Source organism: Pinus tabuliformis, chromosome 7 (genome assembly GCF_031772625.1).
Source record: "Pinus tabuliformis cultivar Carrire ecotype Pingquan chromosome 7, CPIR1, whole genome shotgun sequence".
Classification (NCBI taxonomy): Eukaryota; Viridiplantae; Streptophyta; class Pinopsida; order Pinales; family Pinaceae; genus Pinus; species Pinus tabuliformis.
The window spans coordinates 288,635,140-288,700,683 of record NC_142293.1 but is presented as its reverse complement, the minus strand read 5'-3'; the positions used below and the strand labels follow the sequence as shown (position 1 = coordinate 288,700,683).

At 37.5% G+C, this 65,544-nt stretch overlaps 2 protein-coding genes across 2 annotated transcripts; one reads left to right on the top strand and one right to left on the bottom strand.

Moving 5' to 3' along the window:
• Positions 1 to 25,208: 25,208 nt before the first annotated feature.
• Positions 25,209 to 25,676, bottom strand: LOC149247006 (uncharacterized). The gene has a single exon (XM_089443101.1). The coding sequence runs from the start codon at positions 25,674 to 25,676 to the stop codon at positions 25,209 to 25,211; it is 468 nt and encodes a 155-aa protein (XP_089299227.1).
• Positions 25,677 to 28,334: 2,658 nt separating this feature from the next.
• LOC149247005 (uncharacterized) lies at positions 28,335 to 54,327 on the top strand. Its single transcript, XM_089443098.1, has 6 exons — positions 28,335 to 29,564; positions 29,637 to 29,793; positions 52,646 to 52,683; positions 52,860 to 52,966; positions 53,629 to 53,763; positions 53,975 to 54,327. The coding sequence occupies exons 1-6, from the start codon at positions 28,450 to 28,452 to the stop codon at positions 54,325 to 54,327; spliced, it is 1,905 nt and encodes a 634-aa protein (XP_089299224.1). The 5' UTR covers positions 28,335 to 28,449.
• The last annotated feature ends 11,217 nt before the right edge of the window (positions 54,328 to 65,544 follow it).

Here is a 65,544-nt window from a genome sequence, read left to right as displayed (position 1 = left end):
ACTCCTCTATCATGATCCTACTAAAAATGTACCCATCACTCAAACAAAATCTTGAATTGACATTCTAAGCATTTTCTATCTTATTTTAATGCTTAGAGGGTGATATTGATGATGAAGATTCCAATATAGGCAAAGATTTTGATGATATGTATGTATTGGTTGTAGCATGTTTTTTTTTGGATGCTAGAGGCCATCTAGGGCCTTTTTGTTGATGTATTTTCGGTTCAGAGATGGATTGCACTCGGTGTTATTTTGGTTATTTGCACCCTTACATGCTATATAAATGAGAACATTTGCTTATTTGTGTATAAATGGTTTGGATTCATATGGATGAGCATTAATACATAGTTTTTTGTATGTTTGTTTAAATTTGAATATTAAATGTGTTTTTGGTTAACCGGTTTTTTGGTCCAATTTTTTTTACCGGTTTCGGTCCAATCCAATCAATTCCCAGTCCTAGGGGCCTGCTGGTTTGATGACTGGTCCAATTTTGATAACATTTATTTGTAATGCATATGGCTTATTTCTTTCAAATGTTTCATTTCCCTATCACATTAATTAATAGTCAAACCAAAACTAAATATGATCTTCAACGATGTAGAAGATAAGTATTACTTGCCATTGGAAGGAACAAATGCTTCTTCCTTGCAACATGGTTGGAGTCATCACTTTATGTTTCTTATGTCACTTTGAAGATGTAATTTGTGGTGACAATAAGATTGTCTATTCAGTTTTGTGCAAGTGAGTGACACCTTCAGTAATATCTTAGTCATATGAAGAAGGTATGGGTTATTGCGTGTTTCTTTTGATAAGTAGACATAACTTACCATGAGAATGAATAAATGTTTCGTCCTTGAATTATGGTTGAAGTTATCACTTGATATTTCTTATATCACTTTGAAGATGTAATCTGTAGTGGCAATATGTGGGAAATCCAAAATAGTTTTTAGTCACATGAAGAAAGTATAGGCTTTATTTTCTCATCAAGAAAGCATCATAAATGTTGTCATGTTGATGCTATTCTTTGGAAGCCATTAAATCTTTTGTTGATTTATGTTGTTTAATGAATGAATGTTGGTTGTATGTGAGAAGGCAATTGTTAGTTTCAAGAGGAAGAAATGGAGGATTAATGTGAAACAAAATCCCAAACTATGAATATGTGAGAGTATTTTTGACTTAAAATGATGGAAATCACACTTTGTTGGTTCCCAAGGTGTTTTAAATACAAAAATGAGGTTAATTACTATTTTAGGATTTTAAGTATTTTTCACCCAATTGTTTGTATGATAACACTACTTTACCTTCGTAAATATATCCATCATAAAAAAACTTATTTCAACATTAGAATACTATAAACTTTATGATAAATTTGCATCTTTGATTGAATATATTAGAGATGTTGCTTTATGAAGTTTTCTTCTTCGGAAATTAAATTTACATTGTTAAGTTATGGGTATCCATGGATATTTTTTAAAGGCATGAGAGCCTTTTGGTTTGCAATTAGACTTCCATCTTTCATGTTTCAAGTAGTATGCCATGTTGACAAGAAATTAAAATAATGGTATGCAAAAATTCTTGAAATAATGATATAGTAGAAAAGATAGACAGAAAATTTGGAGGCACAATGCAACAAGATGTATCATTTGGTTATTAATTTGGTAAGGAGTTTGCGATCAACAACTTCTTTGAAAGGATGTCGATTGGGTCATCTCTAGATGAGGGAAATGAAGAAGAGTTTGTTCAACAAGCCCTTGGAAATGTGGAAATGGAATGCTTGGCTCAAGAGATAAAGTCATCTATGGAGGAACACACTAAAGCTAACAATGAACATGCTTTCACTAACATTTTCTTATGATTTGCAAAGTAATTTTGATTTTAGGCTTGTTTAATAGGATATATACAAAGTCAACCCTTTTGGTATTCCTTTGTGAGGTAAAATCAAATGTTTTTAATTGGATTGCCTATTCTTAGTAGTGACAATAGGATTGCCTATTCTTTTTTGCGCAAATGTGTGACATCCAAAACAATAATAGTCATATGAAGAAAGTATAGGCTTTCTTTTCTCATCAAGAAGTCATCATAAATGTTGTCATGATTGATGTCATCAACTCTCTATGGTTTTTGGAAGCCTTGGAATATTTTGTTGATTTATGTTCTTTAATGAATGAATGTTGGTTATACGTGAGAAGGCAATTGTTGGTTTCAAGAGGAAGAAAGGGAGGATTAATGTGGAACAAAATCCCAAATTACGAATATGTGAGAGTATCTTTGACTTAAAATTATGGAAATCGCACCTTGTTGGTTCCCAAGGTGTTTTAAACACAAAAATGAGGTAAATTGCTTTTTTAGCATTTTAAAGTATCTTTAACACAAATGTTTGTATGATAACACTACTTTACCTTCTTAAATATATCCATCATAAAAAAACTTATTTCAGCATTAGAATACTATAAACTTTATGATAAATTTGCATCTCTGATTGAATACATTAGAGATGTTGTTTTGTGAAGTTTTCTTATTCAAAAACTAAATTTGCATTGTTAAGTTATGGGTATACATGGAATTTTTTGAAGGCATGGGAGCCTTTTGGTTGGCTTGGCAACCATTTCGCGTCCTTTGTTCTTGGGTTTCTGTCAATTGGTAATGTCTAGGGCGTGGGATATAATTTGTGTAAATAATGGTGTCTGTTGTCACGTGAATTGTTCAGAGTGGGTTGAAGGGCTCTTATGGGTTGGTTTTCTTGGGTGTTTGAGAGTCTTTTGTGTCAAGGGTCTTATGTTTTGTGTGAATATGAGTATTTGTTTAATGGTGTTGGAGAATGGACCCTCTGTAGAGGCCACTGTGACCTTTGTCCAACACTTTTGTGCTTCTATTGAGTCTAAGGTTTGTGTCATGAGCATTGGGATGATATAGTGGGTTGCAGCTTTGGTTTTGGGATGTATGTGTCTGGTCTTTTCTCTTGTTTTTTCGTAGGCAAAGGTATACATAGTAGGCACTCCAGGTGCGCTCTCCCAGTGTTTGTCATGCCATCACAGCAACGAATTCATTGTAGGTAGGGAGAGGGGGCAATGGTCCAAGAGGGTAGAGAGGAGTGAGGCTTTTCTCTCATGACTCGGCTGCCACTTCAATGCAATTCTGCTAGAAACAAGCAAGGAAATTCACAAAATTTAGACTCAAGCTGGTGTGGAGAGACAATCCTACTTAGATTTAGAAACCTTAGAGGATATGTCGACTTGGTTTCTTAATATTGGGCACACAAGGGGCAGGAAGAAGCAATATCATAACTCAGTGGCCCTGCACTAGCAAATGAAGACATTGTTGGGTTTGTTCCTGAAAGACAAGCAAGTGGAGCGGTCTTGGAGGACAAAAAAAGAATGCTCATGAATCAATGCATATGCTTGGAAAAGATTGATTCTTGCCTTGCCCATGTGGAGGGGCACATTGCATGTGAATTTGATAGTGGGAATTCGCTAGATCCTCCAGATTTGAGTGCGAGGGTACCAACAACAATATCTTCTTTAGATAATGGTTAAAGTTCCTAGTGGCTGGATTTGTAGTTCTACGTTCTTTGTGTTTTGGTTTTTCCTAGTCAAAAGGGCTTTCAACTTTATGATGTACTTAGTTTTTATTACTCTGTGTTGGTCATGGTGTAGTGTTCAGTCTTATGAATTTTGTGGCCATGGTGTGGTGTTTAGTCATGTGAATTTTGTATCCAGGGATGTATGGAAATATGTAAGACAACTAATGGTGATGGTTTGAGGAGGATTAATCCTGATTTTTTGACATTACAAAGCATTAATTTACAAAAATAAAGTTGCAAGTTGGAAGCTGTTTTTTTTGTTGTATATGCCATGTTCTTATCCATTCCTCTTGATAGCTAATACAATTTAAATCTATGATCAACATAGCATTGTATGTCCTGTAACCATATATTTGAGATATACATCTTATCCATTTTGTGACTATGTACATCTAGTCGTAACCTATAAAAATTTAAAATTGTAGCAAAAATTAGTCTATCAGGTAGCCATATATAGATGCCTTACATCATATAAGCACATTAAGTTGGTTTTCTTTATATATATTGTGTTAGTAACAAGAATGTAATTATTTGTCAATGTTTCAAATCCCAACAGGGATCCATCATCAGGACAATTATTGAATGATAATAAAAGAAGAGCTTAGTGAGAGGCAACTCTTCTTTCTATCTTTATTCTAAAATTTTAGAGTAAAATGGTCTCATTCCATGTATCCCCTCTGTATAGGGTATAATTTTGGATTTCAGGCATCTATGGTTCATTTCTTCTAAGTTGAATCTCGGAGTACCCACAGTAATGATCATACTTGTCAACGTTTCAAATCCCAACAAGGATCCATCATCAGGACAATTACTGAATGATGATAGAAGAAGAGCTTAGTGAGAGAACTCTTCTTCTATCATCATTCAGTAATTGTCGTGATGATGGATCCCTATTGGGATTTGAAACTTTGACAAGTATGATCATTATTGTGGGTACTCCGAGATTCAACTTAAAAGAAATGAACCACAGATGCCTAAAATCCAAAAGTATATTTGTGTACAGAGGGGATACATGGAATGAGACCATTTTACTCGAAAATTTCAGAATAAAGATAGCAAGAATAGATGCCTCTCACTAAGCTCCTCTTCTATCATCATTCAGTAATTGTCCTAATGATGGATCCCTGTTGGGATTTGAAATGTTGACAAGTATGATTATTACTGTGGGTACTCCGAGATTCAACTTAAAAGAAATGAACCACAGATGCCTGAAATCCAAAATTATATCCTTGTACGGAGGGGATACATGGAATGAGACCATTTTACTCGAAAATTTCAGAATAAAGATAGCAAGAAGAGTCGCCTCTCACTAAGCTCTTCTTCTATCATCATTTAGTAATTGTCCTGATGATGGATCCCTGTTGGGATTTGAAACGTTGACAAGTATGATCATTACTATGGGTACTCCGAGGTTCAACTTAAAAGAAATGAACCACAGATGCCTGAAATCCAAAATGTAATTATTGTTGAAAAGAAGAGGATGTTATAGTATTAACACCATGCAACCAACATCAAAAATATGACCATGCACGAAACAACAACTTTGGGACAACATATTCACATATCTAATTTTTCATGTTTGTTTTTTAAGAACTACTTCCTTTTCTGACATATATATATATATATGATGATGATGATGATGATGATGATGGTTAACGTCCACTGAGACCAAATTGGTCTATCAGACCTACAATTTTCGTAACTTTTACTTGTTTGGCTCCTCGTCTTTCTTGGCGAGATTGGTGTTGTAGCTTTCTTTTTTTTCTCTACGGTCTTCCAACTTCCTTTATCTTGCATCTCCTTCATCTCTTCTGGTTCTTGGGACATTGGTGTCTTAGCTTCGCGATCTATTGTGTTCGTTCTTTGAAAATAGTTGGAGAAGAAGTTTGGTTTAGGAGATCTGCTTTGCTGTTAAATGAAGATTTATTTTCTGCGGTATTCGAATCCTCATAACTGTTGATTTGTTGGGGCGGGCTTTCTCCTTGGCTTTTCTCTATGAGCAATGTAAATATATTTGCACATGGTTAATGTTATCTAATTCCTGTATGATGATTTTTTTTATATATTGATGATACAATTTTCTTTTGTTGTATTAGTGTAATAGTTTTCTTTTAAATTAAATTAGAGAAATAATGGACTAGTGTCAATGCATCACTATTTTTTCTTTATATACTATTAATATAATGTTGTTGCAGTAACTTAATTTCAAACATACTTAAATAATAAAATAATTAGAGCTAACTCAACTATTACAAAATGGGATAGAGACGTAAACACATTTTTATAAAAGGTAATGACTTGCATAATTAACACCTATTCCATTTTAGAATGCAGATTTCCACAATGTATGCAACCCTATTGACCACTATTATGCGCCTATATGAGTCCGTTCTTGGTCGTCTTCACACGGCTTATGGGATGTCTGATTTCATCTGAAGCACTATTGGGGTTAAACAGGGTTGTCCACTGTCCCCTACCCTGTTTGGGATCTATATTGATGAGTTGGAGGCATTTCTACACGAGCATATCCATAACACTGATGGTTGCCTTCTTCACCAGGTTCTGATATCTATTCTACTCTTTGTTGATGATTTGGTCCTCCTCTCCTCATCCCCAGAAGGGTTACAAAGGTAGGTGGATGCCTTAGCTCTATTTTGTGATCATTGACAGTTGATGGTCAACCTGGGTAAAACCAAGGTTATGATATTCAATTAAGTGAAGAAAACCTTAGATCTTCACTTCCTATTCAGAGGAGAGGTATCTCGATCAAATATGTCTGGCCCTATATATGCAGAAGGCTCTTATGTTCCATGCACATATTCTTCAGCCTCCCATCAGACTAGACCCCACACAGAGGATCACGACATTTTTCAGGGTACTACCTTCAGATAGAGGCAATAAGAGACCAGTTGATACCAGTACGTATCTAGACTCTAGATCAATGAGGATCCGTGGGACCTCATCCCGCCACATGAGATCTTAGCAGCAAATATGTTCCTAGGAGATGGACTAGGTCCTCCAGACCTCAGTGATGCGCGAACCCCCCAAGGAACAATTTAGTGGACAATCCGCACTTTCCACCAACTCTTCATCAGGCCAACAGACTTTGTTGAGTTTCTTCAATGTTCTTCATTCAACCGCGAATGTTAGGAGAGATGGGTTAATCCTCAAACCTATTAGCTCCTAGATCTTCTTTGCTAGGGCTAGATGTTTGTAACACCCTCCTCCCACATCTACCCAAGCAATCGACCAACTGGGGTAAACATGCGACGAGAGACCACTGTGATAAGATTCAACCTCCTTAGTGACTTTAAGGAAATGGAATCGACAGAACATCACATACAGTCATCCAACATCATCCAAATAACCTTAGGGAGACAAATCAACCATTTAGACTGCCTATCCTTGGGTCCCACTGTTTTTTGAGAGACTTAAGGGCATGATAATGCTCCCTAGACACTTCCCAGGCAAGTTAGTTTCAGGACTAATGCTCTCCAGACACTGCTCAGGTGCTTTATAACACTTCCCAGACATTGCCCAGGCGAGTTAGTCTCAGCACTAATGCTAGAATTTCGGGATTTGAGCCACCTTTTTTGGCCCAGAGCCCGAGACATTTCCCAGAATGGAATGATCACTTAGAATTAGTAACGATGCTAGGAAACAATGATGCAAAAGCAATAATATGAACAAGATCATCACTAGGCCCCTACTAGCCATGATAAACATTTTGTTAAACATATCATCAACATGTAACCTACATGTGTAAACAACAAAATTAAGTGTAGGGATCTCATACTTATCTGAGAATCGCTATGAACCATTGTTCCCTCATGCCATTTGCTGCATTATCCTCCATTAACTCATAAACACATTATCCATTCATATACAAGTAAAAACATGTTGAGAGCCATACATAGCTGCTGTCATGAAATGTGCATATAACCAACATAATAGGAACAAAAATACAATAAACATATCAACCATCAAATCCATAAATACATCAATACCTTTACACATGAAAATCAAGGGAATGGATTTCTCATTAATGAATAAAATGAACCAACCAGAGATGGGACTACTACGTTCCACCCGACCATAGAATAGCTGAGCCAAATCTTTCTTTATCCATTCACCCTCGTGCCATATTCCAAGCATGAATGTGGGATCTCATAGAACACATCAATCAAAACTCATCCAGGGCTTTCAGAGTCCATCCACCTCAACCCATCAAATAATGATTCTACCTCACAGTCGGACATCACCAAAAAACATCATCAGATTGGTCTCCATCCAAGCCTTCCAGGGCTTCCAGAGCGTTTGTCCAACCAAGGATTCCAGAACTAGTAACTCAACCCACAGCTTATGAAGGGATTCTAGAGCGTTTTTCCAACCAGGGCTTCCTAAACTAGTATCTCAACCCACAACTTATATAGGGTTTCCAGAGCATTTTTCCAACCAAGGCTTCGAGGACTAGTAACTCAACCCACAAGGGCTTCCAGAGCGTTTGTCCAACCAGGTCTTCTAGGACTAGTAGCTCAACCCAAGCTGTTACAGGGCTTCCAGAGCGTTTGTTCAACCAGGGCTTCCAGGACTAGTAACTCAACCCAAGCCATTACAGGGCTTCTAGAGTGTTTTTTCAACCAAGGCTTCTAGGCCTAATAACTTAACCCAAGCTAAGGAAACATGAGAACCAACCAAAACAAAGCAATGAAAGTAAACCCACAATCACCATGGATATCCACGAAATGGCAAGGCTAGGCAATCCACCATCGATCCAGGCAATCCTCCATGTCAATGATAGATCACAACCAAGAAACCACATGCACGTGCAATGCATGCCAAAACTAGGGAAGAAACCATACATGCAACTCGATACCTACAAGAAAATATGATGTAGTTACTGATGTCGATGCCCTCTTGCGCTTTCCTGCTCTTCCTTTGCCTTCTTGCTCCAAGAATCCAAGTATGCCACACCCTCCAAGAGTGCTCCAAGAAAACTCTAAGTAGCCAAGAGTATGAGAGAGAGGGAGAGAGAATAATGAGAGAGCTCCAAAATTGAACTGACAAAAGCTTACCAACTGATCCTCATAAGCCTTTTTATGAATGAGGCCTCTATTTTCTTCATTTTCCATTATTTTCCTTCATTTTCCTCCTCACATGCAACCTGTGACCTTTCACCTTCTTTTTCTCCTAATTTACATTATTTTAATAAATAAATGTGCCAAAATGCCTTTTAATGCCTTAGCCATTGCCTTTGCCAATTTCCTTAGCCATAAATAATCAAATGAACACCCCCTAGGATGTCTTGCCCAACATTCAGCTTGGAATACGTGTCCCAGTCATCCATGGTTATTGTTTTTAACATTTATTACATGGAATTTTATAATGTTGATTTACTTCATGCATTGTATCTTTTTTAGGAGACCGTTTGGTTCTCCTGCTTTGTATGAACATCATTGTACTCAACATTACCTTTGACATACTTTGTGATCATTAGTTAGACATAAACATAATTATCTTATCTTATCTAACTTCCTCTCTCTCTCTCTCTCTCTCTCTCTCTCTATATATATATATATATATATATATATATAACATTTTGATAAATTTTTAGGTTTGACAAAAAATATATATTTATACATAAATCTTTGTTCAATGAAAATCCATAGTCATTGAGAAATATTCAAATACATAATTATGGAAAATTCTTCATCATCAATTATATATTTATCGTTACTTATAATTTTTTTTTTTTTGTTTTAAATTTATAATTCTCTTCGCATTTTCTTATGGAACAAAAAAACATATGAGAATTTAGCATGAAAAAGATATATATTTTCAATTTAAAGAAAAAAAAATAAAAAAATAAAAATAAAAAAATTATTTACGAGAGATTTTTCGGCGTAAATCACAAGATCTATCATTTGTCGACGCGTTTCGAACCAACCAGTGTGGTTCATCATTCATAAATCACAAGATCTATCATTTGTCGACGCGTTTCGAACCAACTAGTGTGGTTCATCATCAAGACGATGAACCACACTAATTGGTTCGAAATGCGTGAACAAATGATAGATCTTGTGATTTACGCCGAAAAATCTCTCGTAAACCTGATATGGATCACAGAAGCCTCAATTCAACAATTGAATCCCTGCACGGAGAAGCCATTGCATCCAAGGTTCATCATTTTGAACGGGCACGCTTGCAGGTTTCAAGGTTGAAAAAAATTTATTATAAAAAAATATAAAAGTAATTTTAAATAAAAGGAGTTGATGTCCCGTGCAATGCACCCTCAACTCAAATAAATTTCTCTCTCGCAGGTTTTTGGGTCCTCCTCGCTCGCCCGACATGGCGGCCACTACCACGAGGAACGCAATGCTCTCCCTCTGCAACAATAACATCTCCATTCATCGGCTCTCCTTCCGCACTTTGAACGCCACTGCAGACACGCGCATTATAACACTTTGTTGCACCAACAGACTTCAAGTCGCACTGGACACCTTCAATCACCTGCTTTCACCTAAATCCATCCCCACAATCTTTTCGACGGAATCAACATGAATCGGCATTGTCTGTAAACAGGTTGATGATTGAAGCTGACATCCTTCCAGACCTGATAACTTTGACGATTATCATTAATCGTCATTGTGAAACATGTAGATTGGATTATGCATTGCAAGTGTTGATAATTCGTCATTGTGAAACATGTAGATTGGATTATGCATTTGAATGGAAGCACATGGGCATGTTCCGAATTTTGGAAGCACAAAAGGCTTTGCAGGGATTTCAGAGTTGAGCATGCTATCAAGGGTTTTCAATCAAATGATGAGCAAAGGACAAGTTCCTAATTTTTTTACTTATAATACCCTAATAGATGGGCTCTGCAAGACTGGGAAATCCCATTAGTTGTTATGCTGCAAAAAGGCCATGAGCCTGACAGAATCACATTTAACACTCTAATGGACCGGCTATGCAAAGAAAGTAAACTCCAAGAAGTCAAGAAACTACTGTATCTGATGATAAAAGGGGGTGTAATCCGGGTGTTATTACATACAGCATAAGAGGAAGCTCTTCTATGAAGGGTTCGAGAGAAATATATGTCTTAATGTTGTCGCATATATTAAGCTATTTGATATATAATAAGCAGAGAAATATATGTCCTAATGTTGTCACATATAATAAGTTTATTGATGGTTTATGTATGCTTATTGATATATAATAAGTTTATTGATGGTTTATGTAAGGTAGGCAAGTTGGACGAGGCAGAAGTTTTTTTCTGAAATGTCTAAGAGAAATATAAACATATCTCCTGATGTTGTCACATACAATGTGCTTATTAATGGTTTATGTAAGGAAGGCAAGTTGGTCGAGGCAAGGAAGCTTGTCTCTGAAATGTCCGAGGAGAAACATACAATGGGCTTATTAATGGTTTATGTAAGGAAGGCAAGTTGGTCGAGGCAAGGAAGCTTGTCTCTGAAATGTCCGAGGAGAAACCTATAATGTGCTTATTAATGGTTTATGTGAGGAAGGCAAGTTGGTCGAGGCAAGGAAGCTTGTCTCTGAAATGTCCGAGGAGAAACATTCAATGGGCTTATTAATGGTTTATGTAAGGAAGGAAAATTCGTCGAGGCAAGGAAGCTTGTCTCTGAAATGTCCGAGGAGAAACCTATAATGTGCTTATTAATGGTTTATGTGAGGAAGGCAAGTTGGTCGAGGCAAGGAAGCTTGTCTCTGAAATGTCCGAGAGAGAAACATATGCCCTGATGTTGTCACATACCGTGCACTTATTGATGGTTTATCTAAGAAAGGCAAGTTATAGCAGGCGAAGAAGCTTTTCTATAAAATGTCCAACAAAAACATATACCCTAATGTTGTTACATACAATGCACTTATGGATAGTTTATGTATGAAAGACATTGGCAGGAGGTCACCAAAGTGCTCCATGAGATGCTAAATGAAGGGTGCAATCCAATTGTTATGACATACAGTACTGTTATTGATGGTCTTTGCAAAGAAGGCAAGATTCAGGAAGCTCTCGGGTTATTAGATGTTATGGTGCAAATAGGCAGTACACCTGATGAAATCAGGTGGAATACTCTTATAAATGGATTTTGCTTTGTGGTTAATGTGGAGAAGGCAAGGGAACTTCTTCGAGAGATGCCAGAGAAAGGTTGCAGGCCTAACGTAGTTAGGTATAATACATTAATAGATGAGTTTGCAAGCATAACAGGACAAAATAAGGTCAACGGATCTTCTATGAGATGCAAGGCCAGGGTCAGAGCCCTAACGTTATCACAGACACCATATTGATGAATGGACTTTATAGAGTGGGTAACCTGAAGGAGGCAATAAAATTATTAGAACAAATGAAAGATAGAGGTCATGTCTCTGATATGATTGCATATGCCACCATCATGGACGCACTATGCAAGGAATGCACACCCGACAAAGCCAATAGAATGTTGCAGCTGATCTTCAAATGAGTTTGATATTGGTACTGTGACATACTCAGCCACAAATAACACCCTCTATAACGATATTGCTGAAATGCACCTGGCAAGATTTAGTAATAGAGAGTAAATTGCAATTAATGAAGTGCAGGGGTGATTTTGGTAATTATACACTAGGCAGGCAATTTGAAATAGGTTTGGTGGCTGTGTCGATGAATCATCAAGTGAAATTTCCAGAAGAGTGCACTGTGTGTTCAATATGAAAACACATCTGATTTAGTATTTAGTGGGTAAAACATATTTGTTAAATGCACGAGTTGGTCACTCTCAAATGGGTTTGGCCTAGCAGTTGGTATGTACTTGCAACGGATGTAGTGCCCCCAGGTAAATTGCAATGACAATGCTCACATATATAACCTAGAATTGGTTTGCTAAAATGGTTAGTGAGTTGTCATTTGACATTGATAAAGTGGACCTTGTAAATAATAGCAGTGGTGAGTTACAAATTGATCTGATATGCTGTTAGTGATGACAAGGTTGTCAAGGTTTTCAAAATTACTATAAGATAAGATAATATAAGATAATTATATTTATGTCCAACTAATGACCACAAAGTAGGTCAAATGGACTTTTGAATACAATGATGTCCATACAAAGCGGGAGAACCAAATGGTCTCCTAAAAACCAATACAATGCATGAAGTAAATCAACATCTGGCCCTTGTGGAGAAGATTCAGGAGCTAATAAGTTTGAGGATCAAACCCATCTCTCCTAACACCCGAGGCTGAATGAAGAGCATTGAAGAAACTCAACGAAGTCTGTTGGCCCGATGAAGAGCTGGTGGAAAGTGCGAACTGTCCACTAAATCATCGCCACGGGGGGTTCATGTGTTGCTGAGATCTGGAGTACCTAGTCCATCTCTCAGGAACGGATTTGCGGCTGAGATCTCATGTGGTGGGTAGAGGTCCCACACTTCCTGACTAATCTAGAGTCTAGATACGTATTGGTATCAATCTGTCTCTTGGTGTCCCTTTCTAAAGGTACCCTGAAAAATATCGTGATCCTCTGTGTGGGGTCTGGATTGATGGGAGGCTGAAGAATATGCGCTCGAAACCTGAAAGCCTCCTAGATATATAGGGACAAACATCTCTGGTCGGGATACCTGAAAAAGTTGGTGAGGGTCTGAGAATCTCTAAACAAGCAATGAAACCTTCCTCTGATCTCGTAGTAGACAGGGCATCCAAGAATAAGTGCACCTCAGTATCCACTTCTTGTAGATGACATACCTGGAAAATTATGCCTGGTCTATCCACCCAGTGGTCTGTCTCTACCCGAAGTCTATGAGAACCTACTCTGAACTGGCCTAGAGGAATGCGAAGAGCATGCATCTAATGGTGAAAATTATATTGGGGTCGAACAATGAGCCCATCTCTCAACTCCAAGAACTGCTCAACGTAGTAGGCCATCTTTGGGCGCAACCCTCTTCGAGTATTGACGATATTGTTGAAATGCGCCTAGCAAGATTTAGTAATAGGGAGTAAATTTCAATTATAGGCTAATTATAGGCTATGCAAGCAATTTGAAACATGCTTGGTGGCTGTGTTGATGGAATCATCTAATTGAAATTTCCAGAAAAGTGCACCATGTGTTAAATATGAAAACACATCTGATTTAGTGCTTAGTGGGTGATACATCTTTATTAAATGCACTAGTTGTTCAGTTTGAAATGGGTTTGGCCTAGCAGTTGGTGTGTACTTGCAACGGGTGTAGTGCCCTAGGTAAATAACATTGACAGTGCTCACATTTATAACCTAGAAATGGTTTGCTAAAAAGGTTAGTGAGTTGTCATTTGACATTGATAAAGTGGACCTTGCAAATAATAACAACATTGAGTTGCAGATTCATCTGATATGTTGTTAGTGATGGCAGGGTTATTAAGGCTGTCAAATACTATACAATGTATCTGCCTTTGCTGCAATTTACATTAGCTGAATGGTCTGTCTGAAGTGGTCTTGAGGAATTGTTTTATGGAAATTAGTGTTAGAATTTGCTTCCAATAGTCGCAATTTCTAATTTAGGTAAAATAGATGGACTTATTGTAATAGCAACTACTAGTATAGAACTTACCAACGTTGATATAAATACTATGAAGCACTGTTATGGGTGTGAATTGATGGGGGATCTACTCATGGTTTGCTCTAGTGGTTGAGTTGCTAATGCTAAATTGCTTATGGGAAGTTTAAGGTACAATTAAACAGTGGATTAAATTAGCTGTCAACTGCATTCAGTAATTTTGTACCATGTGACAAACTTTAACAATCTGCAATGATCCTCACTCTGGATTTCATATGGGTGCTAGAGGTTGTTTGAGAAATTGACGACTTTTCATGATGTCATATAATTAGTTTATCCAGACTCGCTATAATAGGACATAAGACAATATGTGCATTGACTTGGAAACATGACATCTGGTTGTCTTAAAACTTAACATGGGAACTTGCCTCACTGGGATTGATGTTATCGCATTGAACATCGTCTGACTGTATGAACACTATGTATTTCAGAGGCTATGTGGTAAACTAATTTACAACAACAGCATGAGATTATGGAAGTATAGATCAAACCTTATCCAGACAGGCCTGCTGAATTTGACTGTACTTTGTGGCTGTGGCAAAAGGTGTTGGTTTAACCATCCTCCAATTTAGAAACCCTCTGCTTCTTTTGCTATATTCCTAATTGGACTAGGGTCACTTCCTAATCAGTTGCTTGCACATATGAAGCTCGAATGACAATACCTAATGCTTAAAATGGAAACCACACATTGGATATACTTCTCACAGTATGTTAAGATCAATTAGTTTAAGTTCCTTTGCATGGCTGATTTGAATTGTTACCTCTAAGCTTCCATTCTGACTAGAATACTGAAATTTGTTGTTGTCACCACTTGTAAATGTGTCATGCTGTTAATAATAGTCTTTGCTAGAAGTGAGAACTGTGGAATTCATCTACTGCATATTGCATAATAATTATGATTTGCATTTCCATGTTATTGCCTTTTGATGCAAGAGAATTCAGCTCAGAAATTTCATTATATTCTAGTTAACTTAGGGGGTCTTGTGTTTTCAAGGAAGTTGGATTCCTATGTATCAAATTAGTGTAATTATTAATGTTTTGAGTGATTGGAATAGGAATTAATTAGATATTGTGAGGATATTTGTAAATGCTCTCGAATGTAGGAGAACATGAGTGATGATGAGTGATTAGTGAGGATTGAGATATTTGGAAATTAATTGTAAATCTTAGATTAGAAATTGGTTTCATGGTTTGTGGAACTAGAGAGGATTCTTAGGGATTAGTGGAGTCAAATGTGGACTTAGAGGATATTCGGGATTTAGTTCAGCAGATTAAGGATCTGAACCAGAATTGGTTAACAAAACCTTTTGTATAAATGTAAGCCAAAAAGGCATAGAGTCAGTTAGTTAGTCAGTCAGTTAGTTAGAGTGAGAATTAGAGTTCAGAGATTAGATAGGGTTGACTATAAGCCTACGGGCAGGAAAGGAAAGGCCACTGATATAGAAGATCAGGTCGAGAAAGAAAGTCTTGTGTAAATGTTTGTTTATTAATACAGATAACTCGATTTCTGAGTATGAGTGGATTGTATTGAGTAATCGAATGATAAATTGTGTGTGAATTAGAGTAATTCTGTGTAACATAGGTTTGCAGGTGTGCAGAATCAGAGAAGAAGACAAAGAAGAGTGTTACGGGTTTACACACAGACAGTATTGGAGAAAACCTTCAATGTTACAACGAAGGTATAACTATAAGGTTTCCTAAAACCTAAGGATTTATGAAGGAAGTGTAAAGGCTCGAAGAAATGAAGTAACAGAGCGGAGATCGAGATCAGAACAAGTGAAGAATAGAAGGAGAGAACAAATACTAGGCGGAAAGTTGATTGAATGGGCTATTACACAGTAAGAAACAAAAGAACGTAACAGTGCACAGGAACCGTTGGATCAGTCAGATCATCGGATGAGATTGTGTGAGATAGACACCTAAGATTAAGTCATGGAAGATAAATTCAAGAAGATGAATGGCAGAGATTAAAACCATGTGCAGAATAGTGGAGTGGTTTTCATGGGTGGTAAGCATTTTATCGCGCGCCCTAAAAGCTATAAGTGGTATGCTACAAATTCACGCGATTACCCTTAGCGGGTGACATGTAGCACGAGAAAACTAATTTTCTCACTCACTCTCGACCTGATATCGGTCGTGCACGATTTCACGCGAGATTGCGCGATAGCCGTTGGATTGAGTGGGATTGATCAACGGTGGAGATCAGCCAAGCTAGTTGGTGATCGGGTGATGCGATAACCGCCGGATTAAGGAATGAGATCGATGGCGGAGGTTGAATGCGCTAAAGAGAGCATCGATATACGTGCAAAGGTTTGTGGAATGGCTGAAAGGTAAGGTTTAAGTGTGGTTACGAAATATTTCTATTATATGGGAATTATAATAGAAATGAGCAGAATAAATGTATTACGGTTAATGTCGGGATTAATTAATGAAGGTCTAAGTCTGAGTTTTAGCCAGGGTCCAAAGATTATGGAAGGATTTATAACATTCCTCTCAAAGTTCTATAAAGTTTAGACTTGGGATAGTTAAATGAAATGTTTCTGCATGGAATTTATTGAAGGAGAATTAAACCTTGACTTGTGAAGGTTTTACCAAGTAAGGAATTTTGGAATTCCTGGGATGTATGTGACATGCATTATACATGCATACTGTGGCTATGTGCGGCTTAGGCTACATCACCTTTTCAACCCTTAGTGGTGTGGCTTGGGGAACTTTTCCTCCAATAGCATAGGGATCTCAAAAATAGTGTACCTTTATTTATAATATTATTTGGGACAAAAATATGAAATTTCGTGTTTGCTTAATGTGAAATGCCAGGCTGCAGCATCGCATCTGCAAGAACTAAAGGTAAGTGTCCTTCAAGAATAATGTGACATGAATGACAGGAACTGATCTGTTTTCTAGATTGAAAATGAGAACTAATCTTGCTTGCTAAATTTTACAGTTCTTTTCAGAATATATTCTGTTTGTATGGAGAATATTTTATAGTCGAAATAATTGTTTGAAAAACATAAAAGACCCTATATTTTCTATCAGATTTTGATCGTTTCTATCATATTTTGGTATCTACACTTACATAACATGGTTAAAGATTTTTTTGACAAGGTTACAATGAAATTCATCCAGTCTTATCTACAAAAGTTGGGGAATTCGACCATTATAAAGAGCTTCATAATGCCTGTCAAATTCATGGCAACCCCGGTTACAACTCTCAACAAGAATTACTTGTTGCTTAGTCAATCAATGCCATGGATCCTGAACAAACAATGTTAGCTTGGCTTATGCACCCAGTTGACAGGATAAGGCACCTCAATCACATTTAAACCAGTAGACTCTATCAACTTCGCAAAAAAGTAAAAGGCCACTTTTGTTCTTGAAGTGGAACACTATGAATATATTCCTACATTTTCAACACCAGAAGGCTATTGACTAGCTTTTGATGTAGAAGATTGTTCTAGACAATTTCCTCTAGCAGATTCAATTGTTAAGTCTAAAGATACTCTAATTTAAGTGTCCCATGAAATTTTCAAATTTGCAACTTAGTCCAAACCTACAGATAGCATAATGAATGAAGAAGTTGCATGCTACGCCCTCCCGGTTAATCCTATGATCCACAAAGAGATTCAGAATAGAGGAAAGGATAGTACAATGTTATGGGCAAAAAATGCAACATAAAATGACAAAAGTCGGGAATTGCACCATAAAAAATAATAATTTGATTCTGGTGGATATATTCCAAAATTGAGCAAAAGCATTTAATTGTTCAGTGCAACATCAAGCTAGGTTGATGATATAAACATATGTAGCAAGATAGGTAAAAGTTCTAGTTTTACCTTCGAATTATGTCTCAAAGAGGTACCTTTATTTGATGGATTGAGGACCTCATACAGCTCGAATCATTCTTCCTAAGACATGAAATTAACCGATTTTGCGCTGAAGTGCCTCCAGAAAGCATTTCTCCCTTCTAATAGTAAGTTAAAGTTTCTTATCAAAGTAAATATGAATTATTGAGAAGTGCCCAATTATGGTGAAATCTTATAATATATTTTTGTGGTTTAAGCTTTAGTCTGACTATGAATGTTACAAGGAGGTTAAACATCAAAAGGGAGTGACCTTATGCATTATAAATTAGAGCTACTTCCAAGCTGTAGACAAAAATGCACTCTGCATTTTATATCTCAAACACGTTTCAACAGTGCATACAAAAGTACTTTTTAATGTGCCACTTAGACTCTTATCATGGAGGAATGAATAGTTAAGTAGAAGAAAAGAAATAAAAAGTAAAATTGTTACACTTCAACCATAGAAAATGCACACACACAAAGGATGCCATGCAACAAGGTAACATTTAAAGCAGACCAAGCATTGTCAACATCAAAGAAATATTAGGTGAATGATATACTTCAAATTCTATTAAGAAAAAATAAAGCAAAACCAGATGGAGGAAACAAGAAAAATTGCAGTTCATAAGGGTAGACCAAGAGGATCGAGGACACAAATTTCATGTGAGAATGATCCTCTTCTTAAAATGATGGTGTGTACATGTCATGACAAATTTCCCATCAGTGTCTTGATGTAGAACATACATGTTGGTTGACCAGACCTTTAATGGAACATATTTCCCCTCGACATTATGAGGTTCTTCATAATAGTCAAATTCCCCGACTTGTGTAGATAATACTGGATGAATCTCATTGTAATTTGTAACTAGTTACTAGAAATCCCATTAGCCTTTTTTCTTGTGGTGTAACTCAGATGCTCTTTCCATGTTAATTTGGGCAAACATTTTCTGTTTGTGTCTCTCAGGTGAGCTTCTTAAACCCCTGGACCCTTGATAACTATTCATTTTACCTCAAGCAATGATTACGTTGTAATGCCAGCTTCTATTCGCTGTTTAGCATTGCCCCTTTCTCTGTCTTGTATCCGTTTCTTGTAGATTGCATTGATGCCAAGTGTTTGACAGAATGTCAGTCCCGGTTGGGGATGGTCAGGCCTAGTCCTGGAGTTAGGTTTTGATTTGTAAGACTTGTTTTTATGTAAATCACAGATTTTGGAAGTGTCATTGAATTATGGGCAGTGATCTGGGCTCTGGGCCGGAAAAGGTGGGTCAAATTCTCGGGATGCTGGCACAACATTAAGAAAAATAGTCCTTGGACACTGGCATGCGATGTTATGGCAGCATCCAGAACCCTTTGGACGTTGGCATGCCTATATCATGGGAGAGTTGACGGGTTAATTGGTCAAGAAACATAGTGGGACTTAGGGGCTGGTTACGTGAGAGGTTGGGATGGTTCCTGAGGGTCTTGTTGCTGATGTGGAAGGTTTGTATGGTGTGTTTCCATTGGTTCCACTTCCTTAAGGTGACTTAGGAGGTCGAATCATATCATAGTAACTTTTCATCACATGTTTACCCCGGTTAGCCGGTTACTTGGGTAGATGTGGGAGGAGGGTGTTACAGAGTGGTGTTCCCTTCCTTTATTCATTTTTTGGGGAATTTGGTGCTAGGGAATGCTTGTATTTTCAAGGGATTGAGTTGGGATATTTAACAATATTGTTATTCCATTGTTGCATACTCCAATGAGTATGGCCCAATGGCTAATCAGAAGCACAAGAGAAATATTCACCTCATTAACATATGGGACAGATTCCTTGTCGACTTTTTTGATGGGGTGACCAACAAAGGGAAATGTGGGTGCGAGGTATATATTGTTATCAATCCAGAACTTTATTTCATTTTATATGGAATTACGGTCAAGGTACCAACATTTGTGCAAAGGTCATTACCCTTTGGGGAGTACTATCTTGTGCAAAATGGCTCTCCATCGACAATATGGTGGTATTCAGAGATTCAAAGGTGGCCATAGATTGGGTTCGAGGTCGTACAACTTTTGAACACCACAAGCCCATAAACTAGTTGCATAGTATCAAAGAGATTCAGGTTGAATTTCTAGATTTGACTTTCTCCCACCTATATTGTGAGCAGAACACCGTTGTTGATGGGCTATCCAAAAAAGGTCTACATCAACATCCAAGGAGCATATTCGACATTGTGTTTTTCAAGGACAAGATGAGGGACTCTGAGTATATATGCATCAATTAGATAATGTCACATGAAATTTAAGTATCCATTTGCTAATTTTATGCTATGTTCCGAAACAATTTTTTTGGAACATGGCCATAAAATGTGGTAATATGCAAATATTTAAGCACACATAAGAGTTTTACGATTTACAACTATAGGTAAATGCCCATGCTATTACGCCGTGGTCTATATTGGAATTGGGCTTACGAATTTTATATTGTCGATAAAATGAATGGTTGAGATTGCAAGCCAAACAAATATTCTTAGTCTAAACCATGAATCAATGGACAATATGAAAAGTTTTGTCAATTGTAAGTCTCCTCGTCTATTTAATTTATTAAAAAATCATTTGTGGAACATGGTTATCCTTGTAATTTATTAATTTTTTTTTATGAAACGTGATGTTGGAATTTGGTATCACCCCGTTTCATTTGGTGTGACTTGAAAAGTAATATTACTAGTTTTATAAATTTACATTTTATAATATTAGTTTTTTTATAAATTTAAGTTTCATAATAATGTTAAGGTTATAATAAATACCATCATTATTAATCAATAACATTAATAATATAACTAATAATAATAACAACATTCAAATTAATATTACAAATAATATTATTAAAAACAACATTAATACAATATTAAATGATGTTAGTAATTTTCTTAGCTAAATTTACTTACATTTTAGGTTTTATTACTTTAAGATTTTAATAATATTGGGTTTTCATGATTTTAAGTTTATAACAATATTATTATTATCAGTTATTAGTAAACATTAACATTAATATTAATATTGTTAGATATTGATTTGAATACAAATGTGAATATTAATATGAAATTATTAACGAAATTAATATCAACCACATTTAGTAATGTGGTTGTGATAATATTCTGTTATACAAACAAAATTCTAGTATGGATATATGTGCATTATTCTATATGGAACTTGTTCCTGAATTTCAAGCAATGGAAATCATGGATAAAATCAAAGCTTGATAAAAAATTGTGATTATATATATAAAAAATCTATTAATAAACAATAGTGGGTTATATATATATATATATATATATATATATATATATATATATGTATGTATGTATGTATGTATGTATGTATGTATGTATGTATGTATGTATGTATATATATATATATATATATATATATATATATATTATCATAATGTTATATTTTCCAAATTTAGGCTTCTGTGATCCATAATTATAATGTTGAGACATCTTTCGGTACTAATTACATCAAGAGTATTTTGTCCAGGCCTTTCAAACCAACAGGTGTGGTTCATCATCAGGACAAGATGCAGAGTTAGATCTAGGCAACATAATAAATAGTGATAACGATGGAAAGAGCTGATAACGGTTGGCTTTGACCCACAACATAAAATATTCAATAAAGATGAGGAGAAATCATCATCATGACCAGATGAAGAGTCTAAATAGTGATAACGATGGAAAGAGTGAGAGTGATAGCCTCCTTAACCTTGCCACTTGTCCACTTTGACTTGAACTTTGACTAGTTCTAACTCCTCCATATGAACTCACATTAGAATGGTGTTCGCACCGTTGGAATCAAGGCATCGAGCACTTCGATCTAGTCCTAGTTCGAGAGCAATCTGACCTCTTTGAATTTAGACGTATTATGAGTCTTGTTTGACCTCTGAGTGCCTCTCGAGCCACCTCGATCAAGGGCAGAAAGTCATATAAACTGATAGATATCCCCACCCTACCAATTATGGAGTGGCACTCTGCAAACCAAAAAAACCAGGGAAATAATACTTCACAATATAATCGATGTCGACACGAACCGCCACATTAGGTATCCACAATTTACATAGGGAATATCATCTTGATATCATAATTTTTTTCATAAAGGGTGACTATGCGCAAACACACATTAGAGAACTTTTGAGTTTTAAAATGGGCCTCCTAAGAAAAATGTGAAACCAAAATAAACTTTATAAGAACCAATAGGATTCAAGATGATGATGTCAACTATGGGGGATGATTCACCATTTTTTGGGTAAAAAATTAAAAGATTAAAAAATAATAAAATAATAATTTTTTCAACTTGTATTTTCAACTTATCTCCCTAAGGTTTTACTCAAATTTCAAGCGGGAGTACTCGTTGGATGCAAAATTTAGTTCCTCATCCAAGGAGTATCCATGTTGCATACTTTTGATGGACCATAGTACACGGAAAATGAGAAATACATGAAAAAACGTGATTGCAGTCACGTTTTTCATGTATTTCTCATTTTTCGTGTAGAAGAATCAAATTCTGCATCCAACGAGTGTTTCCACTTGAAATTTGAGTAAACCCATAAGGAGATAAGTTGAAAATACGAGTTGAAAATGTAATTTTTTCTTTTTTACCTCTAAAATTTGATGATGTAATCTAATCTTATTTTATTATTTCCACTATTATTTTATAATTTCCTTAGGAGGCTCATTTTAGACCTCAAAATTCCCCTAATGACACCATTAAACAAGACCTACAAAAGAGGCTTTTAAACCAGCAGAATATATATATATATATATATATATATATATATATATATATATATATATATATATATATATATATATATATATATATATATATATATATATATATATATATGACATGATTCTATAACCAGGAAGACTCGTCCAACTCAAGTAAATAATAATAAAAATACTTCAATGGTTCACAAAACCCATCTTCCTGAAGACAGGAAAAACCAATGGTGGAGTCAGTCACTTCAAACCTAGATAAACAACGATCTGACGATCACTTTGTCTTGAGAGACTATTATACTAACAACACTCTGAATCCATAAGTATATGCCAACTCCTACAACCAAAGTCCATGCAGACACCCTCCATCGCTTGCTCCCACCTCCAGCTCCCTTGAACATCACACACATCAAAGAGATGGATTTCATACATCAAACATACTATGCATGATTAATCAAAGGGAATTTGTGTGCCCTTGTGGCATGGTCTCCCAAATAAATCTAACCACACATGCTTGCAAGATAAGAAATTTAATGTTCTGGTTCATGATTTCTAGTCTTTACTTGTCAACAACGCTATTTTTTCAAAAATGGCGGTCGTTCGACCAAAGCTATATGATCTAAAGCACATTATTAATAAGGCCTTCATACATGACTTTCTGTTCCGGGGAGATATAGGTTCCCTCCGAGTGGGATTCTAGGTCTGTAATTTCTTGCTCTGCTAGGGAGATCGTTAGGTCATCCTGTTGCCTTTTCTTTTTAGCCCATTCTCTTGAAATCACCTTGATTTCAGAGAGGTTCCTTACAAAGCAAGTAGCTGGGTCTTCTTCCTCAGGGATCGGATTTGATTTCCAGAAATCTGTTATTAGTTTAATATAGGAGGAGTCCCGGAGCCAAGTGGAGTTGAACTTGAAAGGGGCCTTGGGGTTCTGTTGTCTTGCTCCAACTTCCAGATATATAGGTCTGTGGTCCGATATCCCTCCACTTCCAACCCACTGCCTGGATCTGGGGTGATTACTATGGAAAACCTCTTTGATAATAAAGCGGTCCAGCCTCCTGGCAAGGCTTTGTTCTCCAGTTCGATTGTTCTTCCATGTGTGTTGTATCTTAGCCGAGGGGATATCAATCCAGTGGTGATCCTCAAGAATCTGCTCAAAGAATTCAGAGAGTGGGTCGATTTGCGCCATATGTCCCCAGGATTCTGAGAAGCCCATAGAGAAGTTCAAATCTCCTCCTATAATTATATTCTCGGCTAGGAGGAGAGGGGAGCTGAAAAGCTTTTGCCAAAAGAGCTCCCTGTTGAGACAAGGCCCATAGACATTTAAGATTCTTAGATCCTCCTCCAGGTCCTTGGAGTATATGTCTGCACCCAAAAAACCTCCTCCACCCCAGATATTCTTCAGTTTGATGGTGCAGTTCTTGAAGCCAATAGCTATACCCCCAGATCGTCCAGATACATCAATGGCGGAGAAGGACCATCCTGGCATCCAGGAGCCTAGGATGGAGGTGACCGAGTCTGCTTTGCATAGGGTTTCTTGTAAAAAGATGATGTCAACCGGTTCAGAGAATAAGAGACGCTTCAGGGATAATTTTTTCTCAGGGCTGGCCAGCCCTCTACAATTGAAGGATAAAATCTTCATGGAGGGGGGTGTGGTAGGGTGTCTGGTGCTCTAAGTACCCTTTCAATGGTGTGCTGTTTGCCCTGGATGACATCGTCCCCCGCTTGTTTCTGCGCTTTGTGGAAGGAGGATGGTCTGCCTCTCCCCTGTTTGGGCGAGAGGATGAGAGGCCCCACAGACAACCCAATGGCGTCCGTCTCTTTCTGCTTGGTGATCGAGTGGGTAGAGTACCTCGGTGTAGAGTTTACCGAGGGGGAGGGCGAAGGAAAAGAGAGGGGAGGGATAAAGGGAGGGAGCAGGAGGCAGGTAAGCCCGAAGGCAGCGGGATGGGGCAAGTCATGTATAGGGAGCGTGTAGGGGGAGGGGGCGGACGGGCGTCCTTTACCAGGTCGAGGGCAGACGGGGAAGAGGGAGGGGGAATCTTGATCCGGGGGGCATGTGGCCGGGGAGTGATAAACTCAAAGAAGAAAGAAGCGAAGCAGAGACTTATAAAGGAAAAGACGTACCCGATGAGAAGACAACTCCTTTTGCAGCCTTTGAACGCGTCATTGGAGGAGATGGAGGCCGGATTGGGTTCGATGCTTGCTTCTTTTGCCGAGGTGCAGGAGGCACTTCCACCGTGTCAGAGGTAATATTATGCTCCATTCTAGGTGCCACCGCTGCTGGAGGGTCAGGTAGACCTTTAGTAGTGGGCTGGTCCTGTATTATGGCTGCCCGTTGGGCTCTCTGGAGGAGGGGGCAGTCTTTATAGAGGTGTCCCACCTGATGGCATCTTCTGCAGCGATATGGGATTCCTTCATAGTCGAGCTTCTGCTTCCTTGAGGAGGATTTCCACTAGATAGTGATGTGTTCCGGCAAGCCCCCTCTGGTATCTAGATGAACAAGAACCCTTGCGAACGCCATCATCCCCGTCGAGATGTAAGATTTGTCAGATTCCATGAAGGTACCCAGAGAGTTCCCTATTCTCCTGAAGATGTCCTCGGACCAATACTGTAGGGGCAGGCCCAGTAGTCTGACCCAGACTGGCCCAACCCCAATCTGTTCCGTCTCCGGGTCGAAAAGGGGCGTCCATCGCTTGAGGAGTACCGGAGCTTTTTCAAAATGCCAGAAGGATGACAGTACCCAGCTCGTGTGGTCCGCTCTTGCGAACCTCAGTGCGAACCAACCTCGCACGAAAGTCTGGACAGAGGGGATTTCCGCCAAATATTGGCCCCAAATCTCTATGGCCCAGAGCTTCAGTTTTTCCGCTGTGATATGCCTGCCCCGAATGTGTCCTACAAGAACTATGTCCGCCAAATCCATAGCGTCCCCCCACTGAATGTCTTCTTCAAGCCGCAGGATGACGTCCTCAGCTCTGGATTTGAAACAATGTTGTTTCTTTAAGGGGCGGGAGGACATGCGGCTAGGGTTTTCTGGTGCCCTGGAATCTGCCGGGGGGGAGCTAGAGGGGGGGGGTTAGGGTTCGAGCGGGGGGGGGGATGGCCTCCGGGAGAGGGGGGATGGCATGGTAACTTCCAGAGGAGGCAGGGGGAGCAGGGGGAGGATAGGGTCAGCAGGAGCAGGGTTCTCCAAAGAGCTAGTAGGTAGATGGGGGAGGGAGGGAAACCCCGACTGAAGAGGAGCAGCGTCGGTCGGGGAGGATTGTAAGCAATCCGCAAGGAAACCAAGGGAAGCCGGGGAAGGAGCAGTAAAAGTGGCCCAGGAGGAGGGCTCTCCAGGGAGCAGAGAGGCGGGGAGTGACGGATCGGTCGACTGAGTAAGGTCCTCTAAACTGGCGGACAAGTTTTCGCTGTACATACCTCCAGAAGTCGAGAACGTGGATCGCTAGATGGAGCTTTCCGCCAGCGGGGAATCCGAGTAATCCACCTCATCCATGTCCATGTTGCCAGCTGCTTGAATCTGCCTCGAATCCAGGTACCGCCTGAGACCGGCACCGACAGTAAGGTAAACCGTTAGGGTTGTACAAGCTGGAGTTTGTGGATTAGCAGAGGCACAGCTAGGTCGCGCAGACAGAAGGAAAACGACTGTTGCAGCCGTTAGCTGTCGGCGATTCTGTAGAGCCCTTGCACCGTTCGGAGAGTGGTGAAAAGGCTGAAATGGGGTGAAAAAACAATAGGGTAAAAATGAGACTGAGGGAGATAAAGGGAGGTTCAACCGGGCGGAGAGACAGGGGGGACAAGACCCGACACGAAGTCCAAGTGAGAGTACGGGGACGGGGGAGGCTACAGGGCCGTAGCCGGCCTGCTACCCCGTTCATGCAGGTTCCGTTAGCCCATTTCTCAGAGCCGGGCCATCAACCCTAACTTCCCTTCGGTAAGTTGAATTCATATTAAGGTATGTTCCAATTTTTTTTCAACACTACAATATCTTTTACATGTAACATGTAAATGTTTATCAATCAATTTTTACATATTATAAATTGAACATATTAATATAAATTCAATATTATAAATTAAATATATTGATATAAATTTTAATATATTAAACTCATATGTAAAAATATTGACAAACTTTCTTACATTACACTTATACATCATCTCTAAACTAAATTACTATACATCATCTCTAAACTAAACTACTGAGTTATAAAACTTACCCCTATACATCCTCTAAATTGACCAGCTGACTTATAAAAACAGGCTCAAAAACTATAACTACATTGAAAAATATAAATTACCTACACAAGCCAAAACACTTCATTTTGATTATCTCGTAAGTGTCACATTTGGTTCGCTTTACATTACACCTATACATCATCTCTAAACTGAATTACTATACATTATCTCTAAACTAAACTACTGAGTTATAAAACTTACCGCTATACATCCTCTAAACGAACCAACTGACTTATAAAACTAGACTCAAAAACTATAACTACATTGAAAAATATAAATTACCTACGGAATCCAAAACACTCCATTTTGATTATCTCGTAACTGTCACATTGGTTTCACCTTACATTTTGAAGCGAAACGGTGCCTATTTGTTTCTGGGTGTTTTCCCATTTCTCCACGATCGATTTAATTTTAATTTACAATTTCTTTTTTCCAATATAAATTTTTTTCAAATGGGAACATATTCTCAATACAGAAAATTTCAATTTTCTTTCCACACAGGGATGTCCCTTGCTCTCGACTCACATAAATTAGGGTTTCACGGAGATAAAATTATTTCATTTCTCAATTTACTCTGGCATTACACTCTCAACTCACAGAAGTAGCTGTTGTCACGAAACACGTCTCTATTCTCTCAGGTTTTTGGGTCTCTGCTTGCTCAACATGGGGGCCACTAGGACGAGGAACGCAATGCTCTCCCTCTGCAACAACAACATCTCCATTCATCGACTTTCCTTCCTCACTTTGAGCACCTCTGCAGACACGCGCATTAAGACACTCTGTCACACCAACAGACTTCAAGAGGCACTGGACACCTTCAAGAACCTGCTTTCACCTAAATCTACATCCATCCCTTCTCTAAGCACCTGCAATCTCTTGTTAAGTAGCCTGCTTCGACGGAATCAACATGAATCTGCATTGTCTGTTTATAGGCTTATGATTGAAGCCGACATTATCCCAGATCTCATAACTTTGAACATTATCATCAATTGTCACTGTGAAACAGGTAGAATGGATTATGCATTCAAAGTGTTTGAAGGAATGGAAGCACATGGGTATGTTCCAAATGTCGTAACCTTCAATACCCTCATCAAAGGGCTTTGCAGGAAATTCAGAGTCGAGGACGCTATCAAGGTTTTCAACCAAATGAGGAGCAAACAACAAGCTCCTAGTCTTGTTACTTATAATACCCTAATAGATGGGCTCTGCAAGGCCGGGAAATCCCACGAGGCGTTCGGGTTGTTAGCTGTTATGCTGCAAAAGGGCCATAAGCCTGACACATCCACATTTAACTCGTTCATGGATCGGCTATGCAAAGAAAGTAAGCTCCAAGAAGTCAAGAAACTATTGTATCTGATGATAAAAGAGGGTTGTAATCCCAATGTTATTACATACAGTATACTTATTGATGGTTTATGTAAGGAAGGCAAGTTGGCTGAGGCGAGGAAGCTCTCTCTGAAATGTCTGACAAAAACATATTCCCTGATGTGGTCACATTCAGTGCGCTTATTGATGGTTTATGTAAGGAAGGCAAGTTGGACGAGGCGATGAAGTTCTTCTCTGAAATGCTTGACAAAAACATATCCCCTAATGTGGTCACATACAGTGCGCTTATTGATGGTTTATGTAAGGAAGGCAAGTTGGACGAGGCGATGAAGTTCTTCTCTGAAATGCTTGACAAAAACATATCCCCTGATGTGGTCACATGCAATGCGCTTATTGATGGTTTATGTAAGGAAGGCAAGTTAGACGACGCGATGAAGTTCTTCTCTGAAATGCCTGACAAAAACATATCCCCTAATGTGGTCACGTACAGTGTGCTTATTGATGGTTTATGTAAGGAAGGCAAGTTGGCTGAGGCGAGGAAGCTCTTTTCTGAAATGCCTGACAAAAACATATCCCCTAATGTGGTCACATGCAATGCGCTTATTGATGGTTTATGTAAGGAAGGCAAGTTGGCTGAGGCGAGGAAGCTCTTTTCTGAAATGCCTGACAAAAACATATCCCCTAATGTGGTCACATGCAATGCGCTTATTGATGGTTTATGTAAGGAAGGCAAGTTGGACGAGGCGATGAAGTTCTTCTCTGAAATGCTTGACAAAAACATATCCCCTAATGTGGTCACGTACAGTGCGCTTATTGATGGTTTATGTAAGGAAGGCAAGTTGGACGAGGCGATGAAGTTCTTCTCTGAAATGCTTGACAAAAACATATCCCCTGATGTGGTCACGTACAGTGCGCTTATTAATGGTTTATGTAAGGAAAGGCAATGGCAGGAGGCCACCAGAGTGCTTCATGAGATGCTGAACAAAGGGTGCAATCCAAATGTTATCACATACAGCACTGTTATTGATGGTCTTTGCAAAGAAGGCAAGCTTCAGGAAGCTCTCGGGTTGTTAGATGTTATGGTGAAAATAGACATTCCACCTGATCAAATAACATACAATACACTTATAAATGGATTTTGCAGAGCAGGTAATCCGGAGAAGGCAGGGGAGCTTCTTCGAGAGATGCCAGAGAAAGGTTGCAGGCCTGATTTAGTTAGTTATAATACATTAATACACGGGCTTTGCAAGCATAATAGGATAGACGAAGCTCACCAGATCTTCTATGAGATGCAAGGCCAGGGTCAGAATGGACTCTACAGAGTGGGTAACCTGAAGGAGGCAATAAAATTATTCGAACAGATGAAAGACAGAGGTCATAGGCCTGATATGGTTACATATGCCACCATCATGGACGCACTATGCAAGGAAGGCACACGCCAAAACGCCAATAGAATATTGGATGAGATCTTGAAAAAAGTTTGATACTTGTGTTGTGACATTAAGTTGTAAATAAAAGCTTCTGTAACGATGTTGCTGAAATGCACCTCGCAAGATTTAGTAAAAGGGAGTAAATTGCAGTTGATGAAGTACAGGGATGACTTTGGTAATAATGCACTATCTGAAACAGGTATGGTGGCTGAGTTGATCAAGTGGTACACATGGAATTCCAATAAGAGTGCATCAGGTGTTTAATATTAGGAGAGGATGTTACAAATCATAGGAGTGGTGAATTACAAATTGATATGATATTTTCTTAGTCATGACATTGTTTCAAAGGTGGTTAATAGATATATAAGGATTTCAAAAATATTATACAAAGCGTTAGACTTTTCTTCAGTTTATATTGTCTGTCTGAAGTGGTCCTGAGGAAGCGTTTTATTGGAGTTAGTATTTAGAAAATCGCTTCCAATAGTCGCAACTTCTAATGTAGGCAAAACAGATAGACTTACTGTTATAGCACCTATTAGTATAAGACTTGCCGGCAGCCATATAAAATACTATCAAGTCAGTTTTATGCGTGAAAATTGATGAACTGGGTTTGGTCTACTCATGGCTTGCTCTACCAGTTAGTGAGTTACTGTTGCTGAATTGTTCATGGTTAGTTTTATGTAAAAACTAAAATAGATGGTTGATCAATCGGCTGTCAAACGCATTCAGTAATTAATTTTGTTTGAGAGTTTGACATTAATTATCACTTTCCCTGAGGTCATGTAATTTATTAAGATTCACCGTAATAAATGTGACCTAGCAACATGGGGATTTGCTTCACTAGGTTTGGTATTATTGCATTGAAGGTAGTTTGACTCTATGAACACTATGTACTTTAGAGGCTACGTGGCAAAACAGTCTACAAGAACAGCATGAGAGTATGGAGGCAGAGATAGGGCATTATTCACAGTATGATGGCAGAGATCAGACATACTTTGTGGCTATGTCATGATTTAACTGTCCTAATTAGTTGCATGCATATATGAAACTCGAATGGCAGTACACAATGATCAAAACCTTACTGTAGATTCACTTCTCACAGGCTGTTAAGTTCAACTAGTTTAACTTCCTCTGCATGGCTAATGTGCAATACTAGCTCCAAGCTTTGCTTCTTACAGGACATATGATTAGAATATACAGAAATTTGGATTCACAGGTCACAGGCTGTTAAAATCAATTAGTTTAACTTCCTCTGCATGGCCAATGTGCAATACTAGTCTAAGCTTTGCTTCTTACAGGAAATATGATTAGAATATACAGAAATTTGCTTCTGCCACTAGTTGGTGAATATAATATAGTCTTTGCTGGAAGTGAACACCGTCAGATTTGTCTACTATATATTGCACTAGACATATGATTTGCAATCTCGTGTTTTTTCGTTTCTAGTCTTCAATGGGTGTGGCTTGGGGAACTTTGATTCCAATAGCTTTGGGATCTCAGAAATAGTATAGCTCAGTATATATTTATAATATTATTTGGGATAAAAATTGAAATGTTTGGTTTGCTTAATGTGAAATGCCAGGGAGCAACATCTACAAGAATTAAAGATAAGTGTCCTTCAAGAATTAGTCAACAGGAATGACAGGTATTGATCAGCTATTGATCTGTTGTCTTCATTCAAAATGAAATCCAATTTTATTATTTTACATCATAGGTTTCTTATTGAAATGTGAGAATTCTAATAAAGAAAGATATAATTTCTAGATTTCTTTATGTTTTTGTTGTATCCGATCATATTGTAATTTTATATAATCCACACGAGAACTTGCAAATTTGGTGCGACATGGAAATTCCATACAAAGAACGAAGTTCAGGATGGGTAGGTATGAATGTCTTGTGTAGTTAATGGAGGTTACAAAACAAGAAAGAAATAGGATGGGTAGGTATGAATGTCTTGTGTAGTTAATGGAGGTTACAAAACAAGAAAGAAATGAAACCGACAACAACCATACAAGTAATAACTCAGGATTTACGTGGTAAATGTTAAAACTTTCACTGAGTGTCAAGGAAACATCCACGGGGCAAGGGATTGGATTTTCTATTCAATCAATGAAATAATTCCCCATTGCAATAGTTCGGGCATTCATCAGTTTTATATCAGCCTCCATAGTTACATAACTGCCGATTCGGTATGAAACTGACTTGCCAATAACTAAAACAATTTATCCAAATTTACATTTACATTCATTTGTTGTCAAATTACCAACAAACTCCACCTTGACAACAATTTTCCTAATCCCTTGCCCATGCCCATTCATCATCTTTTCTGCAAGCCAAGAGAAGCTAAACACCATCGCAGCTTCTCTGATCCGAATGGAAAATGGTATCAACCCATGGTATTCATCCACCCATGGAATTTATCTATGGTATTGTAAGTAGCATCCACCCATGGTATTGTAAGTGACATCCACCCATGGTATTCATTCACCCATGGTATTTTCCCATGGTATTGTGACATCCACCCATGGTATTCATTCACCCATGGAATTGACCCGTGTTATTGTGACTTCCACCCATGGTATTCATTCACCCATGGAATTGAACCGTTGTATTGTAACTGAGAAATACTATAAGTAACAAGTCACATTTTGTAAAAGGACAGATTGTCCACCACAATGTAGTCCTTACAATTATTATTTGTTTTAATAAAAAAATCTTTGTGGTTTTGTTTATTAGGCATTCTACTCGTTTTCTTTTGGTAATTTCAAATTTTCAGATCTTGGGGGTCTCCCTCCGAAGATACGGATCAGTGGTATCAGAGCGGTCTGTTTTTTCTCTGTTTTTCTTTGCATGTCCCCAATGAGGTCGGGATATAAGGAGTTAGGGCTTGAACTGGTCGAACTTTTGCAAGACCAGGGCCTCCCATGGCGGATGAGAAGAAAGATGAGGGGGCAAGAGATCCTATCAAAATCTTGCTCGAAGAAGCCCTCTAGCAACAAAGGAACGCGACGATGGACAACTTTTCCCAGATCCTTCAGCGGCTACCCAAAGGCGACGTATCGGCTTCCAGCAGCTACTCTGGAAAGGCCACACCGTTTAAGGTACAAGTTAATTTTGAAATCTCCATCTTAGAGGGTTGATAGATGCAGAGGTCGTAGATAAATGGTTAAATCTGCTAGAGGGTTATTTTTCTGTTCATAAATTTTCGAGTCGAGAAATGATTGTTTTCACTCTTCTCAAAGCAGCCCCCCACGTTAAGGACTGATGGGAAACCTACTGCGAGCAGAAGGATGGAAGTACATACTCACTATTTTCAGCCGCACCCACTTGGGATTCATTTCGGGATTCCGTCAAGGAGCAGTACTACCTTGTCAAAAGCTATGAGGACAAATACATCAAATGGACCATGCTGCGGCAGGGAAGGGACCAAGATGTGCCGAAGTTCACCAACATTTTTCATACCCTTCGCACACCGCTGGGTATCAAGGACTTTGAGCTGCATTTGGTACTCAAATACCGCGACTACCTACACAGATACATCCAGGAAGAGATGGAGTTCCTAAACATCTCCTCGCTCGGCATAGTGTACCGATACATTGTAAAAATCGAGAAAAAGTTCAAATAGAAGAAGAGAGACTTTGGATCTGCGAATCCGAAGACCAAAGGACAAAGCCAAGGCGGGGTGGCCCAAGACAACCCGTCGAAGCCGCAAGAAAAGAACAACACCATGAAGTCAAAGAAGGACACAGGAAAGTGGTGCGAGTTCCACAAGAGCCCCACTCACAACACAAGTGAGTGTCGGACCAAGCAGTCGCTGGTGGCCGAGTTGAATGCTTCAAAATCAGATGCATGTTCCGACCCTGGGTTAGAACCCGACAAGGGGAATGGCAAAGGGAAGCAAATCATTGATGCGAAGCCCAGCGTCACTGTGGCCACCGCCAAGATCCAGAAGAATGAGCCCGAAGATCCAGAGGAGGGGGAGCATCTTTTCTATTCACAGATGTGGGTGAAGGGTTTGCCGCTGCAATTCATTGTCGACAGTAGCAGCCAAAAGAACCTCATTTCAGCAGAGGTCGTGAAGCGGTTGGGCCTACCAACTACACCACACCTGCAGCCGTACAGTATCGGGTGGCTTCATGAAGGAAGATATCTGAAAGTTTGCCAGCAGTGCCGCCTTCCCTACAACATCAAGCCCTTCACAGATGAGGTATTGTGTGATGTTACACCTCTGGATGTTTGTGATGTATTATTAGGCTATCCATACTTGTGGAGGCGACATGCTGTGTATGAGTCAAGGCCTCGTGCTGTCATTATTTCGTTGAATAATTCATTATACAGGATACCAGAGGTAGCCCCACCTACCGCCACTTCTTCGATCACTGCTAAGAAAGGCAGCAAGCTCATTTCATAGAGTAGGAAATTCATTTTCTATCTGGTTCACTCCCAAAGTGAGGGGAAGATCGTCACCACATCCATGACCCCCGTGAAGGGTTCCTCCACAAAGCAACAGTAGCAAAGGGATATGATCATGATAGAACGCAGGAACAACTTCTCCTCACCCATAGGGGTACCACACAAACTTCAGGTGGGCAACAAAGTCGGGTTGCATCTGCAGAAAGAACGCCTGACAAGAGCCCATCAGAAACTCAGACCACTCCGACAGGGTCCTTACACCAGTATCAAGGCTACGGGAAACAGTGCTTTGGAGCATAGCATTCCCCCATTTCTTCGCTTGCACCGAGTGTTCAATGTGGACCGTCATCAACCATACTTCCCACCATTACTGGACACATCAGAGATTGCAGAATAGCTCACCAAGGACCAAGTTCAGCAGCAACTTCCTCATCTCATGGAGGAACTCAACGCAATGGGGACCATTGCTTCCAAGGGGGAGGAATGATCCAGGTGGATGTTGGTGGCCACCCACCTATCCCATTTGGACCCCCACAACTGTCTCTTTCAGTTTTCGCAATTGTAGCACAATTTACTATTTTTAGCAGTTTTCTGGGTCCTGAACTTCTGAAGCCATTTTGAAGCTATAAACAACGTTTTTGGGGACATCTGGGAGCAACATGGGTCCATGGACTGATGTTGATCTTCCTAAAGTTATAGTTCTCGGATAGATCTTTCTAACGAGCTATTGTACGCGTCAAACGGAGATCGGGTGCCAAAGTTACGACCTCGGGAAATTGATGTACCAATTTACCCAAACGGGGCCCACAATTTGGCGTTTCATCTTCTAGGGTTAGGTTTTGGGATGTGAAGGGCTTTCCATTGTTTCTCAACAATAAATAGGCCTTCGAGCCTCATTGTAACATAGTTCATAGGCATGTAGCCGCCACATCTCTTCTCAGAGATAAGCTACCATCACCCTAGTTGGTTTATTTCCATTTCTGTTTGTAAGCATATTTTAGTATTTTACAGTAATGAAATGAAGTATTATTTCTGTTGCATCTCTGTATTTATGGTTATCGCACCTCTATATTTATGGTTATATCTGTAATTTGTTGCGTTCTTGTTTAAATCCGGATCATTCTCTACTGTAACTGGCTTTGTGAATATGTCTGCACAATTCTCTTGTGTATGGACCTTTTGAAGAGCTACTTTTCCGCCATCAATGACATGTCTCAGAAAATGATACCTTACATCAATGTGCTTGGTTCTGCTATGATAGGTAGGGTTTGTAGCCAAGTGAATAGCGCTTTGACTGTCACAAAGTACATTCACTTTCTCCTGCGTCCTTCCAATCTCATCAAGTAGACCCTTTAACCCAAATTGTTTCTTTACTAGCATCTGAAGCAGCTATATATTTTGCTTCGATAGTGGACAACACAACTGTTTCTTGAAGCTTTGACATCCAACTAATTGCTCCACCTGCAAGAGTAAAGATATAACCTGTAGTAGATCTTCTTTTGTCCAAATCACCTGCATAATCAACATCTACATATTCGCAAACTGATTCTTCACTACCATTAAAGATGATGCAATGGTCACTTGTGCCTCTTAGTTATCGAAGCACCCGTTTCACTGCTCGCCAATGTTCTTCACCTGGATTTGCCATGAACCTGTTGACAGCTCCAACTGCATGTGAAATGTCAGGTCTCGTAGATACCATCGCATACATTAAGTTGCTTACAACATTTGCATATGGTACATGAGATATATACTGCTTTTCTTCATCAGTTCTAGGACTCAAAACCGAAGCAAGCTTAAAATGGGAAGCTAATGGAACATTAACAGGTTTCACATTGTTCATACATAACTTTTCAAGTACTTTCTCCACATACTTCCACTGTGATAACCAAAGCTTACCATTTTTCCTGTCTCTGTGTATCTCCATGCCCAAGATATGTTTTGCTGCTCCAAGATCCTTCATATCAAACGTTCTAGAGAGCCGAGCATTTAAATTGTTGATCTCTTCCATGCTTTTGCTTGCAATAAGCATATCGGCAACATACGAAGCTAAGATAATGAATATGCCATTGAAACTTTTGAAGCATACACAATGATCATACTCACTTCTAATAAAGTTCTGGTTCACCATGAAGGAGTCAAACTTCTTGTACCATTGTCTGGGAGACTGCCTCAGACCATACAATGATTTCCTGAGCTTGCAAACTAATCTTCTGCTACGACCTTGTACAAAACCTTCTGGTTGTTCCATATATAACTCTTCATTCAAATCACCATGTAGAAACGTTGTTTTAACATCGAACTGTTCTAACTCAAGGTTAAGTAATGCAGTTAGTGCCAACATAGTACAAATAGAAACAAGTTTTAGCCGTGACAGTGCTGGCATTTGAAGGGTAATTGCTCATAGTCTAGCTCCTGGATGTGCATCTAGTATGCTGAAGTAAGTTTAATTTCCTCTGGCAAACCTACTTCCAGATCAACCTCCATGCAGATCCATGTGCATGTGTACTGATCCTTTCGCACTGCTTGATCAATATACCTTCCAAGCGAGTTGCCGATAGCTTGCATTGATTTTTGATTCCAGCAATGTAAAGGAAGATGAGGTAGGCGGACCCAAATTGGAACGACAGACGACACATACTGGGCTGGGTCGAAATCAGGGGTCCATTTGTTCAGGTATAAACCCTGAGGCCCCATGAAGTATGGGCCATTTTTGAAGATGAGATTTTTATCCTCAAAGCTTTCAAACACGAATACATAGAATCCTTTTCCTACAAAGTGGCTCTTGATTCCTTCTGATATGAGCGACGTCCAATTCCTCTGCACCCAAGCTTCAACGGATTTGGGAGAAGGCCAAAGCTTGGTAAACTTTCCTATGAGTCCTCTGTTTACAAGATTGACTGCTGATCTACATGTTTCTACAATTGGCAATTCCACAATTGGGATGCAGTCCAGCTTTTTGACGAATTTTCGCTGAGTCTCAGACAGTGGTCTCTTGAGAGATCCGGCGATGAGCTTCTTGAATGCGAGGAGTTCGGGCAGGGGAGGTGAGGGGTCGGCACCCCCGCCGACCTCCATTGGAGTTGCAAACCTGTGAATAGGTCTCTGTGGCGGTGATGTCTAGGTCACGGGCTGCGCCTCGCAGCGCAACGAAAAAAATGGAGTAAGAGTGCACATTTTTTTTTTTACTTCAAATGATTTCCAATGGAGCTTTTTTTCTCCCTAACAAATTTTGACTAGGAAGCAGTTAAGTTATTTATTTTATTTCAAGTTATGATTAACTAAATAAATAAATAAAAATAAATTAATAAATAATTACACTAATTGTAAGTGACTGAATGTAATTAGTACCAAAAGATGTCCCAACATTATAATGTTATATATCAACACAACTATAATTAACTCTTAAAATAATTCTATTCATTTATTTTAAAAGATATATATAGATTGATCATGTATGTAAGTGTATTTCCATTTCTTTTAAAAAATTGAAGCTTCATATCATGTACAATTTGCAATACATATAAACAACAACTTTACATGAAATAACAATCTTAACCCAATATACTCACTTATCTAATTTTTTATATTTGAATTTTAACCGGCTTAGATCCAACTCCAGATATATCAAGCGCTCTTGAGGTGCAAACATCTTTTCTGAGTGAAGAAAGGTGTGCACCTCGAGAGATTTGATCTATCTCAGAGCTTGATAGGTTCAGAGTTAAGATAGATCTAGGTTGGTTTAATTATTAATTTTATTTTTTTAGTTTAATTTCTATTTTATGTAATCTCACTAAGTCAAAATGTTTTAATTTACAACTTGAGTGGGCCTAATGGTTAAGAGCATGTGTTTCCTCCTAAGAGGTCACAGGTTCAAAACCAGATGGAGGTAGAGTATGTATGCCTTTGTACACATTAACAGCCAAATTGTTGTGTGGAGGTGGGTCCCTTGTCCCACAAACAAGGGGTCTCATACACAAATTTGGTGACCTTAAAAATGGATAATATATATATATATTCATGTAATTTGACTGCGTCAAGATGTCTAGATAACATAATATAAGATGACATTACAACATACCTTCAATATAGAGATGGAAATTGTCCCTTGGCCCAAAAATATAATAAATTAAATTAAAAAAAATATTTTGATTGTGAAATGAGAGGTGGTTTTGGGCATGTTGTTGGTATTGGCCCATATTATAGTATGGTTTATATCCATGGTAGTATGGTTTATAAAATCCATGGTAAATTGGTGGTGACTATGGATATACTTATTTATTAAATTTAAATATGGTTACAAAATCACTATTCTATTTTATAAGGTAAAATGGATCTTAACTTAATGGTGCTACTTAAATATTTTATATATTTTAATGTAATAATTATATTATGATATGATTTTTTTATTAAAAAGGTTATTCTTAATTTTATTAATAAAAACAAAATTACAATCTAACACATTGAATTTTATTACTTTTATTTTTTTATAAACACTACAATATCTTTTTTTTTTCCCGTAGAAAAAAGTCGTAATTTCTATTAAGTCAAAAGAAATTACATTCTGTAGATGTCTGAGCATATGCATAATGAGGCTGGCTGCCTCTCGGACAGTAGCAACAAAATAAAACAGTTTGTTTCAACCATGTACAAAATAACACAAAAGATCCCCTGATTTTGCTTCCACGCAGGGAGTTTCTCGAGAAGCCTTTTCTTCCTTTTTACTGTCACCAAAAAATCTAGCCTCCAACTGAACTTGTTGATTTGGCAATACCTGTACCTGTTCAATTCTTTCAACATTTGATTTTAAAAGAGAAGATTTATCAAATGTTACATCTCTGCTAATGACTATCTCCCACGATGTAGGATCCCACAACCTATATCTTTTCACTGCATAGTCATACCCAAAAAAGACATAACATTTCGATTTTGGATCTAATTTTGAACGCTGCCTTTTAGGAATAAGAGAATAAGCATCACAACCAAATATCCTTAATTGTGAATAATCACAAGACTGACCTGACCAAATTTCTTCAAAAATTTTACAATTAATTGCTACTGAAGAAGATCTGTTAACTAAATAACAAGCAATGGATACTGCTTCTGCCCACAACTCCTTTTGCAAGTTAGCATTGCTGATCATGCTTCTGGCTTTTTCGATAAGAGTCTGATTCATACGTTCAACAACATCATTTTGCTGAGGAGTATAAACAACAGTTTTGTGTCTAACAATTCCTTCATCCTTACAGTATTGTTCAAATTCTATTGAAGTAAATTCACCACCATTGTCAGTTCTTAAACATTTAATTGATTTCCCTGTTCTTTTCTCTACCATTGTTTTAAATTGTTTAAAGACATTGAATACATCAGCTTTTTTTTTTAGCATAAAGACCCAAATTTTACAGGAGAAATCATCAATAAACGTTAAAAAATATAGAGCACCTCCATATGATACAATAGGAGATGGTCCCCACAGATCAAAATGAATATAGTCTAAAATATCTTTACTATTATGATTCCCAATTTTTAATCTCTGTTAACACTGTTTTCCATACACACAATGTTTACAGAAATCCAACTTCAAGGATTTCAAATCAGGAAGTGATTTATGTTTGATCAGTACTTGAAGACCTTTCTCGCTCATGTAACCCAATCACTGATGCCATAAGCGAGTACCTTCTTCTTCTTTTCTAACACAATCGCTGCCTCACTGACCTGAGTACTTCCTTTGAGTCTGTAAAGATTTCCTACCTTTTCTGCTTTCATAACAACTAGGGCGCCTTTAAAGACTTGCAGCACTCCATTCTGACCTGTAAAATTATAACTATTTGAATCCAACACTCCCAAAGAAATCAAATTTTTCTTCAAATCAGGTACATGTCTAACACTAGTTAATGTTTTAACTATGTTATCATACATTTTAACCCTGATATTTCGCATCCCAACAGTCTGATGTGTTACATTATTACACATAAACACAGAACTACCATTTACATCTTCATATGAAGTGAACCAATTTCTGTGAGGACACATGTGATGAGAAGCACCAGAGTCTAACAACCAGCTTTCTAAACCCTGAGAGACATTACATACAGGTGCAATTTCATCTATCATACATAATTCTTCAGCAGATAAAACTTCGTCTATCATACCTGAATCAACCTGATTTGCTTCCTTCTTCGGGTTATCAGACTCTTGTCGTTTCCAACAGTGTTTATTCAAGTGTCCAATTTTATTGTAGTGCCAACATTTTTCCTTACACTTCTTTCCCTTTGATTTAGATCTGGAAGACCCCTTTTTTTTTTCTTCTCTTTCGTTTGACCGTCCTCTAGCTATCATGGCTTCTGATGCACTCGTTTCAATACTGAATTTCCTTCGTACTTCTTTAGACAAGAGAGATCCTACAACTGATTCAAATTTCAAAGAATCAGCAGTGCTCAAACTGATTGAAGTTACGAAGTGGTCCCATGACTCGCGCAGAGAACACAACAAGGTTATAGCTTTGTCTTCTTCCTGAATTTTAACTTCCATATCTGATAATTGGCATATAAGTGTATTAAAAACATTCAAATGTTTTGCAACTTTTGAACCCTCCTTCATTTGAAGACTGTACAGTTGTCTTTTCAAATAAATTCTATTTGTTAACGACTTTGTCATATATAGTTTTTCCAGTTTTTCCCATAAGCCTAAATATATTTCAAATGTGTTTTTAACTAAATCATAAAGAAAACAAAAATTGTGTTTATTAAATTCTAATTGTTTAATATTTGAGGAATTTTTAAACCTAATAAATTGATCTATACATTGAAAAAGGTGATTTAAACAACACAAAACTACAATTTCGTTAAAAAATAAATTTCTTAATTCTTAAAAAATAAAAAATAAAATAGTTAATAATAATGGTCATTTAAAAAAAATACACATATATGAAATAAACATTTTTCTAAATTTTAATTTTCTATATCAAACAAAAATAATAATAATAATGATTATATTTATTAATAAATTAAACAAAAAATGACTCAAAATAATCTCAATATATAATTTTAACACACACACACACACATATATAAACACTTTTCTAAATATAAATTTAGTACACCACCACATATAAAAAATAATTATATATATTCATAAATTCAAACCAAAACTAATATATTTATATAAAATAAATATAAAAAATAGCATTTAAAAACAACTATTAAAAAATAACATTTAAAAATAATCATTATTGAAAAGTTCAATTCTTTAATTATAAGTATGATCAGAGTGCTATTTAAGGTTTCTAAAATGTAAACCAATTGATGATCAAACGCATCGCCCACTCAGAGTACAAGACATATTTCAATTTCTTATTCAGGGTAGAGACTTATATTCTATTCTAATATCGCGAAGTTTCTAGGAGCGAAATGTCTAGATAAGATATTAATAACTTTTTCAAAATATTATAAGCCGTCAAAAACACATTCTTCACTCTTCAAACCATGTTATGCCAAATGGTCATTTAAAAATTTTCAACGTATTTAATGACTAAAATGGCTTTGACAGGCAAAATGCACGTCAAATTCCAACTCTGCTATCAAGGACCCTTTGAAAACAACCAACCAATTCTTGTACGGATCGGTCTTGTACAATGCTATCAAGGACCCTTTGAAAACAATCAACCAATTGTTGTACGGATCGGTCTTGTACAATGCTATCAAGGACCCTTTAAAAACAATTAACTGATTCTTGTATGGATCGGTCTTGTACAATGCTATCAAGGACCCTTTGAAAATAATCATTTTTTTAAAGTAATGATTTATTACTGGAGAAGCCTAGTTTTTGACCAAATTCCTAATATTCAAGCCTATGGCCTTGCTATTGCTATGCAATTCATGGTAATGTTAAATTCTTAAAGTAAAAGGATGAAAATGAAAGATTCATCATTTTACTTAAATTTTTAACATTACCATGAAATGACTCAGGGTGTTTGAGAGTAGTTCCAAACTCATTGAGTGGAGAAAGTAGAATTTTAGATCCCACTCAAAATCTAGCAGACTAAACAGTTTTTTAGGATTTCAGGATTTGGGGATTGCAATGTTTCGATTGGATTTTGTCATGTACGAGGGTATGGAACTAGCATATAATCAAGAGCACCAATCCCTCTATGTATCTTGATGTTAGTGGCATTGATTGTTGAACTCCTCTATCATGATCCTACTAAAAATGTACCCATCACTCAAACAAAATCTTGAATTGACATTCTAAGCATTTTCTATCTTATTTTAATGCTTAGAGGGTGATATTGATGACGAAGATTCCAATATAGGCAAAGATTTTGATGATATGTATGTATTGGTTGTAGCATGTTTTTTTTTGGATGCTAGAGGCCATCTAGGGCCTTTTTGTTGATGTATTTTCGGTTCAGAGATGGATTGCACTCGGTGTTATTTTGGTTATTTGCACCCTTACATGCTATATAAATGAGAACATTTGCTTATTTGTGTATAAATGGTTTGGATTCATATGGATGAGCATTAATACATAGTTTTTTGTATGTTTGTTTAAATTTGAATATTAAATGTGTTTTTGGTTAACCGGTTTTTTGGTCCAATTTTTTTTACCGGTTTCGGTCCAATCCAATCAATTCCCAGTCCTAGGGGCCTGCTGGTTTGATGACTGGTCCAATTTTGATAACATTTATTTGTAATGCATATGGCTTATTTCTTTCAAATGTTTCATTTCCCTATCACATTAATTAATAGTCAAACCAAAACTAAATATGATCTTCAACGATGCAGAAGATAAGTATTACTTGCCATTGGAAGGAACGAATGCTTCTTCCTTGAAGCATGGTTGGAGTCATCACTTTATGTTTCTTATGTCACTTTGAAGATGTAATTTGTGGTGACAATAAGATTGTCTATTCAGTTTTGTGCAAGTGAGTGACACCTTCAATAATATCTTAGTCATATGAAGAAGGTATGGGTTATTGCGTGTTTCTTTTGATAAGTAAACATAACTTACCATGAGAATGAATAAATGTTTCGTCCTTGAATTATGGTTGAAGTTATCACTTGATATTTCTTATATCACTTTGAAGATGTAATTTGTAGTGGCAATATGTGGGACATCCAAAATAATTTTTAGTCACATGAAGAAAGTATAGGCTTTATTTTCTCATCAAGAAAGCATCATAAATGTTGTCATGTTGATGCTATTCTTTGGAAGCCATTAAATCTTTTGTTGATTTATGTTGTTTAATGAATGAATGTTGGTTGTATGTGAGAAGGCAATTGTTAGTTTCAAGAGGAAGAAATGGAGGATTAATGTGAAACAAAATCCCAAATTATGAATATGTGAGAGTATTTTTGACTTAAAATGATGGAAATCACACTTTGTTGGTTCCCAAGGTGTTTTAAATACAAAAATGAGGTTAATTACTATTTTAGGATTTTAAAGTATCTTTCACCCAATTGTTTGTATGATAACACTACTTTACCTTCGTAAATATATCCATCATAAAAAAACTTATTTCAGCATTAGAATACTATAAACTTTATGATAAATTTGCATCTTTGATTGAATACATTAGAGATGTTGTTTTATGAAGTTTTCTTCTTCGGAAATTAAATTTACATTGTTAAGTTATGGGTATCCATGGATATTTTTTGAAGGCATGAGAGCCTTTTGGTTTGCAATTAGACTTCCATCTTTCATGTTTCAAGTAGAATGCCATGTTGACAAGAAATTAAAATAATGGTATGCAAAAATTCTTGAAATAATGATATAGTAGAAAAGATAGACAGAAAATTTGGAGGCACAATGCAACAAGATGTATCATTTGGTTATTAATTTGGTAAGGAGTTTGCGATCAACAACTTCTTTGAAAGGATGTCGATTGGGTCATCTCCAGATGAGGGAAATGAAGAAGAGTTTGTTCAACAAGCCCTTGGAAATGTGGAAATGGAATGCTTGGCTCAAGAGATAAAGTCATCTATGGAGGAACATATTGAAGCTAACAATGAACATGCTTTCACTAACATTTTCTTATGATTTGCAAAGTAATTTTGATTTTAGGCTTGTTTAATAGGATATATACAAAGTCAACACTTTTGGTATTCCTTTGTGAGGTAAAATCAAATGTTTTTAATTGGATTGCCTATTCTTAGTAGTGACAATAGGATTGTCTATTCTTTTTTGCGCAAATGTGTGACATCCAAAACAATAATAGTCATATGAAGAAAGTATAGGCTTTCTTTTCTCATCAAGAAGTCATCATAAATATTGTCATGATTGATGTCATCGACTCTCTATGGTTTTTGGAAGCCTTGGAATCTTTTGTTGATTTATGTTCTTTAATGAATGAATGTTGGTTATATGTGAGAAGGCAATTGTTGGTTTCAAGAGGAAGAAATGGAGGATTAATGTGGAACAAAATCCCAAATTACGAATATGTGAGAGTATCTTTGACTTAAAATTATGGAAATCGCACCTTGTTGGTTCCCAAGGTGTTTTAAACACAAAAATGAGGTTAATTGCTTTTTTAGCATTTTAAAGTATCTTTCACACAAATGTTTGTATGATAACACTACTTTACCTTCTTAAATATATCCATCATAAAAAAACTTATTTCAGCATTAGAATACTATAAACTTTATGATAAATTTGCATCTTTGATTGAATACATTAGAGATGTTGTTTTATGAAGTTTTCTTATTCAAAAACTAAATTTGCATTGTTAAGTTATGGGTATACATGGAATTTTTTGAAGGCATGAGAGCCTTTTGGTTGGCTTGGCAACCATTTCGCGTCCTTTGTTCTTGGGTTTCTGTCAATTGGTAATGTCTAGGGCGTGGGATATAATTTGTGTAAATAATGGTGTCTGTTGTCACGTGAATTGTTCAGTGTGGGTTGAAGGGCTCCTATGGGTTGGTTTTCTTGGGTGTTTGAGAGTCTTCTGTGTCAAGGGTCTTATGTTTTGTGTGAATATGAGTATTTGTTTAATGGTGTTGGAGAATGGACCCTCTGTAGAGGCCACTGCGACCTTTGTCCAACACTTTGGTGCTTCTATTGAGTCTAAGGTTTGTGTCATGAGCATTGGGGATGATATAGTGGGTTGGAGCTTTGGTTCTGGGATGTATGTGTCTGGTCTTTTCTCTTGTTTTTCGCAGGCAGAGGTATACATAGTAGGTACTCCAGGTGCGCTCTCCCGGTCTTTGTCATGCCATCACATCAACGAATTCATTGTAGGTAGGGAGAGGGGGCAATGGTCCAAGAGGGTAGAGAGGAGTGAGGCTTTTCTCTCATGACTCGGCTGCCACTTACTTCAATGCAATTCTGCTAGAAACAAGGAAGGAAATTCACAAAATTTAGACTCAAGCTGGTGTGGAGAGACAATCCCACTTAGATTTAGAAATCTTAGAGGATATGTCGACTTGGTTTCTTAATATTGGGCACACAAGGGGCAGGAAGAAGCAATATCATAACTCAGTGGCCCTGCACTAGCAAATGAAGACATTGTTGGGTTTGTTCCTGAAAGACAAGCAAGTGGAGCGGTCTTGGAGGACAAAAAAAGAATGCTCATGAATCAATGCGTATGCTTGGACAAGATTGATTCTTGCCTTGCCCATGTGGAGGGGCACATTGCATGTGAATTTGATAGTGGGAATTTGCTAGATCCTCCAGATTTGAGTGCGAGGGTACCAGCAACAATATCTTCTTTAGATAATGGTTAAAGTTCCTAGTGGCTGGATTTGTAGTTCTACGTTCTTTGTGTTTTGGTTTTTCCTAGTCAAAAGGGCTTTCAACTTTATGATGTACTTAGTTTTATTACTCTGTGTTGGTCATGGTGTAGTGTTCAGTCTTATGAATTTTGTGGCCATGGTGTGGTGTTTAGTCATGTGAATTTTGTATCAGGGATGTATGGAAATATGTAAGACAACTAATGGTGATGGTTTGAGGAGGATTAATCCTGATTTTTTGACATTACAAAGCATTAATTTACAAAAATAAAGTTGCAAGTTGGAAGCTGTTTTTTTTTGTTGTTTTTCAATAAGAAAAAAACCAACAGATTTTTATTAGTAAAACGATGTTTATAGATACAATATATGCCATGTTCTTATCCATTCCTCTTGATAGCTAATACAATTTAAATCTATGATCAACATAGCATTGTATGTCCTGTAACCATATATTTGAGATATACATCTTATCCATTTTGTGACTATGTACATCTAGTCGTAACCTATAAAAATTTAAAATTGTAGCAAAAATTAGTCTATCAGGTAGCCATATATAGATGCCTTACATCATATAAGCACATTAAGTTGGTTTTCTTTATATATATTGTGTTAGTAACAAGAATGTAATTATTTGTCAACGTTTCAAATCCCAACAGGGATCCATCATCAGGACAATTATTGAATGATAATAGAAGAAGAGCTTAGTGAGAGGCAGCTCTTCTTTCTATCTTTATTCTAAAATTTTAGAGTAAAATGGTCTCATTCCATGTATCCCCTCTGTATAGGGTATAATTTTGGATTTCAGGCATCTATGGTTCATTTCTTCTAAGTTGAATCTCGGAGTACCCACAGTAATGATCATACTTGTCAACGTTTCAAATCCCAACAAGGATCCATCATCAGGACAATTACTGAATGATGATAGAAGAAGAGCTTAGTGAGAGAACTCTTCTTCTATCATCATTCAGTAATTGTCCTGATGATGGATCCCTATTGGGATTTGAAACTTTGACAAGTATGATCATTATTGTGGGTACTCCGAGATTCAACTTAAAAGAAATGAACCACAGATGCCTAAAATCCAAAAGTATATTTGTGTACGGAGGGGATACATGGAATGAGACCATTTTACTCGAAAATTTCAGAATAAAGATAGCAAGAATAGCTGCCTCTCACTAAGCTCCTCTTCTATCATCATTCAGTGATTGTCCTAATGATGGATCCCCGTTGGGATTTGAAATGTTGACAAGTATGATCATTACCGTGGGTACTCCGAGATTCAATTTAAAAGAAATGAACCACAGATGCCTGAAATCCAAAATTATATCCTTGTACGGAGGGGATACATGGAATGAGACCATTTTACTCGAAAATTTCAGAATAAAGATAGCAAAAAGAGTCGCCTCTCACTAAGCTCTTCTTCTATCATCATTTAGTAATTGTCCTGATGATGGATCCCTGTTGGGATTTGAAACGTTGACAAGTATGATCATTACTATGGGTACTCCGAGGTTCAACTTAAAAGAAATGAACCACAGATGCCTGAAATCCAAAATGTAATTATTGTTGAAAAGAAGAGGATGTTATAGTCTTAACACCATGCAACCAACATCAAAAATATGACCATGCACGAAACAACAACTTTGGGACAACATATTCACATATCTAATTTTTCATGTTTGTTTTTTAAGAACTACTTCCTTTTCTGACATTTTAATATGTTGGATATATATATATATATATATATATATGATGATGATGATGATGATGGTTAACGTCCACTGAGACCAAATTGGTCTATCAGACCTACAATTTTCTTAACTTTTACTTGTCTGGCTCCTCGTCTTTCTTGGCGAGATTGGTGTTGTAGCTTTCTTTTTTTTCTCTACGGTCTTCCAACTTCCTTTATCTTGCATCTCCTTCATCTCTTCTGGTTCTTGGGACATTGGTGTCTTAGCTTCGCGATCTATTGTGTTCGTTCTTTGAAAATAGTTGGAGAAGAAGTTTGGTTTAGGAGATCTGCTTTGCTGTTAAATGAAGATTTATTTTCTGCGGTATTCGAATCCTCATAACTGTTGATTTGTTGGGGCGGGCTTTCTCCTTGGCTTTTCTCTATGAGCAATGTAAATAGATTTGCACATGGTTAATGTTATCTAATTCATGTATGATGATTTTTTTTATATATTGATGATACAATTTTCTTTTGTTGTATTAGTGTAATAGTTTTCTTTTAAATTAAATTAGAGAAATAATGGACTAGTGTCAATGCATCACTATTTTTTCTTTATATACTATTAATATAATGTTGTTGCAGTAACTTAATTTCAAACATACTTAAATAATAAAATAATTAGAGCTAACTCAACTATTACAAAATGGGATAGAGATGTAAACACATTTTTATAAAAGGTAATGACTTGCATAATTAACACCTATTCCATTTTAGAATGCAGATTTCCACAATGTATGCAACCCTATTGACCACTATTATGCGCCTATATGAGTCCGTTCTTGGTCGTCTTCACGCGGCTCATGGGATGTCTGATTTCATCTGAAGCACTATTGGGGTTAAACAGGGTTGTCCACTGTCCCCTACCCTGTTTGGGATCTATATTGATGAGTTGGAGGCATTTCTACACGAGCATATCCATAACACTGATGGTTGCCTTCTTCACCAGGTTCTGATATCTATTCTACTCTTTGTTGATGATTTGGTCCTCCTCTCCTCATCCCCAGAAGGGTTACAAAGGTAGGTGGATGCCTTAGCTCTATTTTGTGATCATTGACAGTTGATGGTCAACCTGGGTAAAACCAAGGTTATGATATTCAATTAAGTGAAGAAAACCTTAGATCTTCACTTCCTATTCAGAGGAGAGGTATCTCGATCAAATATGTCTGGCCCTATATATGCAGAAGGCTCTTAGGTTCCATGCACATATTCTTCAGCCTCCCATCAGACTAGACCCCACACAGAGGATCACGACATTTTTCAGGGTACTACCTTCAGATAGAGGCAATAAGAGACCAGTTGATACCAGTACGTATCTAGACTCTAGATCAATGAGGATCCGTGGGACCTCACCCCGCCACACGAGATCTTAGCAGCAAATATGTTCCTAGGAGATGGACTAGGTCCTCCAGACCTCAGTGATGCGCGAACCCCCCAAGGAACAATTTAGTGGACAATCCGCACTTTCCACCAACTCTTCATCAGGCCAACAGACTTTGTTGAGTTTCTTCAATGTTCTTCATTCAACCTCGAATGTTAGGAGAGATGGGTTAATCCTCAAACCTATTAGCTCCTAGATCTTCTTTGCTAGGGCTAGATGTTTGTAACACCCTCCTCCCACATCTACCCAAGCAATCGGCCAACTGGGGTAAACATGCGACGAGAGACCACTGTGATAAGATTCAACCTCCTTGGTGACTTTAAGGAAATGGAATCGACAGAACATCACATACAGTCATCCAACATCATCCAAATAACCTTAGGGAGACAAATCAACCATTTAGACTGCCTATCCTTGGGTCCCACTGTTGTTTGAGAGACTTAAGGGCATGATAATGCTCCCTAGACACTTCCCAGGCAAGTTAGTTTCAGGACTAACGCTCCCCAGACACTGCTCAGGTGCTTTATAACACTTCCCAGACATTGCCCAGGCGAGTTAGTCTCAGCACTAATGCTAGAATTTCGGGATTTGAGCCACCTTTTTTGGCCCAGAGCCCGGGACATTGCCCAGAATGGAATGATCACTTAGAATTAGTAACGATGCTAGGAAACAATGATGCAAAAGCAATAATATGAACAAGATCATCACTAGGCCCCTACTAGCCATGATAGACATTTTGTTAAACATATCATCAACATGTAACCTACATGTGTAAACAACAAAATTAAGTGTAGGGATCTCATACTTATCTGAGAATCGCTATGAACCATTGTTCCCTCATGCCATTTGCTGCATTATCCTCCATTAACTCATAAACACATTATCCATTCATATACAAGTAAAAACATGTTGAGAGCCATACATAGCTGCTGTCAAGAAATGTGCATATAACCAACATAATAGGAACAAAAATACAATAAACATATCAACCATCAAATCCATAAATACATCAATACCTTTACACATGAAAATCAAGGGAATGGATTTCTCATTAATGAATAAAATGAACCAACCAGAGATGGGACTACTACGTTCCACCCGACCATAGAATAGCTGAGCCAAATCTTTCTTTATCCATTCACCCCCGTGCCATATTCCAAGCATGAATGTGGGATCTCATAGAACACATCAATCAAAACTCATCCAGGGCTTTCAGAGTCCATCCACCTCAACCCATCAAATAATGATTCTACCTCACAGTCGGACATCACCAAAAAACATCATCAGATTGGTCTCCATCCAAGCCTTCCAGGGCTTCCAGAGCGTTTGTCCAACCAAGGATTCCAGAACTAGTAACTCAACCCACAGCTTATGAAGGGCTTCTAGAGCGTTTGTCCAACCAGGGCTTCCTAAACTAGTATCTCAACCCACAACTTATATAGGGCTTCCAGAGCATTTGTCCAACCAAGGCTTCGAGGACTAGTAACTCAACCCACAAGGGCTTCCAGAGCGTTTGTCCAACCAGGTCTTCTAGGACTAGTAGCTCAACCCAAGCTGTTACAGGGCTTCCAGAGCGTTTGTTCAACCAGGGCTTCCAGGACTAGTAACTCAACCCAAGCCATTACAGGGCTTCTAGGTCTAATAACTTAACCCAAGCTAAGGAAACATGAGAACCAACCAAAACAAAGCAATGAAAGTAAACCCACAATCACCATGGATATCCACGAAATGGCAAGGCTAGGCAATCCACCGTCGATCCAGGCAATCCTCCATGTCAATGATAGATCACAACCAAGAAACCACATGCACGTGCAATGCATGCCAAAACTAGGGAAGAAACCATACATGCAACTCGATACCTACAAGAAAATATGATGTAGTTACTGATGTCGATGCCCTCTTGCGCTTTCCTGCTCTTCCTTTGCCTTCTTGCTCCAAGAATCCAAGTATGCCACACCCTCCAAGAGTGCTCCAAGAAAACTCTAAGTAGCCAAGAGTATGAGAGAGAGGGAGAGAGAATAATGAGAGAGCTCCAAAATTGAACTGATAAAAGCTTACCAACTGATCCTCATAAGCTTTTTTATGAATGAGGTCTCTATTTTCTTTATTTTCCTTCATTTTCCTCCTCACATGCAACCTGTGACCTTTCACCTTCTTTTTCTCCTAATTTACATTATTTTAATAAATAAATGTGCCAAAATGCCTTTTAATGCCTTAGCCATTGCCTTTGCCAATTTCCTTAGCCATAAACAATCAAATGAACACCCCTTAGGATGTCTTGCCCAACATTCAGCTTGGAATACGTGTCCCAGTCATCCATGGTTATTGTTTTTAACATTTATTACATGGAATTTTATAATGTTGATTTACTTCATGCATTGTATCTTTTTTAGGAGACCGTTTGGTTCTCCTGCTTTGTATGAACATCATTGTACTCAACATTACCTTTGACATACTTTGTGATCATTAGTTAGACATAAACATAATTATCTTATCTTATCTAACTTCCTCTCTCTCTCTCTCTCTCTCTCTCTCTCTATATATATATATATATATATAACATTTTGATAAATTTTTAGGTTTGACAAAAAATATATATTTATACATAAATCTTTGTTCAATGAAAATCCATAGTTATTGAGAAATATTCACATACATAATTATGGAAAATTCTTCATCATCAATTATATATTTATGGTTACTTATAATTTTTTTTTTTTTTTTTTTAAATTTATAATTCTCTTCGCATTTTCTTATGGAACAAAAAAACATATGAGAATTTAGCATGAAAAAGATATATATTTTCAATTTAAAGAAAAAAAAATAAAAAAATAAAAATAAAAATAAAAAAATAAAAAAATTATTTACGAGAGATTTTTCGGCGTAAATCACAAGATCTATCATTTGTCGACGCGTTTCGAACCAACCAGTGTGGTTCATCGTTCATAAATCACAAGATCTATCATTTGTCGACGCGTTTCGAACCAACTAGTGTGGTTCATCATCAAGACGATGAACCACACTAATTGGTTCGAAATGCGTCAACAAATGATAGATCTTGTGATTTACGCCGAAAAATCTCTCGTAAACCTGATATGGATCACAGAAGCCTCAATTCAACAATTGAATCCCTGCACGGAGAAGCCATTGCATCCAAGGTTCATCATTTTGAACGGGCACGCTTGCAGGTTTCAAGGTTGAAAAAAATTTATTATAAAAAATATAAAAGTAATTTTAAGAGTAATTTTAAATAAAAGGAGTTGATGTCCCGTGCAATGCACCCTCAACTCAAATAAATTTCTCTCTCGCAGGTTTTTGGGTCCTCCTCGCTCGCCCGACATGGCGGCCACTACCACGAGGAACGCAATGCTCTCCCTCTACAACAATAACATCTCCATTAATCGGCTCTCCTTCCGCACTTTTAATGCCACTGCAGACACGCACATTATAACACTCTGTTGCACCAACAGACTTCAAGTCGCACTGGACACCTTCAATCACCTGCTTTGACCTAAATCCATCCCTGCAATCTTTTCGACGGAATCAACATGAATCGCCATTGTCTGTAAACAGGTTGATGATTGAAGCTGACATCCTTCCAGACTTGATAACTTTGACGATTATCATTAATCGTCATTGTGAAACATGTAGATTGGATTATGCATTGCAAGTGTTGATAATTCGTCATTGTGAAACATGTAGATTGGATTATGCATTTGAATGGAAGCACATGGGCATGTTCCGAATTTTGGAAGCACAAAAGGCTTTGCAGGGATTTCAGAGTTGAGCATGCTATCAAGGGTTTTCAATCAAATGATGAGCAAAGGACAAGTTCCTAATTTTTTTACTTATAATACCCTAATAGATGGGCTCTGCAAGACTGGGAAATCCCATTAGTTGTTATGCTACAAAAAGGCCATGAGCCTGACAGAATCACATTTAACACTCTAATGGACCGGCTATGCAAAGAAAGTAAACTCCAAGAAGTCAAGAAACTACTATGCAAAGAAAGTACTCAAGAACTCAAGAAACTACTGATGATAAAAGGGGGTGTAATCCGGGTGTTATTACATACAACATAAGAGGAAGCTCTTCTATGAAGGGTTCGAGAGAAATATATGTCTTAATGTTGTCGCATATATTAAGCTATTTGATATATAATAAGCAGAGAAATATATGTCCTAATGTTGTCACATATAATAAGTTTATTGATGGTTTATGTATGCTTATTGATATATAATAAGTTTATTGATGGTTTATGTAAGGTAGGCAAGTTGGACGAGGCAATTTTTTTTTTTTTCTGAAATGTCTAAGAGAAATATAAACATATCTCTAATGTTGTCACATACAATGTGCTTATTGATGGTTTATGTAAGGAAGGCAAGTTGGTCGAGGCAAGGAAGCTTGTCTCTTAAATGTCCGAGGAGAAACATACAATGGGCTTATTAATGGTTTATGTAAGGAAGGCAAGTTGGTCGAGGCAAGGAATCTTATCTCCGAAATGTCCGAGGAGAAACCTATAATGTGCTTATTAATGGTTTATGTAATGAAGGCAAGTTGGTCGAGGCAAGGAAGCTTGTCTCTGAAATGTCCGAGGAGAAACATACAATGGGCTTATTAATGGTTTATGTAAGGAAGGAAAATTCGTCGAGGCAAGGAAGCTTGTCTCTTAAATGTTCGAGGAGAAACCTATAATGTGCTTATTAATGGTTTATGTGAGGAAGGCAAGTTGGTCGAGGCAAGGAAGCTTGTCTCTGAAATGTCCGAGAGAGAAACATATGCCCTGATGTTGTCACATACCGTGCACTTATTGATGGTTTATCTAAGAAAGGCAAGTTATAGCAGGCGAAGAAGCTTTTCTATGAAATGTCCAACAAAAACATATACCCTAACGTTGTTACATACAATGCACTTATGGATAGTTTATGTATGAAAGACATTGGCAGGAGGTCACCAAAGTGCTCCATGAGATGCTAAATGAAGGGTGCAATCCAACTGTTATGACATACAGTACTGTTATTGATGGTCTTTGCAAAGAAGGCAAGATTCAGGAAGCTCTCGGGCTATTAGATGTTATGGTGCAAATAGGCAGTACACCTGATGAAATCAGGTGGATTACTCTTATAAATGGATTTTGCTTTGTGGTTAATGTGGAGAAGGCAAGGGAACTTCTTCGAGAGATGCCAGAGAAAGGTTTCAGGCCTAACGTAGTTAGGTATAATACATTAATAGATGGGTTTGCAAGCATAACAGGACAAACGAAGGTCAACGGATCTTCTATGAGATGCAAGGCCAGGGTCAGAGCCCTAACGTTCTCACATACACCATATTGATGAATGGACTCTATAGAGTGGGTAACCTGAAGGAGGCAATAAAATTATTAGAACAAATGAAAGATAGAGGTCATGTCTCTGATATGATTGCATATGCCACCATCATGGACGCACTATGCAAGGAATGCACACCCGACAAAGCCAATAGAATGTTGCAGCTGATCTTCAAATGAGTTTGATATTGGTACTGTGACATACTCAGCCACAAATAACACCCTCTATAACGATATTGCTGAAATGCACCTGGCAAGATTTAGTAATAGAGAGTAAATTGCAATTAATGAAGTGCAGGGGTGATTTTGGTAATTATACACTAGGTAGGCAATTTGAAATAGGTTTGGTGGCTGTGTCGATGAATCATCAAGTGAAATTTCCAGAAGAGTGCACTGTGTGTTCAATATGAAAACACATATGATTTAGTATTTAGTGGGTAAAACATATTTGTTGAATGCACGAGTTGGTCACTCTCAAATGGGTTTGGCCTAGCAGTTGGTATGTACTTGCAACGGATGTAGTGCCCCCAGGTAAATTGCAATGACAATGCTCACATATATAACCTAGAATTGGTTTGCTAAAATGGTTAGTGAGTTGTCATTTGACATTGATAAAGTGGACCTTGTAAATAATAGCAGCGGTGAGTTACAAATTGATCTGATATGCTGTTAGTGATGACAAGGTTGTCAAGGTTTTCAAAATTACTATAAGATAAGATAATATAAGATAATTATATTTATGTCCAACTAATGACTACAAAGTAGGTCAAATGGACTTTTGAATACAATGATGTCCATACAAAGCAGGAGAACCAAATGGTCTCCTAAAAACCAATACAATGCATGAAGTAAATCAACATCTGGCCCTTGTGGAGAAGATTCAGGAGCTAATAAGTTTGAGGATCAAACCCATCTCTCCTAACACCCGAGGCTGAATGAAGAGCATTGAAGAAACTCAACAAAGTCTGTTGGCCCGATGAAGAGCTGGTGGAAAGTGCGGACTGTCCACTAAATCGTCGCCATGGGGGGTTCATGTGCTGCTGAGGTCTGGAGTACCTAGTCCATCTCTCAGGAACGGATTTGCGGCTGAGATCTCATGTGGTGGGTAGAGGTCCCACACTTCCTGACTAATCTAGAGTCTAGATACGTATTGGTATCAATCTGTCTCTTGGTGTCCCTTTCTAAAGGTACCCTGAAAAATATCGTGATCCTCTGTGTGGGGTCTGGATTGATGGGAGGCTGAAGAATATGCGCTCGAAACCTGAAAGCCTCCTAGATATATAGGGACAAACATCTCTGGTCGGGATACCTGAAAAAGTTGGTGAGGGTCTGAGAATCTCTAAACAAGCAATGAAACCTTCCTCTGATCTCGTAGTAGACAGGGCATCCAAGAATAAGTGCACCTCAGTATCCACTTCCTATAGATGACATACCTGGCAGATTCTGCCTGGTCTATCCACCCAGTGGTCTGTCTCTACCCGAAGTCTATGAGAACCTACTCTGAACTGGCCTAGAGGAATGCGAAGAGCATGCATCTAATGGTGAAAATTATATTGGGGTCGAACAATGAGCCCATCTCTCAACTCCAAGAACTGCTCAACGTAGTAGGCCATCTTTGGGCGCAACCCTCTCCGAGTATTGACGATATTGTTGAAATGCGCCTAGCAAGATTTAGTAATAGGGAGTAAATTTCAATTATAGGCTAATTATAGGCTAGGCAAGCAATTTGAAACATGCTTGGTGGCTGTGTTGATGGAATCATCCAATTGAAATTTCCAGAAAAGTGCACCATGTGTTAAATATGAAAACACATCTGATTTAGTGCTTAGTGGGTGATACATCTTTATTAAATGCACTAGTTGTTCAGTTTGAAATGGGTTTGGCCTAGCAGTTGGTGTGTACTTGCAACGGGTGTAGTGCCCTAGGTAAATAACATTGACAGTGCTCACATTTATAACCTAGAAATGGTTTGCTAAAAAGGTTAGTGAGTTGTCATTTGACATTGATAAAGTGGACCTTGCAAATAATAACAGCATTGAGTTGCATATTCATCTGATATGTTGTTAGTGATGGCAGGGTTATTAAGGCTGTCAAATACTATACAATGTATCTGCCTTTGCTGCAATTTACATTAGCTGAATGGTCTGTCTGAAGTGGTCTTGAGGAATTGTTTTATGGAACTTAGTGTTAGAATTTGCTTCCAATAGTCGCAATTTCTAATTTAGGTAAAATAGATGGACTTATTGTAATAGCAACTACTAGTATAGAACTTACCAACGTTGATATAAATACTATGAAGCACTGTTATGGGTGTGAATTGATGGGGGATCTACTCATGGTTTGCTCTAGTGGTTGAGTTGCTAATGCTAAATTGCTTATGGGAAGTTTAAGGTACAATTAAACAGTGGATTAAATTAGCTGTCAACTGCATTCAGTAATTTTGTACCATGTGACAAACTTTAACAATCTGCAATGATCCTCACTCTGGATTTCATATGGGTGCTAGAGGTTGTTTGAGAAATTGACGACTTTTCATGATGTCATATAATTAGTTTATCTAGACTCGCTATAATAGGACATAAGACCATATGTGCATTGACTTGGAAACATGACATCTGGTTGTCTTAAAACTTAACATGGGAACTTGCCTCACTGGGATTGATGTTATCGCATTGAACATCGTCTGACTGTATGAACACTATGTATTTCAGAGGCTATGTGGTAAACTAATTTACAACAACAGCATGAGATTATGGAAGTAGAGTTCAAACCTTATCCAGACAGGCCTGCTGAATTTGACTATACTTTGTGGCTGTGGCAAAAGGTGTTGGTTTAACCATCCTCCAATTTAGAAACCCTCTGCTTCTTTTGCTATATTCCTAAAATTTTTGGACTAGGGTCACTTCCTAATCAGTTGCTTGCACATATGAAGCTCGAATGACAGTACCTAATGCTTAAAATGGAAACCACACATTGGATCTACTTCTCACAGTCTGTTAAGATCAATTAGTTTAAGTTCCTTTGCATGGCTGATTTGAAGTGCTACCTCTAAGCTTCCATTCTGACTAGAATACTGAAATTTGTTGTTGTCACCACTTGTAAATGTGTCATGCTGTTAATAATAGTCTTTGCTGGAAGTGAGAACTGTGGAATTCATCTACTGCATATTGCACAAGAATTATGATTTGCAATCCCATGTTATTGCCTTTTGATGCAGGAGCATTCAGCTCAGCAATTTCATTATATTCTAGTTAACTTAGGGGGTCTTGTGTTTTCAAGGAAGTTGGATTCCTATGTATCAAATTAATGTAATTATTAATGTTTTGAGTGATTGGAATAGGAATTAATTAGATATTGTGAGGATATTTGTAAATGCTCTCGAATGTAGGAGAACATGAGTGATGATGAGTGATTAGTGAGGATTGAGAGATTTGGAAATCAATTGTAAATCTTAGATTAGAAATTGGTTTCATGGTTTGTGGAACTAGAGAGGATTCTTAGGGATTAGTGGAGTCAAAAGTGGACTTAGAGGATATTCGGGATTTAGTTCAGCAGATTAAGGATCTGAACCAGAATTGGTTAACAGAACCTTTTGTATAAATGTAAGCCAAAAAGGCATAGAGTCAGTTAGTTAGTCAGTCAGTTAGTTAGAGTGAGAATTAGAGTTTAGAGATTAGATAGGGTTGACTGTAAGCCTACGGGCAGGAAAGGAAAGGCCACTGATATAGAAGATCAGGCCGAGAAAGAAAGTCTTGTGTAAATGTTTGTTTATTAATACAGATAGCTCAATTTCTGAGTATGAGTGGATTGTATTGAGTAATCGAATGATAAATTGTGTGTGAATTAGAGTAATTTTGTGTAACATAGGTTTGCATGTGTGCAGAATCAGAGAAGAAGACAGAGAAGAGTGTTACGGGTTTACACACATATAGTATTGGAAAAAACCTTCAATGTTACAACAAAGGTATAGCTATAAGGTTTCCTAAAACCTAAGGATTTATGAAGGAAGCGTAAAGGCACGAAGAAATGAAGTAACAAGGCGGAGATCGAGATTAGAACAAGTGAAGACTAGAAGGAGAGAACAAATACCAGGCGGAAAGTTGATCGAATGGGCTATTACACAGTAAGAAACAAAAGAACGTAACAGTGCACAGGAACCGTTGGATCAGTCAGATCATCGGATGAGATTGTGTGAGATAGACACCTAAGATTAAGTCACGCAAGATAAATTCAAGAAGATGAATGGCAGAGATTAAAACCACGTGCAGAATAGTGGAGCGGTTTTCATGGGTGGTAAGCATTTTCTCGCGCGCCCTAAAAGCTATAAGTGGTATGCTACAAATTCACGCGATTACCCTTAGCGGGTGACACGTAGCACGAGAAAACTACTTTTCTCACGCACTCTCGACCTGATATCGGTCGTGCACGATTTCACGCGAGATTGCGCGATAGCCGTTGGATTGAGTGGGATTGATCAACGGTGGAGATCGGCCAAGCTAGTTGGTGATCGGGTGATGCGATAACCGTCGGATTAAGGAATGAGATCGATGGCGGAGGTTGAATGCGCTAAAGAGAGCATCGATATACGTGCAAAGGTTTGTGGAATGGCGGAAAGGTAAGGTTTAAGTGTGGTTATGAAATATTTCTATTATATGGGAATTATAATAGAAATGAGCAGAATAAATGTATTACGGTTAATGTCGGGATTAATTAATGAAGGTCTAAGTCTGAGTTTTAGCCAAGGTCCAAAGATTATGGAAGGATTTATAAGATTCCGCTCAAAGGTCTATAAAGTTTAGACTTGGGATAGTTAAATGAAATGTTTCTGCATGGAATTTATTGAAGGAGAATTAAACCTTGACTTGTGAAGGTTTTACCAAGTAAGGAATTTTGGAATTCCTGGGATGTATGTGACATGCATTATACATGCATACTGTGGCTATGTGCGGCTTAGGCTGCATCACCTTTTCAGCCCTTAGTGGTGTGGCTTGGGGAACTTTTCCTCCAATAGCTTAGGGATCTCAAAAATAGTGTACCTTTATTTATAATATTATTTGGGACAAAAATATGAAATTTCGTGTTTGCATAATGTGAAATGCCAGGCTGCAGCATCGCATCTGCAAGAACTAAAGGTAAGTGTCCTTCAAGAATAATGGACATGAATGACAGGAACTGATCTGTTTTCTAGATTGAAAATGAGAACTAATCTTGCTTGCTAAATTTTACAGTTCTTTTCAGAATATATTCTGTTTGTATGGAGAATATTTTATAGTCGAAATAATTGTTTGAAAAACATAAAAGACCCTATATTTTCTATCAGATTTTGATCGTTTCTATCATATTTTGTTATCTACACTTACATAACATGGTTAAAGATTTTTTTGACAAGGTTACAATGAAATTCATCCAGTCTTATCTACACAAGTTGGGGAATTCGACCATTATAAAGAGCTTCATAATGTCTGTCAAATTCATGGCAACCCCGGTTACAACTCTCAGCAAGAAATTACCTGTTGCTTAGTCAATCAATGCCATGGATCCTGAACAAACAATGTTAGCTTGGCTTATGCACCCAGTTGACAGGATAAGGCACCTCAATCACATTTAAACCAGTAGACTCTGTCAACTTCGCAAAAAAGTAAAAGGCCACTTTTGTTCTTGAAGTGGAACACTATGAATCTATTCCTACATTTTCAACACCAGAAGGCTATTGACTAGCTTCTGATGTAGAAGATTGTTCTAGACAATTTCCTCTAGCAGATTCAATTGTTAATTCTAAAGATACTCTAATTTAAGTGTCCCATGAAATTTTCAAATTTGCAACTTAGTCCAAACCTACAGATAGCATAATGAATGAAGAAGTTGCATGCTAGGCCCTCCCGGTTAATCCTATGATCCACAAAGAGATTCAGAATAGAGGAAAGGATAGTACAATGTTATGGGCAACAAATGCAACATAAAATGACAAAAGTCGGGAATTGCACCATAAAAAATAATAATGTGATTCTGGTGGATATATTCCAAAATTGAGCAAAAGCATTTAATTGTTCAGTCCAACATCAAGCTAGGTTGATGATATAAACATATGTAGCAAGATAAGAATTAAAAGTTCTAGTTTTACCTTCGAATTATGTCTCAAAGAGGTATCTTCATTTGAGGGATTCAGGTCCTCATACAGCTCGAATCATTCTTCCTAAGACATGAAATTAACCTATTTTGCGCTGAAGTGCCTCCAGAAAGCATTTCTCCCTTCTAATAGTAAGTTAAAGTTGCTTATCAAAGTAAATATGCATCATTGAGAAGTGCCCAATTATGGTGAAATCTTATAATATATTTTTGTGGTTTAAACTTTAGTCTGACTATGAATGTTACAAGGAGGTTAAACATCAAAAGGCAGTGACCTTATGCATTATAAATTAGAGCTACTTCCAAGCTGTAGACAAAAATGCACTCTGCATTTTATATCTCAAACACGTTTCAACAGTGCATACAAAAGTACTTTTTAATGTGCCACTCAGACTCTTATCATGGAGGAATGAATATTTAAGTAGAAGAAAAGAAATAAAAAGTAAAACTGTTACACTTCAACCATAGAAAATGCATACACACAAAGGATGCCATGCAACAAGGTAACATTTAAAGCAGACCAAGCATTGTCAACATCAAAGAAAGATTAGGTGAATGATATACTTCAAATTCTATTAAGAAAAAATAAAGCAGAACCAGATGGAAGAAACAAGAAAAATTGCAGGTCATAAGGGTAGACCAAGAGGATCGAGGACACAAATTTCATGTGAGAATGATCCTCTTCTTAAAATGATGGTGTGTACATGTCATGACAAATTTCCCATCAGTGTCTTGATGTAGAACATACATGTTGGTTGACCAGACCTTTAATGGAACATATTTCCCCTCGACATTATGAGGTTCTTCATAATAGTCAAATTCCCCGACTTGTGTAGATAATACTGGATGAATCTCATTGTAATTTGTAACTAGTTACTAGAAATCCCATTAGCCTTTTTTCTTGTGGTGTAATTGAGATGCTCTTTCCATGTTGATTTGGGCAAACATTTTCTGTTTGTGTCTCTCAGGTGAGCTTCTTAAACCCCTGGACCCTTGATAACTATTCATTTTACCTCAAGCAATGATTACGTTGTAATGCCAGCTTCTATTCGCTGTTGAGCATTGCCCCTTTCTGCCTTCTGTTTCTACTAGATTTAGTTTAGTATATTTTGGTACTTGTCAATTTTTGTTTACTGTTCAGTATTGTCCTTTCACTATGTTCATCTTCAGTATTTAGTGTTTGTACATTACATTGAGAAACCATTATCCTATGAAAGTTATGCTTGTCTTAATTTAGAAAATTTCATTTCTTGTTGGTGCTCTAGTTGCTCTGAATGCCCATGATCTTATTGTACATTGACACCATTGGCCCTTCCTCCGATTCCATTTTGTGCTCAAGCCTTGTAAGTTAACCCCTCTATTTACTTGCGATCATCCTTCCTTTGAGCTATGGATTTATACAATTTATGTGCTACTACATTTATACAATTTGTGAAATGCACCTAGAAATTATTAAGGCCCTGCGGGTCTTTCCATATCCACAATATTAGATGTAATTCATTAGCTCGTTCATCGTGTTTTTATGCTTAAGCCTTGAGTCAATGCAACCTAGTTGGCAACGTAGGCACACTAATTGGAAGCATTAAATCTTCATATTTGCTATTGGGTCGAGGTAATCTTCATTGGCTCATGTTGTTGACCAATGATGTATATGAAGAACTGATCTGGATTTGGGAAGTTGACGAATCGTTGGTTATGGCTTCGAATGACATGTCTTCCATTATGTGAAGCACCAGGTTCAATATTTTTGACAATGGTTGTTTTGAAGCATTGAATTGGATTGAGAGCAATAGAACCAATTTTTATTTTAAAGACAACTTGCTAGATTCTCTTCTCTCCAGTGCAAGCTTGAGAGGAGCTTGATCAAACATTTAAAAATATTTGACATCTGAATGTGAGCTATCGATTTTAAATGTACACTATTTTCTTTATTTGGATGCTTACAAATAAGAAAATTTCCTCGGAATTGGCTACCATTAATTGGAATTAGGATTTAATATTTTCAAATTTTGGATTTTTTTTGGTGAAATCTTTGATGCAACAACTTACTATCATCAATGTTGGATTAATAATATTTCAATAAAACTTAGGGACAATGTTTTTTTGGCAAATGAGTTTGTGCATAATGCTATCTTCCTCTATCTTATACATTGATCTACCTTTTGTCATCAATGCCCTATATTAATGCACTAAATAACTTTGTGACAACATTTCTTTCGCAAACGAGTTTGTGCACAATGCAATCTTTTCATATTCTATATTTTCATGACAATAAGATTTGTGAACATAGAACGTGTGTTTTTTGGTAAAATATACTATCAAGGTAGGCTTGAAAAACTTGGGTCAACTCTTTGTTGATAAATATTATATATGAAAGCATCCACCTACATGTAAAATTAAAAGGGAATTTGTGATGAAGCAACTACCTCAACAAGAATGTAGAAGCTTAAAAAAACAAGTGCAATCATATTGAATGAGGACTATTAGCATAAACTATGAATTACTAGAAAGTGAACTTAATAGAAAACACCTTTCCCAAGAGTTATATAAAGTGAACTTGACAGCTAATAACTTTCTCAAGGCTCCTTTGTAAACACTATTTTTCTAATTTTCTATAAGATGTTTACAAATGTACTTATTAGAGTAGGGATTGCTTGTGGTTATCCAATGTGGATTGCGGTAAAGCCTAAGAGACAATGAGACGAAAAATTCCTCAAGGATAATAATGGAGTTTGGTGGCATTCCTAGCTCAATTTGGTTTTGTGATCTTGGTGTTGATTTTGGTGAGATCACGGTTTGGTGAGGGTGGAGGTGGTTTAACCTCTAGATTCCCTTAGTTTTTTTTGGATTGGTTTATCCATGAGAGCCCACATTAATGCTTGGAATATGGCACAGGGGTCACTGACCTGAAAAAAAGAGTTGGTTCAGCCATGTCTATGGTCAAGGGGTACATGGAAGGCTTGAACCTGGTTGGATTTGCTTATGTTTAATAAAAGCTAAGTTCTCTTGCTTTTTTACTTATTCATATGTGGATTTAATGGCTATTATCTCACTGTAATTTTCATGGTTTAATGTTGGTTATAAGCATGGCTATATGATTGGTTATTTCCATGGTTATTTCATGTATTTACTTGTAATTGAAAGGATAATGGATGCAAGACCTAATTGATGTCAAAACAGTTAAGGGAAGAGGGTGGTGATCCTTCTTGTTAAGTATCATATGATTTATCAGTCATTTATGCTCTGTCTTGTATTCGTTTCTTGTAGATTGCATTGATGCCAAGTGTTTGACAGAATGTCAGTCCCGGTTGGGGATGGTCAGGCCTAGTCCTGGAGTTAGTTTTTGATTTGTAAGACTTGTTATTATGTAAATCACAGATTCTGGAAGTGTCATTGAATTATGGGCAGTGACCTGGGCTCTGGGCCTGAAAAAGTGGGTCAAATCCTAGGGATGCTGGCACAACATTAAGAAAAATAGTCCCTGGACACTGGCATGCGATGTTATGGCAGCATCCAGAGCCCTTTGGACGTTGGCATGCCCATATCATGGGAGAGTTGAGGGGTTAATTGGTCAAGAAACATAGTGGGACTTAGGGGCTGGTTACGTGAGAGGTTGGGATGGTTCCTGAGGGTCTTGTTGCTGATGTGGAAGGTTTGTATGGTGTGTTTCCATTGGTTCCACTTCCTTAAGGTGACTTAGGAGGTTGAATCATATCATAGTAACTTTTCATTGCATGTTTACCCCGGTTAGCCGGTTACTTGGGTAGATGTGGGATGAGGGTGTTACAGAGTGGTGTTCCCTTCCTTTATTCATTTTTCGGGGAATTTGGTGCTAGGGAATGCCTGTATTTTCAAGGGATTGAGTTGGGATATTTAACAATATTGTTATTCCATTGTTGCATACTCCAATGAGTATGGCCCAATGGCTAATCAGAAGCACAAGAGAAGTATTCACCTCATTAACATATGGGACAGATTCCTTGTCGACTTTTTTGATGGGGTGACCAATAGAGGGAAATGTGGGTGCGAGGTATATATTGTTATCAATCCAGAACTTTATTTCATTTTATGTGGAATTACGGTCAAGGTACTAACATTTGTGCAAAGGTCATTACCCTTTGGGGAGTACTATCTTGCGCAAAATGGCTCTCCATCGACAATTTGGTGGTATTCAGAGATTCAAAGGTGGCCATAGATTGGGTTCAAGGTCGTACAACTTTTGAACACCACAAGCCCATAAACTAGTTGCATAGTATCAAAGAGATTCAGGTTGAATTTCTAGATTTGACTTTCTCCCACCTATATCGTGAGCAGAACACCGTTGTTGATGGGCTATCCAAAAAAGGTCTACATCAACATCAACATCCAAGGAGTATATTCGACATTGTGTTTTTCAAGGACAAGATGAGGGACTCTGAGTATATATGCATCAATTAGATAATGTCACGTGAACTTGAAGTATCCATTTGCTAATTTTCTGCTATGTTCTGAAACAATTTTTTTGGAACATGGCCATAAAATGTGGTAATATGCAAATATTTAAGCACACATCAGAGTTTTACGATCTACAACTATAGGTAAATGCCCAGGCTATTACGTCGTGGTCTATATTGGAATTGGGCTTACGGATTTTATATTGTCAATAAAATGAATGGTTGAGATTGCAAGCCAAACAAATATTCTTAGTCTAATACATGAATCAATGGACAATATGAAAAGTTTTGTCAATAGTAAGTCTCCTCGTCTATTTAATTTATTAAAAAATCATTTGTGGAACATGGTTATCCTTGTAATTTATTAATTTTTTTTTATGAAACATGATGTTGGAATTTGGTATCACCCCGTTTCATTTGGTGTGACTTGAAAAGTAATATTACTAGTTTTATAAATTTACATTTTATAATATTAGTTTTTTTTATAAATTTAAGTTTCATAATAATGTTAAGGTTATAATAAATACCATCATTATTAAATAATATCATTAATAATATAACTAATAATAATAACAACATTCAAATTAATATTACAAATAATATTATTAAAAACAACATTAATACAATATTAAATGATGTTAGTAATTTTCTTAGCTAAATTTACT

Bases quoted from the DNA above. Each gene is read 5' to 3' on its own strand.
- LOC149247005 (XM_089443098.1), top strand. From the start codon at position 28,450: ATGTCTGACAAAAACATATTCCCTGATGTGGTCACATTCAGTGCGCTT. The intron at 29,565-29,636 runs GCATAATAGGAT...TGGACTCTACAG, and splicing joins TTAATACACGGGCTTTGCAA to AGTGGGTAACCTGAAGGAGG. The intron at 52,967-53,628 runs GTAAACTCCAAG...GGTTTATGTAAG, and splicing joins GGACCGGCTATGCAAAGAAA to GAAGGAAAATTCGTCGAGGC.
- LOC149247006 (XM_089443101.1), bottom strand. From the start codon at position 25,676: ATGGATTTGGCGGACATAGTTCTTGTAGGACACATTCGGGGCAGGCAT.